This window comes from Triplophysa dalaica, chromosome 7 (assembly GCF_015846415.1).
Source record: "Triplophysa dalaica isolate WHDGS20190420 chromosome 7, ASM1584641v1, whole genome shotgun sequence".
Classification (NCBI taxonomy): Eukaryota; Metazoa; Chordata; class Actinopteri; order Cypriniformes; family Nemacheilidae; genus Triplophysa; species Triplophysa dalaica.
The window spans coordinates 21268624-21340712 of record NC_079548.1 but is presented as its reverse complement, the minus strand read 5'-3'; the positions used below and the strand labels follow the sequence as shown (position 1 = coordinate 21340712).

General features: G+C 38.9%; 1 protein-coding gene across 4 annotated transcripts; it reads right to left on the bottom strand.

Moving 5' to 3' along the window:
- Positions 1–55005: 55005 nt before the first annotated feature.
- On the bottom strand, positions 55006–66121 carry LOC130426203 (uncharacterized). 4 transcript variants are annotated; one of them, XM_056752847.1, is made up of 4 exons: positions 58962–66121; positions 57145–58872; positions 56653–56871; positions 55006–56574 (listed from the first exon to the last, which is right to left on the bottom strand). In XM_056752847.1, exons 2-4 carry the CDS (start codon positions 57960–57962, stop codon positions 56367–56369), a joined length of 1245 nt encoding a protein of 414 aa, XP_056608825.1. In that variant the 5' UTR covers positions 57963–58872; positions 58962–66121; the 3' UTR covers positions 55006–56366. The 4 variants fall into 4 exon arrangements, with proteins under 4 accessions (XP_056608825.1, XP_056608826.1, XP_056608828.1 ...); XM_056752848.1 differs by having other exon boundaries at positions 57145–58864; XM_056752850.1 differs by having other exon boundaries at positions 57145–58789.
- Between the last annotated feature and the right edge of the window lie 5968 nt (positions 66122–72089).

Here is a 72089-nt window from a genome sequence, read left to right as displayed (position 1 = left end):
TACCTTAATATGTTCGTAGACATTTAGGAAACATGCTTAGTTCGTATAGTATATTGTTTGTCCAAAAAATAATACTATAGCCAGTTATTCCACTCTGAAATGTGCTTTCCGTGCCGGAATGTCTGTTTTAGTTTTGGTCCGTGTGACCCTGCCAACTGACGATTTACCCTCTAGTGTATTTCTACAACTCGATTGCCAATTGGTGACATTCATAGCATATTGCAGCAAACAAACGATCTGTGTCAGAAATAGCAGATTCCACCATTTCCGGTACAATTACCTTGCAAACTTGAAAAGAATTACTATTATTTTAAAACTTACGAGGTTGTATACTTAACGTATACAATTTTTAGAGAAACCTACAGTGTAAGAAAATATGCTTTCCATTACACTCCTGTAAGTGTCTGGCAACACGGGTGGGTAAAAACCCTTGCCAATATTTTGAATTTGGACTGCGATACCAAGCTCAACCGCTAGATGTCGATGTTACATTTGGCTCCTTTAAAATATTTCCTTTATAAATTTTATTGCACTGATGTGTAAAGATGCTCTAGGTTTTCATCAGTGTTAAAATAATACACAATAAATGTTTTACCTTAAAGGTACAATAAGCCAACTGATCACCTTCCTGGGACAAGGTGGTCCCATGCTCCCTGCTATAGTTCAAAGGCAGAAGACATTAATGGTAAGGGTTACCAATTCTTAATAGTGATGTCGTTCAAACATCGATAATCTATACAGGGGTGCAGGGAGCTGTCCTTTTTTTCAACAAAGAAGAATCCTGCAACCCCAGGGGATGATGAATGCCGAATGAGACCAGACAGAAGAGACTCCTGAATGTACTTATCCATTGCCTCTCTTTCAGGACCAGACAGGGAGTATAACCGACCCTTAGGCGGAGAAGTGCCAGGGATCAGATCAGTGGTGCAGTCACAGGAGAGATGTGTAAGTAGGTAGCCCGGGACTTGCTGAACGCCACACTGAGATCAAGGTATTACACCGGGACACTGGTCAAGTCAGCGGTGGCACCTGCGGATCACAAGACATTAGAAGAGGCAGTACCAAGACAAGACAAATGACAAAACTTACTCCAGGATAATAGGAAACCATTAGTCCACTCCATATGAGGATTGTGTTTAACGAACCATGGATACCCCAGCACAATCTGGTTGTCGGGGGTATCGAGGACGCAAAACAAAATGCATCTACAGGCTGTAGAGGCGTCGATAAAGTTTCTCTCTGCCCCTGAGTCTAGGAGGGCCTGGCCGGTCTGGGAGGATCCCCGGAAACAGACCTTGAAGGGCAGAAGAGCGCGGAGGGAGATGTTGAAGGGGTAATAGCGGCCACCAGAACTCTCCAACTCACTGTTGGGCCTTGGTCCTTTAATGGGCAACGGAGGGCAAAGTGTCCCGACTTGCCACAGTAGAGGCAGAGCCCTTTGAATAGGCGTTGTTGCTTGTCCTGGGGGATTAGGCAGAGGTGTCCGAGTTGCATGGGTTCGGCGAGTGGGGGGATGGAGGAAGTGCCCGTAGGTGCGGGGGTTGGATAGACGTTGCTCTTGCCGATGTATCATGAGACTTTCCACTCGCACTGAGAGCTTAATGAGAGCCTCCAGATCGCTGGGAAGGTAAAGGGGTGCTATTTCATCGGCAATGCTAGGGTTAAGGCCGGAGAGAAAGCGAGCACGAAGGGCACTGGTATTCCCGCCGCATGAAGCAGCGAGAGTCTTGAGACGGATGGCATACTCCATTACGGAATCCCCCTTCTGAGCGAGTCAAGCTAATTGAGTGGGCGCTTCATCGACCTGGGCCGTTCGGTCAAACGTACTGATCATCTCCTTATGAAAACTTTCAAACAAGATGCAGTAGAGAGCCTAGGTTTCCCAAACTGCGACTGCCTAGTGTGACGGGGGTAAGAGACACGACACTCACACAGCGCTGATTCGAGCAACCCCAGTGGGGAATTTATTATAAAGTAAACAATACTTAATATATAATGACGAAATCCGGGGTGCTCGTAAGCTGCCATCTGCCGATCCATTCTCATCCTCCGTGCTTCCTTCATATAGTCTCTTCCTCGCTCGCTCTCACTCGGGGGTAGAGAAGACCCCGTGTTAGGCATTTGGAGCCAGAACCCAGAGTGTTGGGAACCCGCAGCTTATATGCCCACCTGCCTGGCCGTTTCCCAGGCGACGCTGATCCTTGACCTGCGCCTCGCCACATTAGTTACGAGCTGACCCAGAGAGAAGAGTGATGACGTACGGCACTTTAGAAGATTTGGAGGTAGAGTGTCGGGGTCAGAGAGAGAACACAACAGAATATTGGGAAAGGCTTGACAGGAGTTAGGATTTTTACCGTACAAAGGCATGTGGTTCAAGATCAAGAATGGCGGGAGTACGCTGAAATTCCTCCAGACGAGTCATGAGCTCCGCCATTTGAGTCTATAGAGCTCCTATCTCCTGGGCAGTGGTGTTATGCCAGGTGGCTTTCCACTCTAGTAATATTCCCTGCTGAACTAGGGCTGTGCAAAGAGTGTCGGCCCCTTCCTACTCCATGTTGCTCCATGGATTTATTTCGACACTTTGCACAATATCACAGTGGATTATTAGAAATGAGGAAAAAAGCTGCCTATTGTCTCAAAACAGGGCACACACTCTGCAGAGTAAGAACCGGGCTACAGTCAGTATGAATATGGCTCTCAGGTTTGAGCGTTCGGCCACTAAGATTGGGAGGAAAGGTGACAGTATCTTTGAGAATCCACAGAAATAAGAAAAGCACAAGAAACAATTTTTTTAGTTTCGAGTTTCTAATCCCAGACTTACTTTTAAACATTAGAATGGTCTTTTCTGGTTTGTTCCTTTTTCAAAACTGCATCATGGCATTTGTAGCTGTATCAATACAGAAGCATCCGTATTGATACACATATCAGCAAGAATGCATTAGGATATAGAGTATTGCTTTTTTGAGCACAGCCCTATTTAAAGCATTGTTCCATGAGCCCCTTTTATACTTTGAGCTCCTGCCCCTTTAAAGGTCTCTGCACGGCCCTGGTGCTCTTTAATCAGAACATTGACCCTGAGCACTTCATCACCCTTTATGACCTGTAATCTGCGCTTATTAGACAAGGTGCCTGTGCTATTAAAAGTGTAAAATGAGTCCTAATGGCTGAGCTGATGGCAGGCTCCGCCTCCTCAATGCCACGTTTACGAGCAGCGCTGTATTAAAACCCTGATTCATATTGCCATGCATCACCGCCCCCAAAATGTTCCTAATGTAATTCCTTAACTGAGCGAGTGAATACACAGGCAGGTGTATAGTCCAAGCATGCAAAGTTCCATGTGCAACCTTGGCTTTTATAGAACTTCAACCATCAGATTTCCAAAAGTCTTTAATCTCTTGATATGTATTTTTAGCCAGTGAGAACAGGTTATGGGAGAGTAATATTTCTGGCCCTGAAGGGACGCAGATGTAGATGTCGTTAGAGTTGAAGGTCCACTGGTGAAAAGAGAGGAAATTTGATTTGTTACCTTACTCTTTTCTTCAGATATTAGACCCGTAAGGAAGGATAGATTTAGTTTTAAAGGCTCTGGCAAATCTTTGATCATCTTTTTGCTTAGCCACATATAACTTTCTCTCAATGTTATTGAAGAATTAAAATAAATAAATCTCATCATTGTTCTCGATGCCCAAACAGTGCCAAAGTGTTGGTCCTCTTAACTCAGTGACCTCTTCCCCTCTCAACTGCGACGCCTGAATATCGCGCCTAGTTTGTCTATTCCCTGTGTTCGCACCTCCCCTGAATTCACATTTCTCCTGGGACGCTCCCTAATGAGCAACTCAGCTTGGGGCTTTGCTCTTATAGTCATGTGACTGATCTGATCTCACAAATGTATGAAAAGTATTCATGCAATATTCATATTCACAGAAGCACAAAGCGAGAGATTATAGTGGGGTCTGCATGGGGGTCTCCAATCTTTAAGCGCCAGCTCGATGTCACACAGAGGTGAGGTGCATTGAAACGGCACGCTTCTTTTAAGATGCCATTAATAGATGCAAGCACTTCAAACACAGCTGCTAGGCTTTACAACTGTTTGACGACTGAAGAAAAAGGAGAAATGTTTTAGTTTAGCTAGTACGTTTTTGTGAAGATTTTGATATTGGAATTGATGCATTTGACTTAAAATCAATGTCTGTGTAGTAGGTTTGGTGGGAATCTCTTTTAGGAGCATTCAAATCAAATCCCAATTTTGGTCAACCAAATTGTTTAATTCACAGCAATGTATGCGTGTTCTGGTTTCAATGCAATCTTAGCGATTATAGCACATCAGTGTCATATATTCCAAGGGGATCTCGGGTAGATTTCGCTGCAGCATAGGACATCTATTTTTAGAACATCAGAAGCTCTGGGGATAGCAGGAGGACATGCAATAGATCATGCACGGATTTAGAAAACTGAAGCATGAAGTTCATATATAATTAAGAAACAACTTCCTTTTTTTCTGAATTTACTATATACAGGTGTGTTAAATATAAATGGGTTATTTTTGTTCTGCAGTGACATTCAACCACTGACAACAAGGGCTAAAAGTAATAGTAATGGGTAATAGTCTATTTATATTTCTGTTACAAAATAGCCTAGCATTTTAATATTCAATGTTTTATGAAAATAAAGAATGAATAATAATAGTAAAAACATAACTTTTCATTAAATTTGTTTCTTGAATTTTATATTGGGTGTAGAAGCACAATACACATGTTCATCTGCCATACTGAAAACGCTGGCCCATCTTGCACCAGAAGCAGGACTTAGTGGTAATGACTGTAAATGATTATATTTATTAAAATTATTAAAGGATGGTAACTTAATTGTATAAAAAAGCCACACACCTACCCCTAACCTTACTCTAAACCAGGGGTAGCCTGTTCAATTAAAGTTTCAAGAAAAGTGGTCTATTTTAATATTTTTCATTGACAACATACAAACACCAAACTGTGACAATAAAAATGCATTCATCATTTTACTAACAAGTAGCCGCATGCCATTTATACCAGAACTGATTCTAAATAATCTTTCCGATTAAAACAGTGTTCATTATGAAATGCTCTTAACATGCTGATAATTAATGGTATCAGTATTATTAATATCATTAATGCTAAATGTAGATACAAGACGTTATGGTTTATAAAGCAGTCACAAACCTGGTACAGCAAACCGTAAACTTACTGACCGATAAAAATACTTTTTTGCTGCTGAATTTTCGTTCACTGCAGTGTTACAATCAAAGTGTTATTTACCTGCTCTTGGTGTCTGTAAGTCTTTATATGTCTCTATATATGAAGAAGCGCTCGCGGAGCTGAAAGCGTTCAAATGAAGGGAGTTTGTTTTAATTGTTCAATTGACTGACTTTTCACTGTCCTAAACTTTAATTAAACACTTGTTTAATTTTTTGGAAAATAAATACATTTACGATCTGATATGTGATGGAAAGATGAAAAGAGCAGATCTCAGGGAGTCGAACACCGATCTGCCGTGTCAGAACAACGTGTTTTACTCCACACACCACTGAGGTCTTATACAAGTGGGCAGATCTAGTATAAGAACTTATGCAGGCTTTTTGGACCGACTGTAAATAGACGCTCTGTAAAAATTAAGCAATAATTTAAAGAGGAACATTTCAAAAAGTGAGGGGGACATGTCTCCTCCGCACCCCCCCCCCCACCCCCACTGCAATTGCACTCCTAAGTGAAAATACTGCACCCAAATTCCAAGTGAAGATTGTGACAAGCAAGGCGAGACGAGAGCCGTGAGGGAATGACGCGGGGCCGGTGAGTTGAGTGATAATGAGTGTCAGCACCGGCTCAGTATCTCTCACCAGCGACATCGGAAGCATAGAAGGACGAGCGGCAGATTGTACGACGATAGAGGACCGGGTCATGACATGTTTAAGTTTGTTTTTATGTTCTTGGAGTCAGCAGTCGACCGTGAGGTGGCTGCCGGCCTTTTACTTCCGCGTTATTGTTTGTTTATTTTGATTAAAGTTTGTTAAATGTTTGCCAGTTCCCGCCTCCTTCGTTCCCTACTCTGAACTTTGCTACAAAGATATATAGATATCTTTTTTTGCATTCATTAAAAAAAAAGGAATGGCTCTCCTGCGAGAGCCTGCAGAATGACTGACCATCCCAGCTCCATCTCAGGCAATTCCATCACCACCCAAGAGTAAGGCGACAATCCCAGCTCAGGAAATTCCATCCCCAACCCAGAGAAAAGATGGACTACTTGTCACATTAATGCTAATGTTACAATACATTGTATTTAATGCTAAACTTACATCACATGTCAGCAGTTTGAAGTTATAGCTGCATTCAGTGGCCCTGATTGGATGTTGCTAAGTGGGTGTTTGTGGGAAGTGGGGGAGCTTGTTGGTTTCGGGGATTTCATTTGTTGGGGCTGTGTGGCTCTGGTTTGGTCTTGTTTTGTGTTCGTCTTGTTATACCTGTTACTTTTCCCTATCTTTTGCACTAAATCAATCTTAGGTGTTGATCTGCCCTGCTGTTTAATTCTAAGTTTCTCCTCGTAAGGAAGACTTTCTAATGGCTTTGCCAAAATCAGGTCGACAATATTAGCACTGTCTGCCATCGTGTTTAGTTTGCTAGCTGGCTAGTTCAGACTATATGAATTAATGAACAAACGATCTAATATATATATATATATTTAAGTCAACGGGAGGAAATGTGGGAATTATGTTAAATTGAAACAATGAATGTGGTGTGAAATTGTGTGAAATATACGATGAAGGTTGCAGCAGTTTGTCTTTCGACTACACATGCAAAATCCGCGATGGGACCGAGTTGGAAATGGAGACACAGAGTGATACGCGTCATAATCTGAAGACCACGCCCACGCCCACACCAACCGTCTCTTTGCATTGCGAGAAGCTGCCGCCTCCTTGTCATTTATGATTTATAACAAAAAAAAATGTCTAAAAGCTGATATGTGACAATGTGTATAGCAAACAAGCTAAAAAAAAACAAGAAATATGTTTTTATAAGCTGTAGACCCCAAAAAACGAGCGTTTTAGACATAAAAGTGGATTAAAAAGAGATGACAGACCCTCCAATCATGATGCAGACGCTCGGAGTCTGGGCCAGCCCACTCCTCCATTCATCCCAGAGACGCTGAGCGTCCGTGGGCGGGACATAATCGCAGCATTATCCAATGACCATCTTGTTTCTAAGCACTGAAAAAAATGTTTAACGCAGCCCCATTGAAGTCAATGGACGCTGGGCTTCAACAGAGTAATGCACTGTACGCTACGGGAATGAATGAGAAGGAAGTCGAGTCAGCCCACCTAAGTAGCTGATTCTGAACGAAATTGTTTTCGTTCGGGATGAACGTGTTTAACGCATTTTTAGTCAATAAAATGTTAACATAATAGTACATATATTTGACTATTCATTTTTTGACAATTATAGGGGAAGCTGAGCTTCCCTTGCAGTCTTAAAGAAATAGCGTCTGATATATACAGTTGAAAGAAAAAGTATGTGAACCCTTTGGGCGTACTTGGATATCTTCATAAATTGGTCATAAAATGTGTTCTGATCTTCATCTAAGTCACAACAATAGAGAAACACAGTCTGCTTAAACTAATACCGCACAAACATTATACGTTTTCATGTTTTTATTGAACACAACATGTAAACATTCATAGTGCAGGGTGGAAAAAGTATGTGAAACTCTAGGCTAATGACTTCTCCAAGAGCTAATTGGAGCCAGGAGTCAGCCAACCTGGGGTCCAATCAATGTGATGAGATTGGATGTGTTGATTAAAGCTGGCCTGTCCAATAAAAAACACACACCAGTTTTGAGTTTGCTGTTCTGAAGAAGCGTTGTCTGATGTGAACCATGCCTCGCACAAAAGAGCTCTCAGAAGACCTACGATCAAGAATTGTTTACTTACATAAAGCTGGAAAGGGCTACAAAAGTATATCTAAAAGCCTTGATGTCCATGTGTCCACGGTAAGACAGATTGTCAACAAATGGAGAAAGTTCAGCACTGTTGCTACACTCCCTAGGCGTGGTCGTCCTGTAAAGATGACTGCAAGAGCACAGCGCAGAATGCTCAATGAGGTGAAGAAGAATCCTAGAGTGTCAGCTAAACACTTACAGAAATCTCTGGCACATGCTAACATTTTTGTTGACAAATCTACAATAAGGAAAACATTAAACAAGAATGGACTTCATGGGAGGACACCACGGAGGAAGCCACTGCTGTCCAAAAAAAACATTGCAGCACGTTTGAAGTTTGCAAAAGAGCACCTGGATGTTCCACAGCACTACTGGCAAAACATTCTGTGGACAGATGAAACCAAAATTAAGTTGTTTGGAGAGAACACACAACGCTATGTGTGGAGAACAAAAGGCACAGCACACCAACATCAAAACCTCATCCCAACTGTGAAATATGGTGGAGGGGGCATCATGGTTTGGGGCTGCTTTGCTGCCTCAGGCCCTGGACGGATTACTGTCATCGATGGAAAAATGAATTCCAAAGTTTTTTTAAGACATTTTGCAGGAAAACTTAAGACCATCTGTCCGCCAACTGAAGCTTAACAGAGGATGGACGATGCAACAGGACAACGACCCAAAGCATAGAAGTAAATCAACAACAGAATGGCTTCAACAGAAGAAAATACGCCTTCTGGAGTGGCCCAGTCAGAGTCCTGACCTCAACCCGATTGAGATGCTGTGGCATGACCTCAAGAGAGCGATTCACACCAGACATTCCAAGAATATTGCTGAACTGAAACACTTTTGTGAAGAGGAATGGTCCAAAATTTCTCCTGACCGTTGTGCAGGTCTGATCTGCAACTATAGGAAACGTTTGGTTGAGGTTATTACTGCCAAAGGAGGGTCAACCAGTTATTAAACCCAAAGGTTCACATACTTTTTCCACCCTGCACTATGAATGTTTACATGTTATGTTCAATAAAAACATGAAAACGTATAATGTTTGTGCGGTATTAGTTTAAGCAGACTGTGTTTCTCTATTGTTGTGACTTAGATGAAGATCAGAACACATTTTATGACCAATTTATGAAGAAATCCACATCCATCTTTCAACTGTATGTACTATTTTCTATGCTTACTTTTAAGAATGTACCTTATTGTATTATTATTATTTTATTAATTAATCATCGCTGTATCATGATACCTTCAATACTTTATAAGTACGAGAGAATGTATTGGCCAGCACTGGGTCAACAGCAGATACTGGTCCTGTCAGTCCTAGTGTTCGTAGCTTGTCTATAATAAAATATTTCAATCTGACAGATCTGCGAATAAGCGAGAGCAGTGACACAACCTATGCCCTTTGATGTCAACAACTAGAAAGTTGAAAGACAAATCCAGCCTGCTGTGAGATTGAATGAGCATTAGTCTGAATGGTGACTTGCAGATGTCAACACAAAGGGACACGTCTCAGACGAGTGCCGTCCAAATAAACCATCTCATGTGTGTCACAGGATGAATTACATCTCAAACAGAGTGACACAGTCACATGCTCCATTTCCTCCTTCCGTTATTCACGACTCATCTCATCTCTACACATTTGCTGCGTGACACACCGGAGACACCAATGGTGCTCATAAGCCATAATGCTCAAGATACTTATGTCTGGAATGGATCTACAGAGGCTGTTCTGGCTCCATGCTGGACTGATGTTTGCTGCATGTACAGTTGCCCATATAATACAGAGAGGTATTACAACATGTCCTCACCAGCCATCACAGCAATACATAATGAGTGACAGTGGAGTCTGTTTTAGAAATGCTCTGATGTCACAGCTGACAGCTCCGCCAACACGGAGATCTCATTCTGTCCAGTTTCCAGAGGTCTGGGTGAGCATTCGCTTTTAGATAGAATGCATCTTTTGTTCCAACACTTTAATTTAACTGCAATTTAACGTGTCTAGTACATGCACAGGCAACTTATGACATACCAAAGACACTGAAAAAACACGTATTCATGCCATATGACCCCTTTAAGATGGACGTCTCCTGTGAGAGACTGTACAGTTTTTAAGACAATTCATAATGCAGACAAAAAGATTCAAAACTCTGTTATATCACATCATGTGGACTGCAATTCTCAACTGATGAGCTTGATGTAAAGTAGGTTTTTCTTATTAACAAAACGTAGAGATAATGCTGAAAAATGTAAAAAGGCAGCCTTTGCACTTGATCTTTAGTATAGTGTTTAGTTCATCAGATTAATGGCCAGGTGACGATATGATATGTGCACGCCGCCAGCGCAACACTTTCAGTTTGCTTTAACAAAAAATATTATTATTATATACCACATCTTTAAATAGCACAAAATCAATATCACGCAAAGACATTGAAACCCCTCCATGATTTTGTATTTGCCCAAGGGGCATTGGAAACTTGTGGATAGAAGTGAATATATTACTCATTGACAATGAAAGACTGATTATAAAAAGCTTCATTGAAGTCATCAGAATAAATAGGATATGGTCAGAGCTGTATAGCCCAATGGTTAGCGCTCTAGATACACATACAGAGAGGTTCGCTGCCGGGCCATGTCCTGATCCTACACCCTGACTATTACCCCCAAGGGAATTCACACACATTTTCCTATTTCCTACGATCTCAGTGGTATGTTTTGTTATGATTTGACTTTTCCCCAGTGATGTAAGGTTTAGGGTGTTGTTAGGGGAGCCATTTATCGTTCTTTGGCAAACCCATAAAATGCATGTTTTTCAAAATATGCCTTTGAGGCTGTGATTTCATGTGAATTAACATGTTGGTTAGCCAACTCCTAAAATGTACGATTTATTTTGATATCAGGTCATAAATGTAGATACACACGCGAGATCTGTGCATTGAAAGTCCTGCTGAGTGACACGAAAAAAAGGGGAAATTTGTGTCCTGGACATTATTCCAAATTGCCTATGCCACGAACTGCCTTGTGTGTGAGTGTGTGTTTTTATAAATACAAAATAAATATGCAGAGTACACAGAGATATATTAGAATATATAAACGGGAACTTTTATTCTTAATAAGATTAATCGCGATAAATTATTTGACAGTCCTTGCACATACAGTATGTGACCCTAGACGACATAACCAGTCATATGGGACAATTGTTCAAAATTGAGATTCTTACATAATCCGAACGCCGAATAAACAAGCTTTCTATTGATATAGGGGTTGTTAGGATGGGAAAATGTCTGGTGGAGATACAACAGATTATTCTGGTATCTGAGGGTGCCACAAAAATTTAATATTGGGAAAATTCTCTTTGAAGTTGGGAATCAGAGATGATGTAGCATGCCATCCACTTACAAAAATATTATATATAATATAATGTTTACGGTAGGAAATTAAAAAAAGATCTTCATGGAACATGATCCTTACTTAATATCCTAAAAATATTCAATAATTTTGACCCATACAATGTATTTTTGGCTTTTACTAAAAATGTGTGTCTACAAAAGACTGGTTTTGTGATCCAGGGTCACATAAAGCAATAAACAGTATCAAAAAAAGTTATGGATTGGAGTGTAACATAATGCTTTTAACATCCATCCATCCATTTTCTACCGCTTATCCGAACTACCTCGGGTCACGGGGAGCCTGCGCCTATCTCAGGAGTCATCGGGCATCAAGGCAGGATACACCCTGGATGGAGTGCCAACCCATCGCAGGGTGCTTTTAACATATAAATTGCATAATCAAATAAATAACTAGCAAAGAAATATGCTTGAAATATTAAGAAAAGCCTTTCCTCACACAATATTCATCTATGACATATGAATCACTTGTGAATAGGGTCATTTGAAGCCTCTCAGAAAAAGAATCTGGAGCTGAAGTGAATAGGTCTGGACTGACATCGTCTACCGCCTGACATTTACACCTGCACTTCAGATATCATTTAAAACTAGTTTATCAAGAGCACCTGAGATGAATGTACAACACCCTCCACACAAGATGAATAATTCATGGCATTCATTTCTTTCTCCGCCGGCATTCGAAAAGTTGTGTGAAATCTTTACAAGGGCTTCTCATTTACTGATCTACGCCTTTGAAGATCTCACTGTCCCAGCATTAGAAAGTGAAATTGAACTCTTTTTAACTAATGTCTCCTTGATATGCAGAAGAGAACAGAAAAACCTGACAGGTGTATGCCGTCCCCGAGGTAAGAACGGAAAGTTTCACCATTAGTATTTAACACCTGCAGATTATTATGTCTGTTCTTTAACTTGTGGCAACAAACTGTGCAGACAATATGACAGCTGGTGAAGGTAAAAAAGTATTTAACTTATTTCAAATTTGCTTTAAAATGCAGCTGAGCACACTGAACACTGTGTGTGAATGTATGCTTTGTCTCTCAGGAAATCTGGTGTTAGTCATAAATAGACTACAAGCAGGTTGGTTGGTGTGGTCCTTATCCCCTCCCTGCAACACGTCCCTGCTGGACTGTGATTGACAGTGCAACACGTTTTCCCAAGATGAAGATTTTTCAACTCTTGGCAACTAAAAACAGAGTTGAGTGTGGAAAAAAATTCAAGGTCCACTTTGAAAAAACACATACACTGGTTTCGAAATCGCATACTGTGACAGTACGTACTGATTTAAATGAAGTACATACTTATCAACCGTTCAAACAGTACATTCTATATAGTATGTGTGGGGGTAGTATGAATAGATTTACGAACATACTGCATCAGCTAAATTTTATTGTCATGTGACCCGTATGCTCTTTGACCTATGATGTATTAACATCAACCTGTTCCTCGGCGTCACATTATTTAATCAAAATTCAATAACTTCAGTATCTGTACTTATATCGATGAAACGGAAACTCACTTTGAAGTTTTAATCCATTTTTTTATTTATTTGATTTGAAATTTGACCGTTGCTCAGCTCCCGTGGCATCATAGGATAGAGAAGTGTCCATCCGATGGACAACGGCGGAAACAGTAGACCATCCGAATATTTCTCGCATACTGTTTTGTGCATACTGAGGTTTCGAACATACTATTAATGACTCATACTCAATTTCGCTTACTCTATAGTATGGAAGTTGGTGATTTCGGATGCAGGGATAGGCTTACGAGTAAGTAAAAACCGCTCGGCAGAGGAAGTTTTTTGCGCATGGAAGTTACGGTAAAATAGCGCATAAATGTCCGCTCTCGAATCATACAGTTGATGTGGAAACGGCAAAATGAAAAACTATTGTTGCATTTGCAGGTACTGCGTTCACGAATAGAGATATAAAAATACAGATTCGATTTTCCATGGCATTTTTAATTACTAGACGGATTTTCGGTGGTGACGTCATAGTACGCGAGAAACTTGGCAAGTCTCAAATATCCATTTTAACGTGGTTTTCTGTGTAGCCAATTTATTGATATGCATGTAAACACGTGAAAACAGGGTTCACTGTTTATTCTCAGATATCCGTTTATTTTGTGCCTGTAGATGCACTGAGTGAGATTGTTTGAAAAGGTTCTTAGGACTAGACGAGGCCTCATTACAAAGAGTCTGCTGTATAATTTATTTTCTTCGACACAAAAGCCGTGAATTCAACTGCCAGTCCACTGATGAACTGCGTCAACATGTTGCAACATCTGCATGTTAATAACTGTCATACAACGTCAGATAGTTAAAAAAATGAACACTGAGAGTTTTAGGAACTGCTCTGCATGTTGTTTCCTTTTCAGATCCGAGACATTTTTGTCACACATTTATTTTCCTTAAATCAAATGAGGCAGATGACAGTGTTTATTTCGATTCAGCTCCCCGTCGAGCGCACATGCATGTACAACAAAAGCCTTCTATGATCCCACACACAAACTCTTCATACCATGGGGATTCTTTGTATGTAGGTCAAGGACTTTCCTCTCCTCGGCTGTCATGTAGAATTGCCCCACAGGAAGTGTTTGAGAACTCCAAAGAATTGCATCTGGGTTCAGTCAGAGAGCACTTAACACAAGCATTTATTCAAGCGTGAGGGCCACAGAACCTGAGACGAAGACAATACCACACGCTAACCATCTCCCTGCGCTCTCTGTGCTCTCAGGGTCTTAGTGAATGGAGGATTTTTAGGAGCATTATATCAAAATGTGCTCAAACCTTGGCCAGACATAATACACTTGACTGGTCAATTATAAATATCCTTTAAAAAACGTATTGCAGAAAGTCCTGGTGCCTTTCCATGCCTAAGGTGCATGAAGAGAAGTCATCTATTACAGGGTTTTCGGTGTTCAAGCAGAAATTTCAGAAAGTCTTCACAGGTTTGGAACAACATAAGGATCTCATTTTTGGGTTAAAGGTATTTTTTGCCATGATTGGCGTTCTTTTTTATGTACGTCATCCCCATAAGACTTTTATAACTTCAGATTATGTACATTTCCATGCCGTGGTCATACAGCACACAACATTTTTACATTGATGGTTGCATTTGTACACTACCTGTGTTTCCTCCATTTTCTGAAACGTTGACACTTGACATAACAATCTCCTATTGGATAAATGTTACTTGATATGATATGAATTCACAGGCCGGAGTTTAAGAAAGTGGATATTTGGAAATGCCAAATGTGTTCACGTTTCTGCCGCAGTCACATGTGTAGTCAATGGAAGGAAATGTCTTGTGTGACGGCTGCATACGTAATCCATCTCAGAGCAGCACATACAACTGGACCCAAAGCGACCAATATCGACCTTAAATCCTCAAATAGACTTCTGCAATTCCCATTAAATTTGCACATTCGGGTGGAGAATACAGTGAAGATTCTGGAACATTCAGATAAGGATTGTAATTTTGCAGGCCAGTGCACTTTGTGTTAGCCACTAATGGCTAATGGAGTAAATAATTATAGAAGCAGCTTGCGATACATCTGATTAAGTTTCTTCACAGCGCTAAAGGAAGCTATGGGGAGAATTCGGTGTTTCGGTGTAATTATACAGTAGACGGCAGAGTAATGTTAATCCATGAGTCTGTTTGGGAAAGTTGTGGTGTCTGTCCGGTGTATTCGATAATACTGCGTGCAAGTCTGATTAAGATGAATCATCGTGACCTGTGCACTTAAAACACAGTTTTCACACAAATATTTTGGGTTCATTAATGAGAATGTTTGCACACTTGCCCAAAACACAGCAGAAATGGTAAATGCAGAATAATTGGAAATGTTCTGGAGTGTGAGCTTATAACATGTTTCTCCTTTATGAGAAGCATAATTAATGGATATTTGTCTTCTCCTGAACTATAAAGTGATATTGATAGTTTCATTTCCAAAGAGACAGAACAACTCAAGCAGCTCTAATATCTGAAATCATGCTACAATTTAATTATACACTCACCTAAAGGATTATTAGGAACACCATACTAATACTGTGTTTGACCCCCTGTCATTATTACATTATTACAGTTTTTGGTTAATTCATTTTTGCAAAAGTGTCATTGCAACAAAGTAAAAATCCATCTGGGTCCCCCAAAAATTATGTCCATTGCTTATAACAACTTAAAGGTTCACATTAGGCCTCCATTCAATTCAATTCCATCTAACATAGGACAATTAAAAAAGTGCACGTTCCTATAGTACTCATAATATACTGTGTATGTGTCTTCTGACTTCACAACTGCTATGTTCCACTTTTTGAAATGCTGCTGACCGATCTGCAAATGTCTGACATCACCGCGAGAATAGTTTCGAAAGTATAAGGAGCTCTGCTCTCACAATACTGTGATATCATACGCCGACCGATCTGCACAACATCTCATGTAATCGAACATACAGTAACTAGTCTTGCTAATATAGCGTTGTAGTTCGGGTCATACCTGGTCAAGACTCTGAAACTCCACTGTCAATCTTGACAGCTTTATGGACTTCATATGCGGGAAAGACTGCTCACACGGATGTGAGGAGTTAAACACAGCGCATTCATAGTGATGCATCCCAGTTTGCTTCCATCTGCTCATCTTACTGCAAGGTGTGTTTTTAAAACTTTTTACATGTGATTTAGTGAGGCAACGAGTTCTGTGTCATATGCCACACAGGGGCGAACTTTCAATAAAAGCATGGTGCTCGCTCTCCCAAAGTCCTCTCATTCTGTGTAGCTTCATCTGAGCTGCGGGTGCGATAGGTTACCATAGAAACGTTGTTTGCCGTTGATTAGTGTCGTGACACTTGCGCACTGCACGGCATGCATTCATGCCAGGACAACCTGAAGTATTCATAAATACTGTATTATGATGTTTTTAACAAACAAATGTTGTTGAAGGGTAAAACACCCGGTGATCCACATGATTTTTGAAAAGAGCCACATGTTCCCGACCACTGCTGAAGCCAGAAAGAGAGAAAGGGAAAGCCACAAGCTTTGCTTGAGCCCAGGGCATCTCAACCTTTTGTCCTCGTTTGAGAGAAATTACAGCGGTGAGCAGGGAGGGATCGGCAGGTTTCTGTCTCTCTCTGCTCTCCTGACACCACTGCTTTGTTTGCGAAGACTTTTGGGTGAAGAAAGCAGGATGCAATTTGGGAACGGAGTGGCTTCTGCCTGCGGACCCTCTGTAAGTGCATCAGTCCGGTACCTGCTGGTTAAGTGACATGGGAGAGAGGATCCAACCTTATCCTCCCACGGCTACCCCAGTGTCAGCAGAGAGAGAGAGTGAGAGAGAGAGAGAGAGAGAGAGAGACGGACCAGTGGCTAACAGTACTACGTCCTTCACAGTGTAGCCTTCAGTCACACTAAAATAGAGCATAACGTTTCAATTATATAACCTTGAAACTGCAAAACATCTCTTTGGAATCCGCCTCGTCTTGAACATATTATTCTGGTAGTAAATTACGCTCTGCTGAAACTGCTGAGACTGTTTGATTTTAGATCTCTGCATTTTTAAAATAAATGCACTTTAATATGTTGGCAAGTTGTTGCCGTTTTTAAGACGTTATTAAACTTTTGCTTGCGCTTTCTCATGCAAATATGCTCAGACACACATCAATAATAAACAGACACCTACACACGCATATCTATTTTATTTTCTCTAGACCTCAGGGCAAGTGCGCTCATTTCATTTAACAGCATACGTTCCTCATTTTTATGGGTACAGTATTCTATGTCAAACCTGGTTTTAGCTGAAACCCAAAAGTTTAGGTTAATGTGCATTGCTTCATTGGACACAATAGCATTACTATTTATCTGAAATATACATTTGACATTTTCCCAATAATTTGTACATGAATTTAAACAAAACTGCACCCTTACAATAACAATCTGCATGGCTGGCATTTAACGCAACCTACAACAGTCTCATGTTTTGTGTGCCGGTGAGAGATGACGGCCAGATGAAGCTTCAAAAGATGAAGAATGGACCTACAAGTCGTAGGTCTGGATAAAAAAACACTGTCATGTTGGAGGCCGAGACTAATTTCTATAAACACTTTATGAGAGGACATAAACAAAGGAGGTTGTTTAACGGTAGAGGATCATTTTGACCCATTCATGGTTGTCCAGTTCTCTGTGAACAGGCCCGATTTACTGTAATGATCCATGACAGTATCTTCAGAAAAAGAAGAAGAAGCTCTTGTATCTCAGAAATAGCAGTTAATTGATCCTCGGGTGTGGCAGATCTCACACTTCACCTCGACTGAGTAACATTTCAGGACCTTTTAAAGTCTTGAGAACCATATCCCTCAGATTTTACAGTTGTTTCATGGCTCCTGTAACCTTTATATAACCTTTTTTAAAGCATAAACATATATCAGTGCATTTCAGCAATCGTTTCCGAGTGGACCTCAAATGTTTTTCTATTTCTTTTTCTCGCTTTTCATCAACCTTTAGGTGACATTTCAAAAAGTAGATGTTGATTTTCAGATATCAGACTTTCTCATACACCTTTACCCTATTTTATATGTTTCCCTTTATATGGCATTATCACAGGGAAATTCACCATTTGTTATTGAGAACTCAACTTCATATTCGGTTTTAATTGAGCACTGAGATTCCCACAGAGCTTGTTGAATATAGACTCCATCCATGTGTTGACAAAACACCACAAAAAGGTAATATTGACGATTGAATATATCTTATTTCTGTGTGGTATATATGTTCTGATGAAACACTTACCTCTATTTTCTTATTTAATATTTGGAAGGCATGAGAAACAGTGATTTCAGCACCATTGTAACTGTTACAAGTCTCCAGATGTTTCACATTCAATGGTGTTGAACTGTATATAAGATAAGCATGGGAATCCACGCAAAAGCAATCATGTAAAATTATTGTGCTCTGCTATAGACCTCTTCGAATGACATAAATAACACAGGTTCAACCCTGGTAAAGAAGTACACAAAGTTTGAACAAAATACAACAAATATAATATTTATAACTGATTTGCATTTTTTCTCAATCGCTTTGGCTCATTTCTCGAATGAGACTATTCTTTCTCAAAACAATAAATTTGGGTCTCTGAAAAGTTTCTCTGTTTACATAAGAGTTAAGTTTCTTATTTATTTAGGCAAATTTCACATTCATTTTGGCACATGTGGCAATAGGTTATGTACAATTCTGGCCAATATGCACAATAATTAAAAACATATAGCTTGTTGATCAAAACAGAGCTTATTCTCAGTGAAACTGTAACTCTCTTCAAAACTTCTTTCTTTCATCGTATGAACTGAAAATGAAAATGAAATCCATTCAGTTATCAAAATCTAAAAGGCATGCATATATTTTTTGTGAATATCTATGACATGGGAAGTTTGTAATGTCAACTCAATTGGCATATTGCAAATGTGTGAGATTTTCTGTAAGGATTTTTTCCCGCATGAAAATCCCTGATGTCTCTTTAGATGTCATGAATGCTTGTGAATTACAGTTACAGTTATCACTGAAGGGCAGGGGTCTCCAACTACTTTTTTCTTAAGGGCCAGATTCCAAAAGTGTAAAAAGGATGGGCCATTTTTTTACCATATCATAATTGCTTCAGTTATTTTGTATCTATGTTATTTATTTATTCAACTATTTATAGCATTTTGATCCTTTTATACTGTTTTTGTTGCTGTTACTTATAGGTCATATATTACTGTAAAACATGCATACAGTATGTGTGCCTTTTCGTGATGTTTACAGTTTTTTTCAATTGCTAAGAAGCGTTTGCCAATTCTTAAAATACTTTTTCTAAACTCTTAACACAGCAACACACCTACATCACACAATTAGCCAAATAGTTAATTTTCTGACCAAAACCACAGTTTGTTAAATAAATACAAACTCTACATTTCAAAACCCTTAAAAACTTTTTCAATATACACTTACTCTATCAAAACACTGCAAACCCATTTCAAAATCGAATCTTTCGGTCAAAACTTTAGCACTCGTTTTCTATCCAACATGAATACATAGTCAATCATACCGCAATGACTGTCAAAATACTAACAGTTGGTGGCATTACAAAAACTGCATTACTTCATGTTTCAGTTCTTTCTGTATAGAACATACAGTAAGATTTTTTTTTTTTCATTCATTCAGCTGTGTGTGTGTGTGTGTGTGTGTGTGTGTGTGTGTGTGTGTGTGTGTGTGTGTGTGTGTGTGTGTGTGTGTGTGTGTGTGTGTGTGTGTGTGCGTGTGCGTGTGTGTGTGTGTGAGAGAGAGAGAGAGAGAGAGAGAATTCATGGTGCATTAGATGTGTACAACATAATATCTAAATGTGAAGGAGTCATCAATACTTTATAGAATGTACAACTGGGAAAAAAACAGTAAGCGACAGAATTGCACAGTGAAGACTTTATTAGCAATATGTAATTGCTGTCAGTGATCAAAACGAAACAAGGACAAACATACATGGCCTTTGATTTACAGTAAAGTGTGCAAAAGTAGAACAAAAGACTGTCTTTTTTTTGTGTATGTCCATGTAATGGAAAGTCTTCAACACCTGGCTATGTCTCTGATTTTGATTGCAATCAGCTATTGCTTATTCTAATTATCAGTAAATTATCAGTATACCGTAAAAATGCTTATCAGCTGTATGAATATATTTTAAAATATTTGTTGATATTGTTGCAGAAGTAGAGATTTTATACTGTATCTATGGTTTGGAATAGGTCTTAATTTCTGGCATGCTGCGTTTAAGCATTTGTAAAAAACACAATAAAGATCCATGATTTTGGTGTTGGGTATGCTTATATGTAAAGAAAATGTAGGCATTCTAGAAACATGTTAATTGATTGGATTTTGTGAAAACAACATTAATTTTGTTAATGGTATGGCCACAACAGACCGATGTTGTGTTAATTGTGTTTAGAGTTTTAAAAATGTGACTATAGATTGGTCAAAGGGATGTTAGCAATTGAAAAAAACTGTAATTAAAAGTGTTGTTGTCTTTTTAATTGTATTTTATTGTCCTTAGTTTACCCAAAAATTAAATTGCTTTTCTTTTTCGCACCCACAGTCCCCCAGCACATCCAGAATTTGGGTGGTATTGTTGTTTTCAAGAAGATAGGCTACTTGATGATATTTGGTTGAATAAAAAAAAAATCAAAAACGCTAATGCATTCAGCACAAAAGTAATCTCTGCCCCTTGACGTCAAACTGTTGTCTTATAAAGTAAATCAATTGTAAAACTGAACACTCTGGCTATTATCGCATCTTCGGGTGAATTCCAATCGCATTCATGTGGCCCACGCACTTAGAAGGCCAGAACATTTGAAGTGCAATTCTGCAGGGAGATGAACAGCTGTTTGTCGTAAATATAAAAGTTTAAATCATACACAATGAATGCAGTAATAAAAACAACTTGTTTTTTCCCTTATATGATACAACAGTTCAGTTTCTTTCAAGGGCACAAGACACGTTTTGGAACGCGACCTATTGGCAGGCCGCATTTGGCAGCATAAATCTTATTTTGGGTACTACATTACTGATTATTCCCAGTAAATCTTTAACTCCTGTAAGCTTTATAACATGTTTGTATTTTACAGTGAAAAGTTGAATATAGCAACAATATTCACATGACTGCCATAGTAAAAAAGAATATAAACATTGTGATTAGCACGGTTCATACTATAATGAAAACAATTACTATTTTGGTTACACCTGCCAATTGTTTGTTATTATTAATAAATAAAAAATGTATACAAAAACATACACTACAAACATTTCGTCTTTATCGTCATATACTGTACATTTAAATGATTGCATATTGTGTTGTCAAAGACTTTTTAATTATTTTTATTGGTTAGATGTTTGCAAAACCCAGTGAAAAACATGAGTGATTAATAATAACGATTTATGGCAAAACATAAAAAAAACATAAATATGGGGATACAAGGTTTTAGAAAGACAACAGCGATATGTTGATTCAAGATGAACTAGATGATGGTGAACTTGTTTGTAAACCGGATTTTGGATCAACAGCAGATGTCCTTAATACATGTGACAAGAAAACTTAAGAGAGAGATAGCAATGATGGATTCTTCCTATTGCACAAAAGTGTCACGATTTTCGAGGAGAGAACCCAGGTGCAGGCAGCGGATCAAAAATAAATCAAACTTTTATTTAAATACACCAAAACCCACTATGAGGAGAAAACAAGAACATGACTAATATAAAACTTGAAAACAAATACTTCCCACGAGGGGGCAAAAAACAAGAAAACAAGGTGAGTAGACAATCTAACATGCAAGACATCACAACATGGCAAGGAATCCAACAGGCAAGGCTAATCAAACAAGGTAAGGTAAAACGACAAGAGCTTTGACACAATGGTAGAACAAACAAAACGAAACAGCACAGGACAGCAGACTCAAGGTCATTATATAGGGAGACTAACAAAGGACAATTAACAAGGGACAGGTGTCGGAGAGAGTACATGTTTTGTCAGAACCAACAATAACATGTCTCTCTCCACACAAAACATGAGGCTCTGTCATGATATCAAAAGGTTATTTGTATTGGAAAAGAGTTCTTTAGAAGAAAAAAAAACATTTTCCTCCTACAGTTTATACATACAGTCGCTGAAAAAATTAAGAGACCATTTCAGAGACCATTTTTATGATTTTAAAATGTACTACTTATAGGTTCTCATTGGCACGCCAGGCTCCACCCCACTTCCACGCTCACCAGGGGCGGCACCAGGACGATTTCTTGGATACCTCTCCTCACAAATTTCCCTGGGCACTGGCCATCCGGAGACCAACCAAACCCTGTCGCTACTTAAAGACGGCTTCTGGTGGCCCGGAATGGCAGAAGACATCAGAAGGTACGTGAGAGGATGCCAGGAGTGTGCCATGTCTAAAACCCCACTCCATTTGCCTGCAGGAAAACTCATGCATGTACCTGTTCCCCGGTGTCCCTAGGAGTGGAGTGGACTTTGTCACCGACCTCCCTGCATCAGATGGATTCACCTGTATCTTCGTCGCCTTTGACCGGTTCTTCAAAGCCTGCCACCTGGTGCCGTAAAAGGGTTTACACACTGCCATGGAAACTGGCAACCAGTTACCAACCTCACACCATTCCAGTGCGTACTCAGCTACCAGCCCCCCCCCCTTTCCATGGTCTGGAGATTCCTCAGAAGTCACTTCGGTCGCAGCGAGTGGGTCTGGGATTCAGCACACCAACACCTTCAACAAGCCATCTGCAAACACCAGATGCATGCAGAGGCCCGGAGAGCCCCAGCACCCATCTTCCAGCCCGGACAACAAGTTTGGCTCCCATGCCACTCCAGCTGGAAGCAGGAAGATTTGTAGGTCCCTTCCCCAATGACCTATGAGCTGAATCTACTCCCTCAATACTGGATTCACCCCAATTTCCACGTCTAAATGCTTAAACCCTTTCACCCATCTCTTCTGTCTCCACATAGCCTACTGACGACCCCCCACTGCCAGTGGTGCCCATGGACGGCATGGTCTATGCCATCCTGGAGATCCTGGCATCTCGGGCGCGGTGGCCATCTGGAATACCTGGTGGACATGGAAGGATACAGGCCAGAAGAATGATCCTGGGTTCCGTGTGACGATATCCTCGACCCCAGCCTCCTAACAGGTTCCACGTGATTCCCCTGGATTCCCAGTGTTCCGTAAACCTGTTAGTAGCTGGCGTCTTGAGGCCTCTTTCATTCACTTACCCCTGGTAACACAAAAAACTCTGTCATGTCTGCATTCCCAAATACTCTGTTTCATCCATACCCACCTGCTGTTGTCTGTGTGTACTTAAAATACCTGTCTGGCTCTTAACCCTGTCGTCTCAAATGCTTTGCATTTTTCAGACCTCAAATACTTAAAAGAAAGCCAGTTCATATTCACTTTTAAGCAATACAGCAGAAATAGTTGCACATAATAAGGAAAAGTTCAGTGATTATTTTTAATGTGGTGACCTTTTATTACAGTTTTCATGTGTCTTGTCATGCTGTCAGACTTCCACATTGCTGATGGATGACTTTGTTATTCCTGAGGTTTGATCTTGTTGAAATTCAACAAAAACTGGACTGTAATGACCACACTATATCTAGAAATGCTTTTGAAATTAAAATTTGCAACAGTTTCTTATTTTTTTCCATGGCTGTATGTTTATGTAACATAGTACTTTTGTTTTTCAAACCTGATTGGATAAGAGTCATTTAAACACAGCTAAAGTCCCGATTTGTAGTACTTGTTCAAATTCGGAAAATATATTTTTTACAATACATAGATCGAAATGTGTGGTTGGGGTTCCCTTTCTGTCGGTCTCTCGATGTTGTGTCAAGACGACAGATGGGGTTCGCCCTTGAGAACCAATCAACTCTGACTACTATAGAAAAGGCCAATGAAATTTGGCGAATGAAATTTACATGCCGGTCTCCGCCCCCGGATGCAACATTCATTTATCTTTTGTTCTTCAGAGCCTTCGCTCATGACTACGAACAAGACGAATTCAACAAATTCTTCTCCTACATTGGCGGATCTACGACGTAGAGCAGCGGATCGACCCTACCTGCAGTACCTTCCCCTGGGCGTCTCGGCGGTACCAGAGGTGTTAGAGATATTTTCCAAAAGGTCATTTTTAGGACTGAGCATTCTCTAGAGTGGTATGTCCCGCTGTTCTCTTGGGTGCGGTACCCTCATCCAGGAGGGGGATGGACACGATAGCTGCGTCAAGAGTCTGGGCGTCCAGCACGCTGAGGAAGCTTTCGTTGACACACCTTGCACTGCCGCGGGCCAGGCTGCCTCCTCTCTCCACGCCATTGCTTTCCTGCAGGTCCACCAGGGCCAAGGCGTTGAGAAAGCTCCACGAGGGTAAGGCCGACCCTGGTATAATGCAGGATCTCCGCCCTGGGTCGTCCGATGTCCACTGTAGTGGTCCAGGAGAGACACCTCTGGCTGAACCTTGCGCAGATGAGTGACACCGAGAAAGTCCACTTTCTTGATGAACCCGTCTTGCAGGGTGGGCTGTTGGTGACACCATCGAGGAATGCGCTCAGCAGCTTTCGACAGTGAAGAAGCAGACAGTAGCGATTAGCCACATTTTAACGCGACGCAACTTGACCGCCCATAGGCCTCCGAGATCCCACGCGATGTCTGCTTCCCGGCAGCCCAGAACCCCTTCGACATCGGCTCCGGTTCTTGTGCCCCCAGCACAGGTGGCACCCCGGAAGCCGAGGTCGACGGGGAAACCTCCACCCCGTCAGCAACCTTCTCGCAAGAAGTGACACTGACGGGAAGACCCCAGGGAGAACAACATCGGGCCGACCTGCTGATGCTCTGGACAGCGATTCCCCCTGGCCCATTCCCTTGACAGAGGACCTGCTCTCTCAGGGGAAGGGCACATTCTGGCATCCCAGATCAGACCTAAGGAACCTCAATGTCAGGTCTCTAGATGGGACGAGAAGATCCTGAGTAGGCTACTCCCCCTCTGTGGCGGAGATCATCACCCAGGCTAGGGCCCCATCTACTAGGCGGTTATATGTTTCTAAATGGCCCCTCTTCTCTTCTGGTGTCTCTCTCACCGAGAAGACGCACTGAGGTGCTCGATCGGGATCGTGTTGTCCTTCTTAAGAGACTGGAGACTAGCATCTCCCCTCCACACTGAATGTGTATGTAGTCGCTATCGCCACTCATCACGACTCAGTTGATGGAAAGTTTCTAGGGCAGCACGACCTGGCCACCAGGTTGGCACGAGAGGGCAGAATCCGCCTCGCGGTTAACTACTCAGTCCGCTCGTTCCATGCGATCTCCCCCAAGGTAGAGACCATATCTATTTCCACTGTATTCCTCCCCCCGGGTAGGAAGTTGCCTCTGCAGCGCATCCCTAATTAAGGAAGTCGTGCTCGCCCAGTGTAAACCCGATCCGGGCGGCCTCTCGCCAGTAGAGAGCTAACGCCTCCTTCCGTGAATGGTTACCGGTCAGGGCTATACTCATCTTTCTCCAAGAAAGAACTGGAACCCCCGACCACCACACTGGAAGGTCACCGTTTCGCGAAAGCCTCGTGCTGACAAGCCCAGCCGTGTTACCGTCCCTTTGCTAGAGATTGTGACACGATACAGCGTTGTGCCGTTTTCCATTGGAACCGCATCTGTCGTCTCGACACAATGTCGAGAGACCGACAGAAAGGGAACGTCTAGGTTACGTCTGTAACCTCAGTTCCCTGATGGAGGGAACGAGACGTTGTGTCCCTTATGCCACAACACATATCGTCCTCTGCTGCAGTCGTGAGAGGCTCTCAGGCTTTTCAGAACAATAGGTAAATGAATGCTGCATGTCGGCATACTTTTATTCCGGATATACGGGGGCGGAGACCGGCATGCAAATTTCATCCTTTTCTATAGTAGTCAGAGTTGATTGGTTCTCAAGAGCGAACCCCATCTGTTGTCTCGACACAACGTCTCGTTCCCTCCATCAGGGAATTGAGGTTACAGACGTAACCTAGACGTTATTATGACATTCTTGAAATAGTCTTAGATACACTGGTGAGACGTCATTTTCAGCGCATAGGTGTGAAATAGTGAAATTAAAACTGTATGTATCCACTGGAAGGACAGATGATTGTCACAATGTCAGATGAACAAACAGCAATAGCCTGATTCTTATACAAAGCTTTTATTTGACAAACATTGGTTTGCCAGTCACTGGAATGTCATGTTATCTTGACTTGGTTTGAAAGTTAAAGTGACTTATTTGTCAGATTTGGTGACCCCATACCCAAGATGTGACCTCTGCAAACCCATCCATCGAGTAGTGAACACATGCACTGCGAGTCTTGAACACATATACACCTGGAACAGTGTGCAGCTATCACTGCAGTGCCTTGCTCAAGAGCGCCTCAGTCGTTACCCTTCTTGTCACGAGCCCCAGTGTTACTACTGACAGTACTACAGTGATGTCAGTGAACTAAAAGAATATCAATAGTTGTGTAAGCTTTGAGTCAGTATAAATTAATAGAGATGATGTGTCAATTTATACTGGCAGCATTTGATCCTGGAATGAATGTCAATGAAAAGGAATAGTTGGCAATTTTTGACTATTGAAAATCTAATAAATGCAAGCAATCATTCATCACAATCATGACCTTCATACACAATTCACACGACAAGTACACATCTGTCTGGAAATGCTTTAATGTTCCTATGATCGAGAGAGCTTTTATGTGGTATTAGGATGCCGAAAGGCCAACATTCAAAGTCCAGGCTTAAATCGAAATGCCTTGTGGCTGTACCTTAGAGAGACATACAGACCAATCCAGTTTTCAGGCTTTATTTTAATATTCTTGATGCAGCTCAATACTAAGTCCACAAAAAGACAGCTTAAGCTGAAAATAAAACAATTTGCTGCAAATCCCCTGTATTCAAATACGGAGAGATAGGAGGTGGAATTGTTCTGTTTGACATATGTAAAGAGTATATAACAATCAATGTTTCATTTGCTTTGTGTGCTCAAAGAAAAGACGCAATCATATCACTCGACATGCATTGCCACGGCAAATATAAATTCAATCTATTTTTACTCCAGCTTTTTGTATTCAGGCTTTTGAATAAGACCTGTCTGAATAAAACTGTTCTGGGGTCCCTTATTTGAATTCGTTTTAAAGTGGTCCTATTCAGCAACAACCGTTATTACCTTTATATTGAAAAGCTGGAAATTCATGTAGATTAAGACATCTCTGCAGCTGTGAAGTGCTATTATTTAAAAATGAAATGCCATTTTAAGGGTCATCTAAAATGCCTGTCACAATAATGAGGTTGAGACTATTTTTATTGTTTGCAAAACAAAAGACCTTTGTATCTTTTAACAATATTTCATCTGTCAGACTGTAGTAATGAAATATGTAAGTAAATTTCCCTTCTAACCTCTTAAAATTACGGCCAAATGGATCAAATTTGGAGAGGTTGACACTCAGACAATACTCTACATAAGTGTATTGTTTAAAGTGGAATTACATGTCTTAAAATCAGTAATCGCAATTTTTATTATTATTATTATTATTAAATCTTTCTTCAGTTCAAACACAGGCCAAGCCAAAATATAATTATTTATTCTTAACCTTAGAAAAAAACCTACTGTCAAACTTCACAATTTTAACATTAGGAGATGTTCAAAGCTACATTATGGCCGTGCAGTTTAATCTCATTCATTTCTTATCAATTATTCTACTAGTAGCCTAATATCGCAGCATATACATTACATATAATGGCATAAATCAAGAGCTAAATGAATTGTTGAGGATCATAACATGAGACTGGTAGGAGTTGCAAATCAGGAACAGCTTTTGAAGTATGTCCGTTATAACGTGCTTATTTCAATTTGTATGCTCTTTGACAATACTAAATGAACATTAGATTTTAAAATTTTAACTTTTGTCCATGGGTTCATTGGCCCATAATTCTTAACCAATTACTATAACATTAGATGGCAAAACACAAGAGCAGACAGGAACCAACAGTTCTTTAGAAAAAAAAAAAAAAGAAGTCATGAACACAAAGCAAAAAAAGGTTAATAAACACAAGGGCAATATACATAGGCCTACTGATACTAAGGCACAAGTGCAAACAGTGAGGGTGGGGCCGAAGGACAAAGGACATGTACAAAATGGCACATTATCATCATTAGAGTCGTAGATGTTTTCTTTACATAGCCACAAAATTATTTCAATTAACTTCTCTTGGTTTGTATAGTTAAGAATGTAAGCTAACATGTTTCAGATGTGTAAAAGTTGTTTTTTCCTGGTACCATTGTTTTGAGGTAATTGGGTTGAATTGTTTTGGTGGGTGTGATTGCTTTCTAGTAGTTCTGGTTTGGTTAAGGGCTCTTTTTGAATGTATGTTAAGCTGTGTGATATACAGGAAAAGTCTGTGAAGAGTCTGAGGAGTGTGTAGAAAAACAAGTTGAAGGTTTGGATGTCACCAGACCTGCTGGTTAGTACTGTAGGTGTTTCTGCTGGACTGTTGTTCCATGACGAAGATTCACCCCCCATTGTTGGCTGTTGCTCATTTGCATAAAGGTATTACGATTTTTTGAGATATAATTAACTTTACCTTCATTTATTTATTTCACAGTTCACCCACACTGCAACATAGTCTTAGACACTGGTGAGATCAGTTGAAAACACTGTTACTAAAACCTCTTATTGGGATTCAAGAAATTGTTTATTAGAATATACAACATAAAAGAGTGCACGTAGAGCAAAATGCAAGAATGAGATTTAGGAAAAAATACAAATAAAAAATCATCCTCCTGTAAAGTAGATGAAGATGATCTTACAAGACAAGGAATGTTCTAAAACCAAAGAACAATATGAACTGGTCATGCAACACATTAGAGTACACAACTGCACAAACAACATTTACATTCAGGCATTTAGCAGATGCTTTTATCCAAAGCCACTTACAGAGAAGATAAAGGAAACAATACAGTGAAGCCATTTGTCAATAGGAGGTAATGTAAAAAAATTGGCACAAGTCCATAAGAGTATAAGATTTTCAGCAAAAATACTGAACAGGTAAAAAAGGCGACAAATTCACAAGTGTAAACTTGAATATCACAAATTTGAGGGTCTAGACATAGTTTACTGGACACAGAATAGTGAAATTTCTCTTATATAAAGTGTGCAATGTGATAAAACTGTTTGTTTACAGTAAGTAGTATAAAGCCCAGTAGATGATTCTAGAATGCACAATGACCTTTGCTCCTATTGAAATGATCCAGTGATTCTGATTGGTGTGTCATCAGTTTTGCCACTGAATGTTTACTGATGGATAAATGTGTCCTATTTGAGTTTAAATCTTGACACTTCAGTTCATTATATTGTGTGTTTTTGTTTTCTGAATGAGAACATGGTCAAACCTTTGCAAAATGAGGCTGTTTTTGTGTGGGGTTTGTACAAGTTAGTGTATTGTTCTGAGAATGTGTTTATAGTTGTCAGAAAATGGTGAATTGTTTCATGATTTGTGTGTAAGCAATCGAGAAAACAGTAAACTACTGTGTGGTTTGTTTATAAAACAAAATATTGGATGGCAACTCTGGTTGAGGGGTGAAAGGTGATGACAATTCAAGGGGCCCCCACTTCCCAGGGTCCTCAAAAAATGCATAGGCCTACTAAATACTTAGTGGAAAGTCACCTGTTTGGTAAAACATTAATTGTAGATATGAGATGTTAACGAAATTCACAATTGCAAGCAATTTGGAAAAAGGTGTGATTCCCCATCCCAAAAATAGGTTAAGTCTGAAAGTCCGAACACCTATGTTGTGCACAAAAAAGGCAGCTCTGAGCAGAGAGGAAATAGAAGTCAGAACTGATCAGTCAGGTGTTGTCGGAAAAGATGCGTTTTCAGGTGTTTCTTAAAGATGGCTACAGGATCTGCAGATCTTGTAGCAGCGGGCAGATCATTCCACATAGGTGCAACCGATACGGAGAAGGTGCGTGAGAGAGATTTTTTACCTTTATGGAATGGCCAAATGACCTACTTGAGAGGTAAGACCTGAACCATTGTAGTACCATTCCGAAGACCCCCATAGCCTTGAGGGGGTGACAGGAGGATGTGATGGTTAACAGTGTCAAAGGCGGCAGATAGATCTACTAAGATAAGAACAGATACTCGCTCGTGGTCAAACGACGAAGTCAGGATGTTGAAGTTGGCAGCCTGTGTTTTTTGCAGATGGATGTTGAAGTCTCCAAGTACCACGAGAGGAGTACCATCCTCGGGGAAGAATGACAGAAGCGCATCCAATTCCTCCAAGAAAAGTCCAGACTTAAACACATGAACATCTCCGAGCTCCTTTGAGAGTTGCCTTCCTGAACTGAAACTCAAAGGTCATATCATAGTGATCCTATACTATAGTACAAGTACATCATTAAACTATATACAACAGTCATCTAGAAATTGCTTTTACAGAAAAATATCTAATTATATAGTATGCAATATCCTTTTATTTTCATCAAACATTAAGACATTTAGACTGTTTTATGCCTTACTATTTAATAATGTATTGTCTTTTATTAGTCTGTTAAAAGTCTTCCTGCATTTATTTAAGACAATCTCTCATAAGTTCATATAACATTTATAAACATTTAACAACATTACCATCTTCTGTTAGATGTAAATAGACTACGTCAAAGTGTTATGATATAAAACTTGATATAAAATGTCCTTCTATTAGTTGGAAGGCAGTGGGGGCCCACATCAATATTTTTTTAGGGGGCCAGAATTCTCCAGCTACAGGCCTGGGGGAACATAATATCTGCATTCTGATTTGTCAGATGGCCTGTCAATCAAATCCAGGTGAACAATGAATTGATTTCAAACACAGTTGTGCCAGTATGATGTATCTCATATACCTAGAGAGACTTTATCCGTACGTGATCTTCTGCTCCTGGCTTACAAGACCACCACTGGTTCGGCACCACCTTATCTTCACTCGCTACTGCAGACATATGTACCAGCCAGATCCCTACACTCTGCAAACGAACAGCGTCTTGTGGTGCCAAGGTAAAAAATCTCTCTCGCGCACCTTCTCCGGATCTGTTCCACCTATGTGGAATGATCTGCCTGCTGCTACAAGATCTGCAGATTCTGTAGCCATCTTTAAGAAACGTCTGAAAACACATCTCTTCCGTCAACATCTTACTGATCAGTTCTGACTCTATTTTCTTCTCTACTCTTTAAAAAAAAAGGTTATATTAAACCAGTCCTCTTTATTTTGATTGCACTTATGCTTTTGTTGTCCCAATTGCTTCCATTGCCTACCCCACCTGTAAGTCGCTTAATGACGTAATGTAAATGTAAATGTAAATTTTTTCTTACATTGTAATTTAAACAACATTTTAAAATCATTTCAAAACCATTTAAATGACATTATTGCACAATATTACCTCTCGCGATTATTTTGCAATAATGAATGGCTGACTTCACATTACCCTCGCTCCTTCTTTTAATCAGAAAAAAGATTCTTAGTTAAGCACCTTTTATTTATCGAGAACTCTTAAAAAATCTAAATGTGATCCAGCTGAAACTGGATGGTTTAATACGGGCTTTGATGAGGTGTTTTTGTTTTTTTCTGTACGGTGTGTGCCTTTAGTGGTGAGTTGATGGGGTGGAAATTCAACGCCCCCGACGGCGCTCTAAGATGGAAACAGAGAGAACATGTCTTTCCTGCTAAAGATGAGCACTTACAGTGAAAGGCCCTTAACTCCTCAAAGCAAAACATGCAGGAAGTATAAAGAATAAAGCTGATGTTATCCGGAGTCCCGCTTCATTGTACCAGCCTCAGTGAGAAACGTTTCGATACTGAGATTACTTTGTCAAAGCTAACTCTAGAAAGAAAAAATAGAGTGTTTACAACACAAACTGAGTAAATGAATGTTATGTGAGGTCTTAGTGAAAGACTGAGGATGTATTTTAGCCTTTTCTAAAGGAAAGCTTCACGAGAAAACATGCAATAACAGCTCAATACAAGCTATTGTTTAGGTCAGTATATAGTATGTAGAAATGTATTTTAGCTTATTTAAATGTAAATGTAAATATAATATAGACTGACTGTAGCAGTCAACATAGATTTCAATCAAATGGCAAAGAAATATGAACCATATCGGAGTCATTGCACGTGCAGAATGAAAAATACCTACATGTCCATCTTTATTTACAGTCGTTCGCTGTAGCTTTCAGATGGCAGAAGAATACCAACATGAGGTACAGTGAGGAAAATAAGTATTTGAACACCCTGCTATTTTGCATGTTCTCCCACTTAGAAATCATGGAGGGGTCTGAAATTGTCATCGTAGGTGCATGTCCACTGTGAGAGACATAATCTAAGAAAAAATCCAGAAATCACAATGTATGATTTTTGAACTATTTATTTGAACACCTGTCTATCAGCTAGAATTCGGACCCTCAAAGACCTGTTAGTCTGCCTTTAAAATGTCCACCTCCACTCCATTTATTATCCTAAATCAGATCCATCTGTTTGAGGTCGTTAGCTGCATAAAGACACCTGTCCACCCCATACAATCAGTAAGAATCCAACTACTAACATGGCCAAGACCAAAGAGCTGTCCAAAGACACTAGAGACAAAATTGTACACCTCCACAAGGCTGGAAAGGGCTACGGGGAAATTGCCGAGCAGCTTGGTGAAAATAGGTCCACTGTTGGAGCAATCATTAGAAAATGGAAGAAGCTAAACATGACTGTCAATCTCCCTCGGACTGGGGCTCCATGCAAGATCTCACCTCGTGGGGTCTCAATGATCCTAAGAAAGGTGAGAAATCAGCCCAGAACTACACAGGAGCTGGCATGACCTGAAAAGAGCTGGGACCACCGTTTCCAAGGTTACTGTTGGTAATACACTAAGACGTCATGGTTTGAAATCATGCATGGCACGGAAGGTTCCCCTGCTTAAACCATCACATGTCCAGGCCCGTCTTAAGTTTGCCAATGACCATTTGGATGATCCAGAGGAGTCATGGGAGAAAGTCATGTGGTCAGATGAGACCAAAATATAACTTTTTGGTCATAATTACACTAAACGTGTTTGAAGGAAGAAGAATGATAAGTACCATCCCAAGAACACAATCCCTACTGTGAAGCATGGGGGTGGTAGCATCATGCTTTGGGGGTGTTTTTCTGCACATGGGACAGGGCGACTGCACTGTATTAAGGAGAGGACGACCGGAGCCATGTATTGCGATATTTTGGGGAACAACCTTCCCTCAGTTAGAGCATTGAAGATGGGTCGAGGCTGGGTCTTCCAACATGACAATGACCCGAAGCACACAGCCAGGATAACCAAGGAGTGACTCTGTAAGAAGCATATCAAGGTTCTGGCGTGGCCTAGCCAGTCTCCAGACCTAAACCCAATAGAGAATCTTTGGAGGGAGCTCAAACTCAGTGTTTCTCAGCGACAGGATAGAAACTTGACTGATCTAGAGAAGATCTGTGTGGAGGAGTGGGCCAAAATCCCTCCTGCAGTGTGTGCAAACCTGGTGAAAAACTAAAGGAAAAGTTTGACCTCTGTAATTGCAAACAAAGGCTACTGTACCAAATATTAACATTGATTTTCTCAGGTGTTCAAATACTTATTTGCAGCTGTATCATACAAATAAATAGTTAAAAAATCATATATTGTGATTTATGGATTTTTTTAGATTATGTCTCTCACAGTGGACATGCACCTACGATGACAATTTTAGACCCCTAAAATTTCTAAGTGGGAGAACATGCAAAATAGCAGGGTGTTCAAATACTTATTTTCTTCACTGTATATGAGTGTCAGGACATGTGTATGCGGTCTCATCTCTACTTTCCTCTGCTGCTACAAATGAAGTGTCCTTTACAATATTATCAGAACAAGTATAAAATCAATGAACACTGCGTGTCTTCAATCCAGTCTCAAACAGAAGTGACAACTTCTAACTCTGCTAGAGACGCAAAGATTGTGTATATTCTGTAAATTATATAGTTTATATAAATGGTTGTCAACTGGTTTCTGGTATTACAGCCTGCAAATTGAAAGCTGCACTGTTACTCCAGCAAATACAGTTAAAGACCTAGGCGTTATGTTAGACGGCAAACTGTCATTTAAAAATCACATCTCAAATATCACAAAAACAGCCTTCTTCCACCTTAAAAATGTTGCCAAAATTACGAAATAGTTTATGAGTTGCAGACGCAGAAAAGCTTATTCATGCATTTGTGACCTCACGGCTTGACTATTGTAATGCTCTACTTAGTGGTTGTCCTGTATCATCGATAAACAAACTACAGTTAGTTCAGAATGCAGCTGCCAGAGTTCTTACAAGGTCAAGAAAATACGATCACATAACCCCAGTTTTTATCGCTTCACTGGCTACCCATTAAGTATCGCATTGATTTTAAAATTATTTTAATTACTTACAAAGCCCTGAACGGTTTAGCACCTACTTACTTAACCGAGCTTTTATCACGTTACAACCCATCACGCTCTCTAAGATCTCAAAACTTAGGACAACACCTAGAATAACAAAATCCACCAAAGGTGGACGAGCTTTCTCATACGTAGCACCTAAACTCTGGAATAGCCTTCCTGATACTATTCGAGGGTCAGACACACTCTCCCAATTTAAATCTAGATTAAAGACACATCTTTTCAGCCAAGCTTTCACTTAATGAATAGTTAATGAACAGCAGCTACGCTAATCATTCTCTTTATTCTCTTTCCGCCTCTGCCTTGGGATGTCCATCATCTATCATGTCCAGACGACCGACAGATGCCCATCCCCAATTTGAGATTACGCCAGCTACAGCTGCAGACTGACTGACCATCCCAGCTCCATCTAAGGCAATTCCACCACCAGCCAAGAGAAATATGACCATCGGACCATCCCAGCTCAGACTACTACATCCCCAACCAAGAGCAAAGACGGACTATTTGTCTTATTAATGCTGAAGTTACAATATTTGGTATTAAATGCTAAACTAAAATCACATGTCACCAGTTTGAGTGCAGCTATGACACGTCAGAGGGGATCTGGCCCTCCCGGTTGAGCCTGGTTTCTCCCGAGGTTTTTTCTCCATTAATCAATCATTGGAGTTTGGGTTCCTCGCCACAGCAGGGCAGTGTTGGCCTGCTCACCGGGAGACTGCATTCATTCATTTATTTATTTTATTAGAAATTAGATATTATTTATTAGAATGATCTTACTTGTTGTATAAATACCATGCACTGTGGTGTGTTTTAACTTTTCTGTTTTTCCTGTTTGCCCCTGTAAAGCTGCCTTGAAACAATACACATTGTGAAAAGCGCTATATAAATAAACTTGAATTGAATTGAATTGAGTTTCACTTCGAGATTTTAAAGTAGAGCCAGGGCAAATCTATTTAGAAGAATCTGTTTAGTGTAAAAAAGTTCACACCGAAACAATGAAAAAATATGAATTAAAAATAAGAATGGAATTTTGTGTTTTAAAAAGCTTGTGTGTTTTATCATTGTGTTTATCTTGCGTAATGTGGTTTGTGGTTTTTATTGCAGGCACTGTATGTCACCAAACCTGTTCCTGTTGACATCGGCCTAATTGGTTTGATTTTACAAGGTGACAGACGTGCTGTCGTGCATTGACTCAAAACCCAAAGATATGAAAATAGTTTTGTCATTCATTTTAAAATCTTATTTTGGCATCAAAATTCTGCGGTTTACATTGTTTTTTGTTTGTTTTCCACAACATCGGAACACAAAATTGTCCACTTTAGAACCACTGGAACATATTTGGTTTTGACATTAGAACAAATATTGCATCCAACCAGCAGAACCAAATTAATACAACACATTTATAATTTTCCTCCAAATAATTGGAAGCTTTCATGAGAATTGTTATAGTTATTATTGTTATTTTCGTCAGTTGTTAGGGTCTTTTGACATTCTCTTCATGTGTCGTGGACATTATTCATTGTTGTAAATCTCTTCTACCATCTCGCTACACAAGGTCATTAAAGCTGCCATAACACACTTCTTCTTCCTATCTCATATTACTGCAATCTTGAGTACCGATAGAGTAGTCTTGTATACTTTGTTTCTTCGAAGAGTCTTTAATTTGATCACAAAAAAAGAGATACAGCTGTACGATTATTTCCAGAAAAATAAGACCCCCTTGGGGTGTTCGGGGGGGAGGACTTTGACTAAATCATGCAATACATCATCGCAAAACATTATCCCTGCATAACTACTGATTCACTATAAGTAGGTGCCGATTGCCAACAAAACACAGACTCAGTTACATTAAAGCAACCAATCATGTCATGTTTAGAGGCGTAGGAATGTCCCCGCAGTAACAGGGGTGTAAATTCACGAACGTGTCAAAAGTTTACAGAAACAACAATGATAATAACTTTATGCCATGATGTTATTTTAATTTAGTTTATATCGCATTGACTTATGACTTCTAGTGTCAAACTACTTGCTGACCTTAACAACTAAACACAAGCTTTAATTGGGGTGGGTCTCTAAATCCCCCCACAGCATTTACCCAAAGTGCAGTTACATTTTCTGTAATGCACCACGGGCCCTGTGCCATCCTGTGATCTCTTTCTAAGTGTTCTTAAAAAGCTTTTCTCATACAGGACATGCTAAAGTACTGTTCTGAGAAAAAACAAACGTAAAAAATTCCCTCAAGGTTTCCCATCAATAAAATTAGCCAGATAAACGTAATTGGAAGGCGAGAGAAAGGTTCTTTTATCTGAATGTCAATGGATGCCGACCAGTGTATACAGTTGAAACCGGCTATAGCAGATACCACTAAATGCTCTCCGATCGATAGCTGTCGAACTCACAGCATTGGTCTGCGCTAATCCCAGCGGCATGACAAATTGTTTTCCTTTATCTAGCCCTCCTTCCATTTTCTTTCTTGCAAAGAAAAAGTGGTTGCATTACAAAGTGTGAAGTTCGCCAAACAAACATAAACAAACGGGTCATTCTGTCAGAATAGTTTTTCGGGATAGTTGTGCAAAAGAAGCAGTGTGTTTTTACTTCAATAAACAACGGCTGTTTATTTTCTAAAGACTTTTCCCTGGTGCCCGTCACTGATAAATAATGCCATTTAACTGCTTTACACTACTTGTGAGGTGTATTCTAATGGGAAGGAGTTGTGTGCCTTTCACACACAAAAGGCCATTTGATGTACTGCTTGCTGCTTGTGCTATAATGTCTGCCAGCAAAGTCAAACGTCCTTTTACCTACTTTAGTAAATAATAAAGAGTCGCCCTGCAGGCAAAACCATCCACTGCCTGCGTATATTTCTTTAAAAAACACAACACTGTGGTCTCAGCGTGCTAAATAGGGGAAAAACTACTGCATCAAACTTGGCCCATATCTCAGCCGTCATTTATCTTGAGCGCATTTAGAAGAATGGGAAAATGTATTTAAAAATTTCTTTCTATGAGGATACATCAAACAGCAATTGGTTCAAATGCAGCCCACAGTTTTTCTTCTGAGGTCCATTGTCCCATGTAGATATGAAGGTCTTCACTAGGGAACGGGTAACAAACTTTTATTCATTTCTAAAAAGGCAAAGGGGGAAGGGATGTGTGCAATGGTGGGTCACAAAGTAAAAGCTGCAATGCTCCATAAAGAATGATAATGAAGAAAAGTAACATATGTCACAGTTGACCAAATATATATAAGTTTCTGGAGCAAATTTATGAGCTAAAATATAAAAGAGGCAGACGTTTTTCGCATAAAGAGTATGCAGGGTTTATTATGACAGAATTTCTCTCAATAAAGTGTAATTTGTCAGACTTATCACATTGTTATTAACAGAAGAAAAACAACTCATTTAAACAAGATTTAAGCCTCGCTGGAAGTACACGCATGCTTAAAAACACAGGGTTATTAAAACCAAATAGATATTTTGCTTCTTCTTAATCCGTCTAATGTGTTGAATATAAAACATGTCCTTTGTTTTTACTTTGGTGTTTTTCTGATACACTAAGCTCTTTAGTGCTTGTTGTCATCAAAAAGAAACAAAATTATGCTGCTTTTTATTCTCATTGCTGCATTAAATATGAGAAAGCTCTTGTGTTTGTCAGTGAGGAAACAATACTTTCTCTTTAGCAAAGTATAATAGATGAATGAAGCTACGAGCATTTATGAGCTCAGCTTATAATGTAAGAAACATTATTAGTAAAATACCAACCTGCTTTGTGTGTATAATAATGTTCTTTAAAATAAATAGACGATGGCGCATTCAGACTCATAAGCCACATTTCAAAATGTATTTTTGCATTGCATTAAATAACAGTAGTGTCAAGTGTCATTTTTCATTGATAAAATGCACATACATTTCGAGAAAAAAAGTTGCACAAAAAGCTTTGTCAGGACAGTAATGCTGTTACTTGATAATTATACATGTCTATAGTTAATATGATGCACCTTTGATCACTTTGTTATGACACAAGACAAAAGTCTTTTAAAGGTCATTTTAAAATGTCAGGTCAACTTAGTTGAAAAGGTCAGTTGTTTGCAGATTGTGATTTTGATATGTGCCACGCGATAAAATTACATTTATGCAATTAAAGTTTCTGAAGACTGAAGATTATTTGTGAAGACTTGTGTGCAATTTTTACCTAAAGCGGCAATCCTTAAGTTTGTCCCAAACTGCACACTTATGCTCTATTCTAAGCCATTTTATAGTAAGCCTATAAATAGTGCGAGTAGTGCGTTCACATTGAACATTTTCAAAAAAAGAAGTGCACTTTATGTTTCCACGATCCACACATTCAACCGAAAATATGAAGGGTGCAACTCTGGACACTTCACACACTTAACGGTCCCAGTTTCACTTACATATCAGAAGTGAGGCGGGACTATCATACTCTGCTCCAGCAAAGTTCTGTTTCCGAGTGATTACGCTTTAATCTGATGGTGACTGAAGTCATGCTGAGCAAAACAGATAGAAATTACATTAAATGTACAATGTACAAATTGATTCCATTGACACACATTGGGATGTGCGAATTACATCATTTGTGCTCGTTTGGGAAAACACATATACTTCCGGATGGAATCAAATTGTTTTCAAAGTTTATTTCATTTGGGACGATACCACCCTTCTTAAATTCATACACTAGATGGTTGAGTGGATAGTGCATAGTTTAAGTGGATGCTGTATAGTATGTCATTTCACTTTTACATCTATATCGCCACCTATGTTTGAAACATAAAATAATAGGTGTTGAAGTCAAATGACGCCGAATCGGCATGTTGCCACAAACCTGCAGCAGTTAAAACTGTAAATATTATTATAAGCTTACTGTTGTGAGTCAGGATAATAAAAGAAGACCACACTCAAAAAAGTGATTGCTGGGGGTTGTTTGTTTAACTTAATCAATATAGTGTGATCTAACATATTTGTTTGTGTTTCTTGTTCAAGCACAATTTAAATGTGTAAAACTGACATAAATAGGCGACTCTTTTACATAACTTGTTCAATTTGTTTTGGGACAACCTGAATCATTTTCCTTGACTCACTGGAACTACACAGTGGACTGAGTTCCCAGCATGCATTACCCTTGTGACTGGTTTTAGATAGTACATATCAAAATGAAATGTTATTTTATGTTTTTTTTGTGCAGGATGAAAGATAAGGAGTCCTGTTAGTGTTTACTGTTCTGTAATGTTTAAATTCAAGAGATTTTCTGTTGTCTGTGATTTGTGAGGGGTCACTATAGTGGTGAAGGGTAAAGGTTTTACTTAGGTTGGGGACTAGCACATTTATGCCATTTTGGCATGTATGCAGCCTTACTCAAGGAGTAAATACTCTGCATATGTGGCACTGGATCATGAAACCAGTCTTAAGAAGCACAGGAACTTTTTTAGAAAAAGACAAAAATACATTGTATGGGTAAAAATTATAGATTTTTCTTTTATGCCCAAAATCATTAGGATATTAAGTAAAGATTGTGTTCCATGAAGATATTTCGTAAATTTCCAACTCTAAATACTTAAAAACATTATTTTTGTGAGTGGATGGCCTGCTACAGCACCTCTGATGGACAACTTTAATGCCGATTTTCTCAATGTTTAGATTTTTTGGCACCCTCAGATTCCAGAGTTATAAACGTCTGTATCTCTTTAAGATAATCTTAAATCCATCTAAGTGTACTCAACGGTGCTATTTTGAGACACCATGAAAATAAACTAAAATATACTTTTAACATAGTATCTATGTATTTAATTGTGGTACTTGAAGATAACTTGAACACACTATTATATGAAAGATGGGTTCAAAACATTTTGAAATACAGAGATAGTATGTTAAAACTATATTTTAGTTCATTTTCATGGTGTCTCAAAATAGCACAGTTGAGTACACTTAGATGGATTTAAGATTATTTTAAAAAGTACTGAATATATATTTTTTGAATATTAAGTACCAAATTAGTGTGTGAAAATAGAGAACTTTAAGTACATTATGGAAATGCGGTTTTTATTTTTTTATAATAAGGCCTATACAGTAACATGTATGGATGCATTACAATACAATACATTTCAAACCCTACCTCAAACTTCCAGTAAATGAAGAATATTTTAAGAACAACATGTACACAGTAAACACAATACTTTCTCCTAACATTAGTCTTGGGTTCCCTTACGTAGGGACTATAGTCCTAAATTTAATGTTGGCCCATAATAGTTCAGGCCACCTAAAGTGTGAAATACATTTTATAAAAAAACATTTTTTATATACTGGACAGAATTTCATATACATAGATTCAAAGAATGTCTCTCCCAGATAAATGGTTGTCACACACAATGCTAAGTGTATGTTTACACATGTCTGTGACTAACAGGATTAACTCGCTTCATGTATTTCAAAGGAACCAGAAAAACACAAATCTTAGGATGCTGTCCCTGTGTACAGACTTGAGTCAAAACTCCACTGAACTAACCACACACTGACACAGCGGCTGTACCCATGGCCACAAGCCACTGACCGATTTCTTCATCTTTAGCAACATGTGTCTAATATGGGGATTAGCCGGTAATGGCGACTGGCCCGATCGCTGATGCAGAGGGCAAATCACAAAGCCTGCTCTTTAAGGCTGGGGCCTGGGAGAGACCGCCATGTAATTGCATTAGGCTGCTCAAAATCTACTGGAATCCCACTGCTCGCAACCTAACCAAACTACCTTCTGGTAGGCATGGCATGTGCTATCCAGGCTTCCAGGACTGCTTACAGTATATGATAGACTGTCATGCTCACTTTTCAATCCCACAGATTTGACCATAACAAATCTTCTCTGACGCTTTACCAACTGAGATCAGAGATAGACCTGATCTGTAAAAGCACTCTCGCTTCTTTCTAGACCGACTGGTTAAGAAATAAAACCGGTACACATGAGACGATTCTTGAAATGCAATAAAAGACCATGGAGGACTAAAATAAATGTAGTTTGTGAAGCTAAAATAATCTGAATGTCGTTGTTTTTTATTGAAACCTAGTCCATTTTTCATGATTTCATTTTTGGGGATTGTATTGCTCCCTATTCATGTTCGTCTGTGGGTTTTGCAAATATTTACCAAATAGAAGGTATTGAAAAGAGCTGGTCATATTTGACCACACTGTTTATTTTTAGCATTACGCATTATATTTATCTGTTCTTCTCGACATAAAAACAGACCTGTGACCTATTTTTTTGTGTTTGTTTTTGTGACCCGCCAATTGAAAACTGTGATACACATTTTATTTTTAGTGTTTATCGATAGTACAGCAAGAAACTTCAGCAGAAAACAGTGGAAAAATATGGGGCACGGGGTGTTGAAAAGACCTGAACTGAATTTGGCTTTATTTAAACTCACATAAGTGACAGCGTACACTGTTGAATTCAGGAATTCATCTTGACATGTGTTATTGATAGGTCATTTTAGGAAACACTGACCTGTAGCAGTCATGTAGAGCTATAATAGGGGCCGTGAACAGCCTTTCTCCTCTCAGATAGAGGTCAGAGCTCTTGAACATCACAGAGAACAGAAAATCGAAAAGGTTTCTCTTGATAGCTTTCGACTCATCCTACCCTGTTTAAGGCTTGTGCTTAGCCGCCGGAATACTGCTGTTGACCTAAAAAGACGCCGATTTGTCAACAATAATTCATCAAGGGTATAAATCCAAAAAAAAAACATTCTAGCTATTTTAAAGACCCTTATGCTTTGATAACTTGGCACTTAATTCTGTGTTTTTTTACCATTGTTGCTTATGTTAAAACCATTTGAATCGAAGTGATTTAAAAATCATTTACTCACCTTCAAGTTGTATAAATGTCTTTGTTCTGATGAACCCAAAAAAAGATATTTGGAGGAATGCTTATATCCAGACAGATTTTGCCCCCTATTGATTCCCATAGTAGAAAAATACAATAGTAGTCAAAAGCGCCCGAGAACTGTTTGCTGTCCTACATTCTTCCAAATGTCTTCTTCTGTGTTCAACAGAACCAAAAAAATGATAAAGTATTTTTTCCTACTATGGGAGTCAATAGGGGTCTGTCTGGTTATTAGCATTCTTCCAAATAATTTATCTATATGAGAGAATTTTCATTTTTGAGTGAAACAACCGAGCAAGTTTTATAACACACATTGCATTCATGTGTGCAATCACACAGTTTTTGTGACTGGCAGGCAGCTTGGGTGTGTACCAGGAAACTTGAAATCCACCCCTGGGAGTGACTGCTCAATTATTGCCTTTCGTGATAAAACCGAAGCTATTACTGTTAATTAGACCTCTTTGTCACTTGGGTTTCAGCAATGTATTTCTCTCATGTACCTGTTCCCGAGGCCCACTGTCTCATTGTCCCAGCTCTTCACAAACACGCAAAGATACACACCCTGGTCCCATCCAAATGCAATCTCTCAGCAGTCATCTGGCCGGTATTGATCAGAGGAGAGCGGTCGATCTGCAGCATGTTCCAATCAGGCCAATAAGATCTGTTTAGGCAGGGCCCGGTCTCAGTATGTCCATTGACAACCATTGATCATTGTTAGTGGGGAAAAACAATGAATTTTCCGAGACACCGAACTTCGGGGCTGTTCGATAAGAAGCTCGGCCATGATCTTGTTATCGCTCCTCCTCGCTTTGAAAACTCCACAGGGTTTCTCAAGCAAAACTCCAGCTCCCTAATTTGGATCACTCAGTGGAGTAATAGAAATCTCTCCCACTCAGAAACTCACAGACCTGCCTGGATTTCACATTGTGAAGTAAATTCCTTTTTTAACAAAGGAACGGTATCTATCATATGAAATCTCAGTCTGTGGTTTATATTACAGAAATGGATTATATAATCTTACAGATTATCATGTAATATCTCATTTTCAAGAGCATGCTGCTTTAATGTACTGTTATACAGATAATGTCAGTATAAAATAACTTCCTGTAGTATCACAGGGTCTAGATTTGTAAAGACAAATGTACGCTACCAGGATTTTGGACATTTTTTGTTTGTCCCTGCATGCAAATTGTCCAAATAAAATTGCCAGATCAAACATGAGCAGAAGCAAACAGAGGAACAATATAATTGGGAATCACTTCAGTATAGGGGGCTATTCTCTTTATTAACTAGTTGTTATTAACATGCATATTATTGGCATATTGGCTGTTTATCAGTACCTATGAAGCACATATTCTGCATGACCATACACCACATCTCTCATCCTGCCCAAAACCTAAACCTAACAACTACTCTACTAACTATTAATAAACAAAAATTTAATGGTAATATTTAATGGTTTGTTAATAGAGAGAATTGCCCCCCATACTGAAGTGTGACCTATAACAGCCACTTTTCTAAGATTTAGATTGTTCAGGTGATTTTCCATTCTGTTGAAAACCATGTGAAGGAGATGTTTTATAATAGCACAACACTCTTCAAATGTGAAAAAGGCCCTCATGCTTGCATCTTTTAGTTTGTGTAATACGTCTCAAGATATGGAAGGAAGGAGGCGGGAACCGGCAAACATTTAAACAAACATTTAATAAAGTAATAATAGCCGGCGGCCCCTCACGGCCGACCGCCGGCGAACATAACACAAATACAAATACAAACATGTTCGGGCCCGGTCCTCTCTCATCGTACCTTCTGTCAGCTCGTTCTTTTATGCTTCCGATCTCCACCGTCAGAAATGCGGAGCCGGTGTGCGCACAGCTGATAGCCATTATCACTCACGCCACCGGCCCCGCCCCTTTGTCTGACGGCTCTCGCCACGCCTTCCTCGCTACAGTTTGGTTAAAGATGTGGCTGTAAGATGTACATTAGCTTTACAAAAACATGTTTATACAAACAAATACATTCTGATTTTATCAGTATTTGCGTTCATTGCGATTTTGAATTTGCAAATGCGATGTTCTACTAATTGAGATACAGTCACACGATGATACTGTAGGACATTCGATTACAAATACCTTTTTTGGCTGCTTCCTGGAAGAGGAACTGCTGTTTCTTGTCAATTTTAAATGCTCAAAGACATGCTTCGTGAGACAATCGTCATTCTAAACAGTGACACGGGGCTGTGCAGTCGCCTGTCAATTGCGTCATATCCGCGTCACCCTTTGTTAATGTCTTTACTGATGTGTTTAGTGGACAAATGGAGAAGTAGAGTCACTAACTTGTTTCGAGCAGTTACTTATTGATGGACCACAATTATTTGCAACATTTATCAAAACTTTAGCTCATCCGCTTATATGATTTCTCGTTCCCGTCTGATTGATGAGCATCAGCGGTGGAGTTGAAGACAACACATCCCATCATTCCACGCTCCTTCACAGCATCATCAAACTACAGCATTGTTATTCTACAAACTGCACCTTTAAGTCAAAGGTTCTATAGCACATGAACTACAAGTACAGTTGTATTGGCATTAAGTAATATCAACAACATTAAGATGTAAACTTATATTAGCTAATACAGTCACTTATACTGATGCAATCTTGTAAAGTGTCACGGTTTATTTTATGCTTCCGCCACCGTTTTTCATTTTAAATGCACAAGCCCTCCAAAGTCAGTTGTGAATGGGTTTTAAGACAATCATTTCAGAAATACAGTGTCTGTCAGGTAACACACACCAACATTTTTTTAAGCTAGAGGCAGCACTTTTGCTGGCAGTTTTATGGCTCGCAGATGTGATACCATAGAAGATAATGGGCTGTTTAAGACAGTATAGACAATGATGACTAATGGATTTAAGAAACTCTTCTCCACTCCATATATAAATCAAACATTATTCTTTACAGATAGTGTGTGTTGAGTAAAGAAACAAACAGAGACAGAGATACTACGAAATGCTTGAGGCACTTCATTCACAATAAAGGCGGAGTGTTCCAATGAAGTTACAAAAATTAGTCACAAGCTCTTTTACATATTTTTCATATTTTACAGTAGGCAGATATTATCGTCCGTCATAAAAAAATCAGACTGGGTTCGATTTTCTGCGTTTTTCGCACCTGCACCAAATACGAAAAAAACACATAAAAAATGTGCAAAGACCTTTACAGTTGGGGAAAGCATTTCAGCTAACATGGATCATGTAAGGCATCCTTAACCAATCATATAATAACAGCGTTCACAGTTTAAAATCTGAAAGTTTTTTCATAGAAAAACATACACATTGGTTTATTCAGTTTAATGAAGCTTCTCTTAGTTTGACATCCATTAAAAAAGTTAGATATGGTCTCCTTTTCTGCGTTTCTCTAAAGCTGCGGTGTTATCAGTCTAGTTATTTTAGCTAAAGATTGCAGGCTTTCCATCTAGTGACTTTGGTATAGGCTAATAGTAAGAATTTATGAAAAGAATTACTTCAAGAAATATGAAGATCCAATATTTCTGCCTGACAGCGACAATTTGAACAACAAATTACATGATATACAAATGTTTGTGTGGGATGGTTAGGAGGTAAGAAAGCTTAAGACCACAGAAGAGATTTTCGCAAAAAACACGGTCTGCCTGTCTTGCACTTTGAGACCTCATGAGAGTCTAACCAAACGCTGGGGTCAGGAATTTTAAAAGGGCTTCGGCTGACCCAGGGTCTTCATAAAAAAAATCAAATTATCCCTGCGCGCCGGGCTGTCTTCATTAGCCTTGTCTGATGTGCAGCAGATCCATTATGATTCTAATTAAGTTCCTATCAGACCGCCCAGAAATAAAGAATGAGGCATTAACACTGTGACAAGATTACATAACTATCAGTTGGCAATCTGCCCCATATTGGGAAGGGTGGAGTTAGGTGTCCTTTAAGGATTTGACTGGGCACATCAGAGAAACTGTATCGGCAAGCAGAGCCCTTAATGCATTCAAGACTTGAATTAAACTTATCACCACAGCACAGAGGAAAGACCTCCATCATTCTGCCGTCTATCTCCTCAACACAGCGAGACAGAGAGCATGAGGGGGAAAAGGAAAACAAGCATCTGGCTCCCCGGGAGACCCGCACTCTTAATTCGATTCTCTACCCAGAGTGCTCGCTGACAGATATTCTGAGTGACACTGAGGCAGTTGCTCTGCTCTCCTCCCATGAGCGGCTGATCCGTGCAAGGTGACACAGAGGTGGACAAAAACAGATAGCTGATGAAGTCCCAGTCCAAGCACACAGCAGGTACAAACAGAACAGTGTTACTTGAAATGGCAATTTTTGTAACCCTCAGGATAGACGAATGATCTGGAGTGATTTGTCAATAAAGTTTTTTCTTTATTTAAAATGATTTAAATTTTTCCGGTAGCTCTGTGGTATGATCATGGTCTTAGCAACGCCAAGGTCATGGGTTCGATCCCAGGGATTGTACATACTTAGAAACAAATGTATAGTGTATAGTACACACAGCTTTGGATGAAACATTCTGCCAAATGTATAAATGTGAAATGTAAAAGGACACAACGATTTAATGTGTAACACCAGTGGTTTTGTTGGGGTTGTATATCACTTTTTCCATAGCTCTGTTTCATATAACCACTTTTGAAGATCTATATAAGCATATACCCTGTTTTGCTGCTTAAAAACGACTCCAAGCAAATTATGTGGTTGCTTTCCCTTGAACTTTATCGCCTTTTTCTTCTATTGTTTTTAAACACGTGATTCTTTCATTCAGTTCTTTAGAAACATCCGACAAGCACGTCATCTTCAGTGTTGGCAGCGCGCCAGAGAGGAGTCCTGTTTGTGACTGAAAGAATCCCGCTGAAGCCGTCAGGTAACATAATGTTGATTAAACTGCCCACTTTTGGTCAAAGTTGCTTTAAAGTGTTCCTACCGGCAGTCCTACTCTCTTCTTTCCCGGCTCGAGAGAGATTGACACTGAATTGGTTCTCTTGTGCTGCTCTATCTCTTTATATTGCGATGCATCACAAATCTTTATCTGTCACAACTTTTAATACTAGCTTTATTTACGCAAAGTTTCATCTGTATTCTGTACCAAATAAAAATATTGTATTGTGGTCAACAGTACCTGTTTTTTCAATGATATAACTTCATAATCAAAGCATTAGTGAAGAATTATGCATATTGGATATACTAATAAATGTCATGTAACTAGAAATAAATACACAGTGACTTCTATGTTTTTTGGCCATTTTTGTGTCCATGGTCTGTTAGCAGAAGACCGTGTTTAAAGGTTGAACACATTAAGGCCCGGTTTCACATACATGTTTTATCTCAATCCAGGACTACGCCTTAGTTAGATTAAGATATGTATGTTGCTTTATGAAAAATAGCTTATAAGAATACATTACTGGTGTGCATCTTGACACAAAACAATAGCTCTGATATATTCTAAGATATTTCTGGGCAAGTTATATTCTGTTAAAACAGGTAAAATATTAATTTTAGTCTGGGACTAGCCTTAAACCTTATCTGTATAACCGGGATTTTTTACATCATCTGAAAGCTGAATAAATAGGATAGAATATTATCTGGCGGATATATAACCATGTAAAACTCTGCAATCTGAAGGTTGCAATAGAATCTAAATATTAAGAAAATTGATTTGAAGTTGTTGATGAGATTAGCAGGCCATCCACTCAAAAAAAAAAGTTTTGATATATTTACGACATAGGAAGTGTACTTAATATCCTAATGATTTTTGCCATAAAAGAAAAATCTATAATTTTGACATATACAATATATTTTGGCTATTACTACAAATGTTTCCTTGCTACTTAAGACTGGTTTGGTGATCCACGGTCACAAAGATGTTATTGAGCACGTACAGTTCAAGGTTTGAAAGTGTCTCGGACCCAGCCACAATTCACATTGGTAAGCTTAAATTAATAAAATAATTTAACATTTGAGCTATCAGGTCACATTTTGTGAGAAAGTCAGTTTACAACATTTGACAAAAAGATGTACATATACAATAGTATAGAATTTTTTGTTTCAAACAGAGATGGCAACAGAGAGGCAGAAGTTACAGATTGCTTTAATAAAATGTTATCTAAAGATGGCGTCATCATGGGATTTCATACATTTTTTAAATCTTAAAGTCAAGTGCATGGTTTTTGAACCTCTTTGACAATGAGATTTGAGTACACATCACTTCGCAAGACTTCCACTTGTTTTCAGATGTTTAACATCCAAAAACTTATAACCCACTGAAAATGTATAACTGAATCCAAATTTTAAAAAAACATTTTTAAGTAATGAATCTGAAACAGGGAGTGCTTTAACTTAAACCTTTGTTAATGGTCTTTATTATATGGGGGTGCTGTTAATGCAAAAGCAAAATGTATTGTACAATTGGCCTATACAGGCATTAGAACTTCAGTGTCGCAGAATTTAAGCGAGAACGATTTCATCTTCAACCACCATTGCTTTGATGAAGGGCCCTTGAAAATTAGGCAACAATAGCTGAAGACTAGTCCTTCATTCGACAGATACAGTTCATCAGTCTACAGATGCATGTAATCAAGAGAGATGTGCTTCTTTAAGGGTATTGGGCTGCATTATAAAACCTCACATTGTCTCAGGAGGGAATAAGCTTGGCTTGCGCATGCACGTACATAAATAGTCCCTCCCATTGCCGTGATCTGCTCAGTTGAGCACGGATACATGCTGCCCGTTGGCATTGTTTGGGTGATGCTGGTAGGAGGACTTCATGAGGAAGAAAAGTGCCATCCTGCTGGTCTACAACACAGTGGTTGGCTTTCACCCACCATTGCCCATTGTCAGAATTGGCTAAACATTTATATTCCTGCAGAATACAGGCAGTTTCCGTAGAAGCCGCTGCTTCAGAGAACCTTTTTATTACCGTTTGCACCTTCACCCAGCCGAAGTCTATTGTGTACCCAAGCAGACTCACTTCAGGCAGCGGGGGAGACATTTGCTTCCGAGACGTTTAATTTGTCATGCATAGCTTTGGCTTTTAAATCACTCCGACCCAAATTAAAAGGCTATTGAAAAGGCAGCGCAGCCTGGAACCCAGAGCGCCGGGGCCGAGTGCCGAGCTGTGGGCCGGCAGGACATTTATTTAACTCTCCACTGGAGCAGAAATATCAAAAAGAGGCAGAAGTCCAATCTGTTGAGGAACAGTACATTAGGCCAGACAGGATTCCCACCGGATAAGACTTTGTGAAAGAACCACAAGATGCTGAGGAAAGTTGAAGCAGCCCCAATATCCCATCATTCCTTTTCCATTTATCACTCTATGCGAATAAATAGATGATGGAGAATTGTATTTAAAAATGAACTACACTGTTGTGTCGGTTGTGGTTTTTAATGATGAACAAAAGCGTGGCCTGTGGATAAATACAGATATTGTAGCAAAGCTGGATTTTATGCATAGCCAGGCTGTTTTCTGAAATGTATCCACTGTAGTTTATAAAACAAATGTGTGGTCAACATTGCCACAAGGATGCACTATAGCTGGCATTAGCATTAAACCGTCTTCTATGGTCCTTAACTACTGTGTGTAGCTACAGTCTGAAAGGATCCTTGCTGAGTAAGATGACGAAAGTTAGTCAAACCTTTGACATGTTCATAACCATCATACTGAATAAAAACCCACATTTGATTTTTTTAGGGCAGAAGTTTTAAAGAGACAGCTCACCCAAAACTCACCCTCACGTAATTGACAACTTGTATGACTTTCTTACTTCTGTGGAACACCAAAGAAGATATTTTGAGAAATGTCTCAGTGGTGTAGTGTTCAAACAATATATTATGAGGTTTAATGTTGCCAATGTTCTTAAAAAATAAATTTTGTTTCCTGCAGTGAAGGACTGTGATTAAAAAAAAAAGGTAAACTATTCCTTTAAGGCACAATAGCTCTGACACCCCCTTGAGTAATCAGGTTTGTTACTGCTACTGTATAGCATGACTTGTATTTGAATTATTCTTAAATATTTACATATTTGCATTAGAAAGAAATAGTTAAAAAAGGACCATTTGGGAACCTAAGATTTTAAAGGTAATGTATTCAGGTTTGTATTTGTTTACTTGGATCAAATGTGTATTGCCTCTATATTTTATTGCACCTGGTCATTGCGGGGTCTAATTTGAAATAAGTAACAAATTGTTGTGTTTCCTACAAACAGGTAGAAAGAGGTAAAATTTTACAGAACTGTACTTGCCATCCGATTCATATTCACATATTTAAAATCTTTCATGTGGAGGCCAGCTCTTTGAGTCAGAGGATGCATCTTTAATGAACAGATCTAAGGCCATCTGACTCACAAAACTGAATTTCCCAGACAACATGTGCTGTAGACTGCTTCTGAGCAGGAGAGGACAAATCTCAGACACGGAATAAAAGATCTACTGCTTCTGTTAAGCATCTTGGAGGCATGTTTGATTACCGGTCATGTGTGTTTGCAGCAGTGTGTTATTATGTTGTGAATATCGCTTTATAAGGACTCGCTAGTTAAAAGCTTTATTTTCTACAAGAACCATGAAAAACACAAAGATATATTTTGTTTTACAATGTTCAACGAACATTTGTTTGTTTAGTTCTCCCCCAAAACAAACAAATGTTGGAAAATACAGGTATTTTATCTGTTTATAATACTAAATTTTGTTTATTTTTATCTTTAAAGCAGCTTTAAAACAATGAAACTTTGTGAAAAGCGCAGTAAAAATAAAACTGAATTGAATTTGAATTTTTTTGCAGTAAGTGCAAAATTGTCATGACATTTCCCTTTTGATTTGAGGGTAAAGCGTTTCAAAACATAGGTATTGAAAAATATAATTGCAAAATAAAATAAAAGATTGATTAACTTTATTAAAGAGAAACCATTTTTGTTGTTGACCTTAAAGGCCATGAGTCCAAACAATACATTCATGTTCCATTATTCATTTTGCATGTTGTCTCTATGCAGATCATGTAACAGTAATGCATTTTGATGATAGATGTTTTTGTCACGTAGTGCATTTACATTTTTTTCTGAAGCCCAAGCAGTTGATTGCTTTAGCCCGTGTGCAGCATATGGGCAAACAGCAAATTTGTTCAGAATCTTTTGCATTATATAGCAGAGCTCCAAACACGCCTCTGCACAGGAATAACTCAACTAGCATTCTATTCATGTATTTGATTTGTTTTTTATGTTCTGTTGTGGGAGAAGATGTTCTTATATAATGCTTCTGGGAGCACGACCAGGCCTTTGTTGTAAAATCTTTGTATACACACTGATAGAATTGACAGACGTGTATGTGTGTGTGATGGAGAACAAAACAGAAAGACTTCAATTTTCTACAGGTGTAGCCATGCATTGGTTGCAAAAAAAACATGATTTCCCTCAGCTATGGTTCAAGGCTTGTCAATAACAACAACAAAAAAACTATTTTCTATGGTTGCTACTTGCTCTGACCCACAACAGGGTTTACAGCTGGTCTTTGTTGACTGATCGAGAGCCAGACGGAATGGTAGAGACATGACACCATTTAACACTGAGGATTTAATAACGTCTCTTTGAGCTATTGTCTGAGTCCTTGAGATGTATGTGACATAACAATTGTATACATTACTGTATTTTTTATGTCTTTACAAATCACAGTAATTTAGCTTAAAGCTGCCGTTCTGGCTCCAGAATCACAAAAACTGAAATATTTACAAATGATATGTTTGTCAGATGTGCTTTCTGTTGTCACAACACTCAGCTCAATATGTTTTGTGTCATGTGCACACACATTGAATTAACACATAGTTACTGTGCAGTGTAAAGGTCTAGATAAATAAATACATAATATATGCAGAGAGGACAAGACACAGTTTAGTGCTCAGGCAAATGCAAACTAAATACAAATGATAATAGGATAGCAAGCAGATATAAGATTCAAGTGTTGAGAAATCTGAGCACAAATAAACCAATTCTTCAATTGAACCCTAAATAAAGTATATGTATTTAAATCTCTTATAGTTGGCGAAATAGTATTCCATTCTCGTGCAGCTTTGACAGAAAAAGCTCAATTTACTTTTTCTAAGATATCATAAGGAAAGAATTTGTATAATTAAAGACACCAGAACGACAAAATCAACTTTATTAGGCATCTAAGAACGCATACACAACGGTTAGTCACGTATAGCAAGCTATTATACACGGGTATTAAGGATAGAAAAAGTGTAGCTTTTAAAACTAGCACTGTTTTTATCAATATTTTCGTAGAATGTGAATTTGGCTTTTTCTTAATGAGTTGTATGACAGGTAAAGAAAGATATTAATGCGTGCATAGTACAATTCTGCTGACTGGTACCAAATTGCGTCTCACTTAACGACTGCAATGAAAATTACGACTCTTTTAATGTCATTGTAGTGTTCATCTTGTTGTCAGGATGCTTTTGTACATTGTAATGTAAGATTTTATATTTTTGAAGTGCAATTCTACTTTCCAGTAGTCACTATTCAGGAGACCTTTACACAATGTCTAAACCCTCTGAGCTTTTATTAGCTTGTTAACAGTTATGGTTATGTTTAGGGAAAATTGTGTTTTCATGTTAAAAAAGTTAGCATGTTCTACATGTATTTTGTATTTTTTAAATAAGTAAAAGACCTGTAAAAGGCAAACACGTTCAGCTAGAATCTTAGTAGTGTCCCATGATTCCCAAACATATGTTTTCTCTAAATAAAACAACTTTATAAATACATTTTTCTGAGTATGAGACTTTTTCCAAAAGGCATAAAATGACTTGAGACTTGACTCAGACTCTAGCTGAAAGACTTGTGAACATCTCTGGTCTCAGTGGTATGATACGTTAGCTCTATCGTCTGACTATTGGCTGTCGCTCCTGAAAGTCGCTCTTCATTTGCACGAGGTTGAACTTTGTCGGGTCGCTAGACACGCCCCATCCGCTCGCCAACGGTTCCTACTGCTCGTGTCGCCGAAAGTCGCCAGCTCTCCATTGAAATGAATGGGATCATGTCGCTTGTAATGCGAATGAGGGGTCAGACGCCACTCAGCTTCTCCTTCTTTATTTAGTTTTCCTCAAGGTGTTATCTTGCGCATTTGACATTATCTCTGTCTGGGCTTTTATTAGCTTCTTATCTCTGTCTGTCGTCACCTCTCACTATTCTCAAGTTTAGGATCAGGATGAAGCCCTTCCCAGTCTCGACCAACACACACCTCCAGTATTTCACATCACTCTGGCTTTATTAAAACCACTGTGGTCAATTATTGCTTCATCTTGAATACAGTATCTCCTTTTATCGTGGCCGGGAAGTGCAGAACAACATTACGAAGTGTGAAACACTTTTACGAAGCTCGAGACAAATTTACATTTTGGAAAACATTTTTACCTATCATAAAACACAATTACATGGGAAAAACACTTTTACCAAGGGCGAAACAAATTTACATTTTAGAAAACAAATTAACAAGATGCAAAACACTTTTACCAGCCCCGAAACAAATTTACAATGACAGATTCTTCACGGAAAGGGAACGTACCACACACCGGATGTGACGCCGTAAAAGGTGTTGTTGTTGGTGCGCACGGTAAATTCATGTTGTGGTTGTGGAGTAAATGGCGTACATAAAGTTTATGGTCACCGAACATGGACTGCAGAAGCTCGAAGTCAAAAGAACGGCAGTCTTTTAACTATGGGCCAAAAGTAAGATTTAAGCCTAAAGAAAGAAAACACATCCAGGTAAGTTGTACTGACCGTCATATACAATTTTGCAATGCTCTATATGTATTTGTGTGTATGTGTATATTTATTTTACCTATGTATACATTAATTATATATCTTTGTTATTTTACTAGATAAATGTAGGATTGATGGCGCCACATGAAACTGATGGAACCGATTTAAAACCTCTAAGAGGGAAAAGACTCCCGTTATTTACAGACCCGGAGGTAGCAGCACCTGATCTACTGAAACAAGCTGTACAGAAAATGAGAACATTTAACAAGGACATGCACATTGGAGCTTACATCCTTTTGTATCCAGACTGCTCAGAGGTGGTCCATGTGCCTGGGTCAGAAAGGCCATTCAAATTGGCAGAATATAAAAAGGAAATAGGAAAGGCATATTCCAGGATCACTTTTTTCATTTGCCTAGAAAAACACTATAAAAGAGGTTAGTTGATGTCATGATTCAATATTTTTACAAATTTTGATACTCTGCTGGAGGATAGATAATGTTTGTTTGATTTTTTTTTTCAGTGGATGATACCTCAGACTCTGATTCTAAAATTGTCATCACAACAAGGAGCACAGCTGAATTCAACCGAGCAGACACTTTGGTACATCAGTTATTTCTATTTTTTTAATATTTATGTATGTTTGTATTTATTTATTAGATGTACATTGGATTTTATGCATAAAATCTTTGTCCTGGTCAATAATTTAGTTGAAAAAGGTTTGTTTTGATTGTTTTGCAGTAACTATTATACAGTAACACAGAAAACCATTCAGCATTGATTTATGCTGTATGTGGTAATGGAACAATAATGGAAGCTGTTAAAAATTGTTGATAACTTTATCTGTTTCCTTTCAGGTGTTTGAACCACAAAATCGAAGTTCTCCCAAACTCAAACAGGAAGATGAAAGGTAGGTGTTGCACACTTGTACACAAAGTAACTTTCAGGCAGCATGGGTTGAAATTATTTCTTTACTTCTTTACTGGAAATAATAATAATAACTCATATCTTATTGGGCTACAGGGCTTTCACTACCAGGTAAAGGGCAATTTAACATTTTTTTCCATTTAACTCACAAAATTGTGATAAAACTACTAGAAGATATTTCACTACTTATTCACATACACATTATACATTTATATTGCTTTTTTGGAGATGTTTTACCACTTTTGTTCACCTGGAAATACAGCAAGACCGCACATAAGCTCAATGTTGCTACATGCTATCGGCTGTTTCTGTAAATGACTGAAGTGCCCCCTCGCTCCGTACCTAAAGGACCCACAGCTGCTTGTGTGAGCTTTACATAATTCACCTGCAAGAGCTTATTGGTGTGTCCTAAAACATAACATAAGCTCTTTCAGGTGAATAAACACAAATGACAAGTTAACCAAACCATTAAAAAAAACATTTGAGAATGAAGTGGGGGGATGTAATTAGAGACAATGTTTTTTTTTCTAGTGGTAATCAACAAATATGAATCTTGGCTGTATCTTGGTGTATACATAATGTTTACATGATTTGACCGTAGGCCTGAAGGACACCTGCTGGTTTTAAGATGTCTAAAACCCCCACTCTAGCCCAGAACACCTTGGCCACTAGAAAAGACCCTTTGTCTCTCATTTCATCCGTTTGACTCGCTGACGAAGGCTAGATGCCAAATTTCATGAGAGTACTTTTAAATAATCTATCTTTAAGTTGTTGATGTGATCAGAGAATTCGCTCTGATGAACTTGAAACAGAAATCTTGCTACAGGTAAAAAAAAAAAATCATAATGACTGACATAATTTAAACTGATTACATGGGGAGGACATTTTTGTTTGTAAGATGTTTTAACATGGAAATGATAATTTCCCAACAGGAAATTCACAGACCTGTATTCACAAAATGTTGAGCAAGAGCCGGTTGCTGTCAATGTGAAGAATTTCCAACAGACAGCAATCTAATATGACAGCTTTTGACTAGCACTCCTGTTTTTTCACTATACAATAATTCTGATATATCTGGAATATCCACAAATTAAGTCACTTTTTCTCATAACAGGTAGGAGACGGACATTACATTTTGAAAATGTTTTAGATTCGTGACTCTCAAACTGGGATCCCTTTGTGAATCACTGTTTTAGATAAAGAAACAAGTAGTTCAAGAAGTTTTGTTTTCTATACTACAAAAAATTAATAAATATTTTATATACTCTTTGATTAATTTACTTCACACTTAAAAACAATTAAGCTGTGGGTGACAGATTCATAAACATTGTATTCAGACAGGCAGCAATATTCCACCACTACAAAAACCCCTCCCTTTTTGATCATTTCATAGCTGAGCCATTTCTTTTAGGTTCATGTACAGTTCTGATGCAGACTCCCTGTTCTCTGGCTTCTGTAACTGATTTGGTTCCATGGCAAAGTCCAAGTACTCCTGCATGTTTGGGTCCCCACAAGGAGTTATTGACAGGCTAGCCTCAGGAAGGGCATTCAGTTCAGCCTGTTCAATTTGAAATCCGCAGTCTGAGGAGCCAAACCTGTGTTAAATAGAAAACATAAGCATTTCTTTTAAACGTTAGAATAACACTTTTATCTGTTTATTACCAATGTATCACCTGTGTGGTAAGTAGTAGAGTTCATTGGGCACTCCTCCTGGACATGCTGCTGTTCTGGAAGGGTGAATCCTGTGACTGTTCCACAGTCTCACGCACTCATCCAAGTCCTTCTGAATAACATCACCAAAGCAATATCTCAATAGGCACTGATCCTCATGACTCCCGTTGAAGTATCCGGCTTTTCTAAGGTCTGCAAATAACTCCATCCAGAACTGAGACCTATAGAAATTGATACAAATTGTAGTTATACTTTTAAGCATATACACATGTTTGAATAATAAAATCAAAGGTTAGTCATAATGAAATTTATGGTCTGCATCTTTTGGTCATTTGATTTACTTTTCAGGAACAACTACTTTTCCTGGCGGGCTGTATTTGTTTTACATTTTGTATTGATCTTTATAGTGCTCATTTTTTGTTTTTCATTACTCGTTCCTGAGAAGAAAATCGAATGACCAAAAGATGCAATGACCCTTTCTGAAGACCACTCACCTTCCCTTTCTAAATATAGACCACCAGGACTCACGCTGGTTATTTATAGATGAGCCGTACATGTGGCTGGACGCGCCAGAGTAGTAGTCACTGTGATGGTGGCGTAGCGTACATTGAATTGCAGCCATTATGCCGTTCTCAGTGCCGCAATCAGTCCTCAGTCTCATGGAGATGACACCGAGGTTTCGCACACATGACATGAAATAGTGAGCTATCACTGTTGGGTTTTTATTTGTTGGTCCACATTCAAGCCACAGTACTTTACGTGAAAATCCATCTACACATCCCGATATGGATAAACCGTATGGCTTGAGTTTATCATAACCATCTGCGTGCCACATATAGTTAGGTCCCATGGAGTGGTAGGTTCTTCTTGTAAACCTTCTGCGTGTTCTGCTCTCACACCCTCGAGGATTAAGCTCCTGGAGCAAATTCATGACATCATCTCTCTTCACTCGAAAATTGTACTTCTGTTTAAGTACCTGCCACATCGTGCGGTAGCCAAACAGTTGTCCAGGTCCACAAAGTTCCAATCTGATGGCGTTACTCACGGAGTTTGGAGAGAAATAATCCTTTCTGCGGTACAACCCGGCTTCGTACAGTTTACTTTTAGGAGTCCTCAAGCTGATGTTTACACCGTGTAGACTTGACATCATGTCCACGATTACAGCGTACGAGTGGCCTTTGTTAAAATATTGAACATATTGATGCAGTATGTCTGGTGGTTCCGTCTGGTCCGTGTTCTTTAGAAACTCCAAACACCGACCACACGTAAAGCAAAACCGCGTTAAGCTGCTCACGTGTTTGCCGCAAAACATCCCTCAGCCGCAGTCCATGTTCGGTCACCATAAACTTTATTTACTCCACAACCACAACACGAATTTACCGCGCTCACCAACAACAACACCTTTTACCGCGTCACTTCCGTTGTGTGGTACATTCCCTTTCCGTGAAGAATCTGTCTTTGTAAATTTGTTTCGGGACTGGTAAAAGTGTTTTCGTCTTGTTAATTTGTTTTCTAAAATGTAAATTTGTTTCGCCCTTGGTAAAAGTGTTTTTCCAATGTAATTGTGTTTTATGAAAGGTAAAAATGTTTTCCAAAATGTAAATTTGTCTCGAGCTTCGTAAAAGTGTTTCACACTTCGTATTGTTGTTTTGTACTTCCCGGCCACCGTACCTTTTCACAAACTTTAATTGAAATTTAATTCAATTGCGTTTTTCACATTTTTGCTTTGTTGCAAAGCAGCTTAACAGTGATACATATTCAATTCCATAAAATGTTTGGTTCTATTACAGTCAAAGAATAGAAGTCTGAGGGTGGGCTGTTTAACCAACCAAGCCATGCTACCACATATTAAATGACTTCTGTATTAAATGTTCAAAAGCGCATGACCTTGAAAGAGATTGCACTTTGAGTGATCATCAACAAGACACGTCAGACAAATCTCTACAGAAACCTTCAACAATAGAGAATTTCTTGGAGCATTTTTTATTTCAGGGCAATGGAAGTGTTCAGATTGTCACCAATGCGAGAGAACCAGGCCATGAAGCCGTCATCGCTCTCCTGGCATCGAACTGCTCGTCCTGCACTCTGACACGTGTGTTGAACCAATTATAACAAACACATGGCCCTGCAGAATATGGGCTGAAGGAATGATGGCTTTTAAAACTGTGTTCTCCGCTCCCTGTATTGTGCCCTTGGTGTTTGCTGTATTGATTGCTGTAATACTGGTTAATGTTTTAAGGCTTTTAGGTTTGACATCAAAAACTAATAAAACACTGAAAAGACAAGATATTAATGCAGGAGCCCAACGTACCTGATCCCTGGGTAAAGATGTTATTGACCCCTCAGTGATGACTGATAACAGTAGATGGATAACACCAAACATTCCCCTCAGGACAGAAACAAAATACAGACACAGAAAAAAAACTTTTAAGAGAAAACCCTGAAATTAGCTTAAACTGGGAATCACCAGAACTACACTGTTATATGTACGTCAGAACTGCCTTTTAAAATCTACAAAGCTATAGTATGGGGTTTTTGACACTTATGCAATGATTTTTCAGTAATAATAATAATCAACAGTACGTGATGTTGATTACAGTTTTAAACAGAGTGTTTGTCAAGCTTGCAGTAACACGTCTCTTATGTAAAGTCTCAATAACTTACAATCAAGGTGTCCATCAGGTCACTATTGTGCATGTCTAACCATCCATCAGTCCATTTTCTAAACCCACTTATCCTCTTCAGGGTCGTGGGAGGACTGGAGTCTGAGCATCTTAGGCCGCAGATAGGGTACACCGTGAAAAGATTAGCATAAATAAATAAAAACTCAACTGCAGCTACTTCTGTCACGAAATCACTTGAGAAAGCTGAAATAAAACACAATGGAGATAAGGGCCACCTACCCTAAGGTCCATCAACACCTATAAACAAAGTTCTGGTGATCTTCTGCACTTTTGACGCGTATGATTAATCCGAATTAACCGTGGATCAATATCAAGGCCTGACTGAAGAACAAAGTTAATGTAGATTCATTTAGCAAACATGGCTGTCTGCTGCTTAAGAAATGGCTTAAAGTATGAAAAACAAATCACGTGCCATTTCATTTTACACCTCATTTAACAGGCTAAGCAGATAACCCATTATTGCCTTGTGGCAGAAGGCGGTTTCAGAAGAGAATGCCTCTCTAATGGCGCTGGAATTAGCGCAACTAAGTGCTTCACACTCCAAAGGTCAGCGCTAGCAGTGATGGAATATTAGCTTGTGTTGCACAAATGAAATCAATTACCAATGCGCTCTTAAGGAGAGATTAGGTTGGAAAATGAGAGGAAAGTGGAAGCGGATTCAACTGCGTGGTGGTCACTTCAGGATGATGGTCACAATCCAATTGGACGCTTTGAAAGGATATTAGAGCTGTTCTTGATCAACAGGAACTATAATGCATTCATATTTTAAAGGACGGTACCCAAGTGTAGCAAAATGGACACCACATTTGTTGTTTCTTAGCACCAGGACAGTTTGTTCTACCGAAACCCATATCTTAGGCTGCACACCTTTATCTGTGAAAAGAGCAAAGAAACCTCTTGTTGAAAAATGGGAGAGATTGCAACATGATGGCTAAAAGTAAAGGCAGCCCAACCTTTATATTGCAGAGGCTTTAGATCTTTAGAATGTGCACACTCATAGCCAGACCGGTTTGAAAAATATCTTATATTTTATATTAAGTTTGTCAGAATGTATTAGTAATTCAATGTGGAGTAAGTGTTACAGAAACAGAGTGCGTGTCTTTGTGAGGATTTTAGTTTTTTCCTGTTTGAGGAGCTAAATCAAAGTTCCTTTATTTAAAACCCTCTGCTCAACTCTTTCACTCATGCCCGACCATCCTAGCTCAAGGAGGAAAAGCCAATACCTTAAAAACCGATAACCGACATATTTCCACCCAGCAATTAAGCTTGACATTTACTGTTAATTTGCAAAAAAACTTCAGGGTTGCTCCTCCTGAGCACTAATGCTGGCAAGTACATTTCTTAACAACACTCAGAGATGAGAAATATGAGTCTTTAATGATTTATGATTGGCAGTTGTTACTGCAAGGCTGGACTTCCTTTGCTAAAGCGGCCATATTGAGTTCAACTTTTCCCAAAAAAATTGTAACCGTCTGGACCACCTTCTTACTGTAATATCCAGTCTTTGTCCGTACAGTTGACATTACCAAGATAGCCGGCATGTTCACTGCCCTGTGTACAGTTTTTGAAGCCTGCGTAACTATTCCCAGTAAAATAAAAAATGCATTATCCCATGTGTCCAACTGTCACGGTGTGGAACGGGAAGTAGATCCCAAGTGCAGCCAGACACACGGATGGGGTTTAACAGGATATTTATTAATACTAAACAAGACAAAAAGGCAAAACAAAAACCCACAAGGGGGAAAACAGGACAGGATAATATTTAAACTGAAATAAGAACAAGGACTCACTAGACTACACAAACACTTAGAAATACATTACACTAAACTAAACTTACGGGACACGAGGTAATAATAACAAGGGACATCGACTTCACAGAACAAATGACAAGGGTAACTCACAAGACAGGATTCCAGAAATAGGGTACAACTTTAAAACTACGGACAGAGAACAAGGTATAGTACAGGTATAGTACAGGTATAGTACAGGTATAGTACAGGTATAGTACAGGTATAGTACAGGTATAGTACAGGTATAGTACATGTATAGTACATGTATAGTACATGTATAGTACAGGTATAGTACAGGTATAGTACAGGTATAGTACAGGTATAGTACCGGTATAGTAAAATTCACGAGCACAAGACAATGAACATGAGGATGATTTAAAGGGTAACAAACACAGAATGATAACAAGATGCAGGTGTGGGTAATGAAACACTGATGGGAAGGCTAACGAGACAAAAGGGCGGGAAACACAGACGAGACACGGAGAGAGAGAGAGAGGATCTCTAAGGTCCAACCGCTCTCTCCACAAAGAACCTTGGACTATGTCATGGCTCCGCCCCAGGACCAAGAATAAACAAGACAAGATGGTGGAACAATGACATCCAACATTAAAGTCTGACTTGGATGTGATTCCATGTAGGTAACTGCATGCTGCATGAAATTAGGCTTTTGTTTCCATAAGAACCACTTAAGTTCACCAAACCCTAGGCATCAGACAGTGATAGCAGCTGACATTTTGTCATGAGAGTTAGACGATCATCGGTCAATACTCAAGCACCCAGCCATGGCATTTAAATCACAATTTTACAGTCCAATTACGTCCCCAGCAGAACGGTGTGAATGGATTAGTGGTTTTGGCACACAATGGAACAAGAGAGTGGCCTCCAGGACATATGTTTAATTCCAGTCGCTGTCAGTCTTTCATACACAACAGGCACTGGTATGATCAGAGAACGTGATTCCATTGTACTATTACGTGAAAAGAAACCATTTGTCACAGAAAACAAGACTGAGAGAAGTTCACATCTTGGTTGCATTAAGTTGATGATGAATCATTTGGAGTAGGTTTCAAAATGAAAACCGAAGCCTACGTAATCCACCAAATCTGGTGTTAAGGGTAAAGGTTTTGGGAGTGCAATTTGGGGTTAAGACTAACAACATCTCTATCCACCAATAATTTCCCTCTGAACAAATGTTAGGGTGCTTTGCTTTAGTAAAGGACTAACACAAACTAGGGTTGCACGGTGTACCGATGCTACGCAAGTATCGCGATGCTAAAAATTCAAAACACCCATGATGACTTTTGAAATGGTAGTACATTTAGGCATTTAGTATTGTAGTACCGTGGTTAATGTTGTATAAGCGCATTAATATTCATTTGAACACTTACACCTCCTTTTTGCGGTGTTTATCTCCTGTGTTTGTAATGACTCGGACGAGATAATGATTCAAATTTGCGTTTTGAACGAGTTGGTTAAATGATTCACTAACTCAGTGGAAAATTGATAGTTCTACATATAAAGTAAGAAATTTGTCAAATGAAATTTGTCCCACATTTGAATTAGTTCCCACGTAAAAAATGATCTAGTGAACTTTATAGCATTTACTACAGCAAACTACTAAACTCATAGACACTAGTGATTTTTAGTTTTACCATAGTCAATATTTAAGTATAATACAGTTTTGCTACAATTTATCCAATTACTACAGTTAATACAATAACATATTCTAGTGCAAAGTATAATACAATTTATTATAGTAAATACAAAATGTTTCATTTTAAATGTGTTTTTTGTATAGATTTGAATAGTATCGTAAGACATGTTTATGGTACCGTGACAACCCTAACGCAAACTAATAAAGGAGAAGCGTGGTCAGCCTCTTTCTGATGTAATAAGCACAATTTATGAGTTAACAGCTTTCTAAGATGTTACTTCAGCATATCTTTATCAGCCGACAAAGTAGATATCCATTTTTATTTTTTACTTTAGGGAAAGTTGGTCTTATCATATCACATACACAGTTAAACCGCAAAAAAGCACATTATCAGGGACATTAGGCGTTCAGAATGGTAAGCGGTGCTTTAGATCCAGACAAACTCACATAAAACCATTAAAATCAACATCAAATGTGAGAAATAAAATTTCACGGACTGATAGTTTAATCGAATTTCACCATTACTCCAATCACCAGGCCTTAAGCCCAAAGTCTCTTCTCTAAATTACCGTCCAGTGCGATAAGAACGTCAGTGCATACCTTGTTGAATAACAACCAGATATATTTTGTTGCCTCAGATACACAACACATTCCCCTGCCATTTTCCAGACGATTTGGATTTGAAATCTTCCTTTATGCTGCACATCCTCCTCCCATAAAAAGAGAAAGTCACTCATCTATCATAGATGGATTTAGATCTGTCAGCCTTGCACATCAGCATGCAAAATAAATGAATTATAGACCCATTTAGCCCCTAATCACGGATAGAGTGCCGCGAGATGGCCAGATGAACTCGATGAACAACAGGAAAATCTGAGTAAATTACCCAGCACACCCCCACACATGGGTTTCTGTTGTCTGTAAATACAGTTGTTGGCAATTCATTCATGTCTTATTCCCTCGGTTACAGATTTGTCTACAAACATCAACCAAGAGCTCCCGAGATCTTTTGTCACGCTTTTGGCTACTGAATGAGATAACGTATTTACGAAACACGTTCTGTAGAGCAGTTTGTCTGTTTAGTGCTACTTTAAAGACAACATGGGGACATGTCAACAACAAGTATGTAGATAGAAATAGCTCATTCTAAGGTAGGAAACATGACGCTTCATTATGCAATGTCTTTATACACCTCTAAACCCATAGTGATGTATGTTTTATTGCATTAACAGTATGTCCTTTAAAAGAGATCTTCACCAGCTCTGTTAAAGAGTAAGTAGCATATGATTTTTAAGGTCCTACTTTGGTTTATGGAGTGTCCAACAACAAGTTTATGTACATAGAAGATGTAAAAACACTATTATGTCGTAATAATAGGCAGTTATTCCTACCTTACTTCTTGACTGACTCTCAAATCGTTCCGCGATTCATCCGTCTAATCCCCTCCTATCCGCTAGCCTAGTGTCATGTGATTGGTCAGATGGTGTAGTCTGCTGTGATTGGTCAAACGCGTTTGTAACGAGCAAGGGTGGGACGAGAGCGAGTGATGATAATGTGTGTCAGCTGCGCGTTTCACGGGTGTGTCGCAAATGGAACGCCTACCATCATTGCTGGATTACGGTTTACATGTTATATATTATATACAGTGTATAGATAGAGATGGCCGGGATTTTAGCTTATCATTTTGAGCCTGAGTCTGACGAAGAAACATCGGAAGGCAATAGTAGATATTAGATTGACAATAATAGATTGAACACTTAAATTAGCCGAGTTCATAGCTAGATAAACAAACTGTGATACCCCAGACATAACGGTACATGTTAACGTTAGCGTTAAATGCATTAGCTAAACACAGACATAAGGTACACAAATATTTCTTGAGGTTCAGACGAAAGTAAATAGTCACACTTACATGTTGTGATTCGGTGGAGCTAACAGGTCCAAATAAGGTTGATATTCCCCCTCTTTCAGGGATCGTCTTTTAACATATCCTGCAGTGAACGTGCCAAAATTATTGAAGCAATCTTCGGTGAAATGTGCGCGCAGAGTAAAACTCTGGGGTTATACTCCTTTGGGGTCATTTGAAAATGAATTGTAACCTTTGTTTCCTCAGAAGTTCTTCATTTGGTAGTTTAAATAAGACGCACTTAGTTTCACAACGCAGAACACAAGTTTCAGACGGCACACACATCACGAACGAGCGACAGTGTTTTTGGGGAGGAGAGAGTGAAGTTTTCTCGTTAGTCCCAGCAAAATGTAGGCGGGACTATGTTTAGTGACGTAGATACGCGGCGGTTAGTGACAAGTCTCGTTTGGGTGATTCAAAGTCGACTCACTTTTTTACAAGCTAATAACTTTTTTATTTATTCACCTTAGGACTTACAACTTGGCAGACTGCTTACTCTCAAACACGGCAACATAACACACTGCATGAAATGTCATTTTCATTATCTAATGCTACTTACTCTATAAGCCTTTCTAAATGGTTTATATTTGAGAATTATTTTGAAAACTATTTTGTAAGGTGGCTACTTTATATAAATTCATTAAATTCTGTGGTATATTTTATTTGTTAGTGACGGACAAATGTAGGGGCGGGGTTAGGGGTGTGGCACCATTATCGCATTTGACATTATAGAAATTTATACAAATAGCCCCCTAATAAAATATTTAACTACATTTGGGTAAGATCAGGCTGATAGCAAATTATTTATTTTCCCCAGTCCCAGTGAAATAAAAAAATCATGAAATATTGCAGCGTTTAAAATAGTTTATCCATGTGGGTCCTTTTCTTTTTAAAATTCATGTACCCTCATAATCTTCAGTTAAAATCTGAAAATGCACTTCTGCCCTGCAATAAATGTCCATCTCAAATGAAGTGCACTAAACGGCTTCGGCAGAGCATCTGTTAACTCCTCCCCTTCAACTATCAGTCTGCTGCCAGTTTCATTTCAAAATCCAACGCCTGTTTTTATCCATCCAATCAATTCCCAGTGAAAGCGCAAGCCACGCCCACTACATTGCTCCTTCGAAATTCCTTTTCACTCGGAAGTGTGTCAGAATACGGAAGTAAAAACGATCGCAACTTCCGGTTCACGGGAACTTTAAGCTCTGTCCTGTTGACTATTTGTCAAAAGCGGTTTTATATGTTTTTATTACTTTTCATTTAAAACAGACAAGGTTAAAGAAATAACTATTAAATCGAATGAGGTATGAACGAGTGACTTCTGAACTTAGCTTTTCTCAGTTAGATGAGCTGTCTCCTTTTCCACAGCATTTAAAAGTGCTCTAACACATCACCTCACCACACAATGACATTTGTTTTTTACCATAGCTGGTGGATCCAGGCGTGGGGCGGAAATGCCAGCGTGCAGGGGCGAGTCACATCAATCTGCTATCCCCTGTGTAATTAAAGAAAAACTTCTGCCTACATTGCCATCAGCAATCACTCCCAGCGCTTCCATATTCTTAGCCTCATCTGTATCTAAAACAATGGACTGACTGACCCTCCAGCCTGCAGAAAAAAACAGCGAGGGCATTTTGTCAATACAAGGCAACATCCCGTTGACGTTAGAACCAATGCTGCTCCTTCACCAGCTGTGGTAAATACCACGCTGCTTTTCCCTTGGCATCGTGCGGTGGACGGCAGCCAAACACAGTAAGGGAGAGTGTTTTTTCTCGAGGCAGAGGTTCAGAGAATCCAAAGAAGGGGAAATCCACGTAACCACAGCTGACCACTCACACCCACTCGTCTGCATTCCTGCCCTGAACCTCAGACCTCGAACAGGGACCACGTGACCGGCAGTATAAACAGAAAAACAAACACACGGTTGCATGTCAGTCCTACGCTTAAAAATCAACACCATAGGTCAAACATATCTTTACACCATACATATACATGATTCAATGTATGTACTGAAAACACAGTCCTGTAAAAACAGCCGTCTAGAGGGACGGTTGGAGCAGTTAACCATGAATGAAACTCCTCGAACCATCAATCACTATTCAAATGTTTATGGCAATTTTAGCACTTGTCCGCAATGGGGTGATAATATACCAGTACTGACAATAAGTTTTGACAATATTCTGTTAAAAACATCATATTTCAGTTCCAGCATCTGGTTGGCACTCCAACACTGTGTGTAGGTGGTGGTTTTACACCCTTTATCATTTTGCCAGGGCCACAATAATTATAATAGTTCCTTGTACTTTCCTACACTTGTATTTTGAGGTTGATTTATTGGCTGAAAATAACTAAATAAAGGGTGAATTTAACTTATTCCTCAACATTTTAAAGATATTGCAGTAAAAATATTAACATTAATAAAATGATCACATATTATCATTAATTCGTCATAATATTATCATTGATCAAATGTTTCCTCTTGTGAAAATCTTTTATTGCGACAGTCCTTGTCAACTATAAATGCTGCCTAAAATCCAGACATTAGTTTCATGTTGTTATTATTTCACATATGTCTCTACATCACCTGATCGTTGGCATAGATACAGTTTGGATATGTTTTGCTGCTTAATGTTGTTGTGAGATCATAAGTTTGTAATGTATTTCTGGTTACTGCAACGCAAGGCTAGAGACCGCTTCTTCCATGTCTAAAATGCCTTCAGTTTATGTTCGCTGTGTAACTGTCTCTTTCCTATATTCTCATAGGAGTATTCTCTTCTATTGAACAAGTGCTCCATTCATTCATAGAGCACATTTAAAAACAACTCAAGTTGACCGAAGTCTTTTTTTCCTTAAACATCAATACACAAAATACATCACACAAAATGTGAGTGCAAGTACATATATACTCAGACTTGATTTAGTGCTCCATTACTCTCTGAGAAACAAGGTTCTAGGAAGGGTTAATCAACCGTGTTCCACTGGAGAACCATTTGGGTTTGATGTGATGGAGAAAAGTTCCTCTGCTGCCATGAAACAAGAAGGAATATACTGATACAAAGAGGTGTAGCAATAACCATTAAAGAACCTCAATTTAAATCAATTCCATTCAAGTTTATTTGCATGGATATGTGTGTTACACTGTTGCAAAGAAGCTTTACAGAAAACGCAATCCAGAAAAGACATAAAACGCAGACAAATCAATATTTAAAAATAAATTCAAAGTTCAGAGCTGGCATCCTCTGAAGTCGTTGCATGTGTTGGCATCATCTTTCTGCTTGTGTTGTGTCATCTTACATCTTTGTGGTAGGCTTGATTGGACTAAAGCTGGCGTCATCACTAGTTACCTCGCAAAATTTAATTGGGAATAAGTGTACTGATGAAAAAAAGTGTTGTTTGATCACTTGCATGACCAGGGTGGGATCTCGCTGTGTTCTGCACTGCGTTTCTACCCTTTTAATAGTTGATAATCCACCCACACTATCTTGAAATATGTTTTTCAAAATAAGATTTTTAATAATGAGCTGATTATAATAAATAGGAAAGTAGAGAATTTTTTTTGCCAATGCATTGCAAGCGCTACACTAAAGTAATGGACTTATGACTTAGCAGAGCCACTGAGCCAACCCAGCAGACTCAATGAAGAAGGTAATGACTTGACAAATCAAATCCGTCCAAATTGAAAACCCCTCCTTTGCTGGGAAAGAGAGGCTCATTGCTGCAGTAGATCTGGTGGAAATGAGCTTTTCCCCTCTCATTTCTCTATGCAAATGTCTCTCTTTGAAATCCCCTGATTTGTACTCTGCCAGTCCCGGCCCTTCCTTGTCTCATTTACACTTTATAAGGCCTGTCATTATCAGTTTATAGGTACATTAGAAGCAAGCCATTTCAATGCACCCCTTTATAATGTGAGATACAGGGTAGAACAATCAGCGGCGTGCAGCGCTTCTTCCCAGCACACACCCAAAGGGAGGCTATTTTTGGCTTCTCAGCAATTTTAGCCGCAGCGTGTAGGTACACAGTGAGCTTGAGTTTTCTCCCCAGGGCCTCAAAAGAGGCACAGGACGCCATACAAGAAAAGCCTCAGAGATACGGAAACTTAAGAGACAATGATAGGCCTGGATAACAGGAAAAAAAATAGTGATAAGATACATAGAGGACTTCATAAATGCATCATTCCACTGCTGGATGTAAGGCGGATGAGGCCCAAGATTTCCATATATTTTAGCCGTGATCACTGTTAGTGATTGGATTCATCCAAATCACTCACTGCTTTAAAGGTATTTGTTTATATTGCTTACTGTATGCTGAGGTTTAAATTTCATTTGTTAAAATGAATAATAACACTTACCTGTTCCAATGACATAATTGGGTCCTGTACTATAGTAGTTGCTATTGCATATCGCTGTGGTGTGGAGTATAGAAAAATTCACTGATATTGCTACAGACTGCTGAAATTTCCATACAATCCTGACAGAATCTAGTCAAAAACTTTCAATCTCAGTGTCTGGTTATCACAGCATATTCAGCAGGAGATATATCAGCAATGACAGCATCTGCGCCAGCAACTCCAGCTAACACTGAGGAGGAGGAAAAAATACAGATGTTACTTGTCACAGCACCACAACTTCACCTGAAAAAGTTATGATTCATATGCTGTCACTGCATCCATGACAACGGGGAAAGAAAAGCAGTTTAGTTTCTTCAGAGACCAGCTTTACTCCTAACACCTCCTCTCAGTGTTATACTTCTAGGAATAAACGCTTGACTTTAATGAAGACTGTGCACTCCTTGTTATTCCTTAAAGATGAACAATTATGTGTTAATATGTACTTTCACAATAACAATAATAAGAAACTACCTGGACATTTGAAATGCTGAACTTATGTTCAGCTCATCTGGGCCTGTTTTAACAAAACAGTTTTCCTTGTTTTCCTATATTCATGTAAATGCAGCAGTAAAAGAAAGTTAGTAAAGATGTCATTAAAATAGTCCATGTGAGACATTTTGAAGATTGTTGACATTCAAACTTATGTTCAGTTTATATGGGCCCTTTTAACAAAACAGTTTTTCTTCAAATTAAAAGTAAGTAAGTAAAGACGTCATAAAAATAGTCCATGTGAATTTGTTTTATGAAGTGACAAGAATGCATTTTGTGCGCAATAAAACGACAATAACAACGTTATTTAACAAGTTAGTCATCGACACGTTTGGTGCTGACGTAGGAGCTGGCGTTCACAATACTTGTGGAGAGAGTATGCAGGAGCCGACGTCCTGTTGAACAACTTGAGGGTGAGTAATAATGACCGAATTTTCATTCTTTGAAGGAACTGTTGCCTTAAGCTAATAAAAAGAACAGATTTGATGTGTGGATGAAGTCAGCAAGGTCATCTATGCACACAGTGATGGGCTGATAGGGAAGGGTCCCTGCCAGTGATTAATCAAAGTAATATCGTAGAATAAACTATCAACCGAGTCTCAAGGAAGTTTGTGTCATAGGAACGAAATTTTGTATCTATTTATTCGTGTTCATGGACACGAATTTCCCCCTCTTTATGTAAGTCAACACAAACTTTTCTCGTGTAACTCAGATCGTGTGTGCATGTACAATTAAATATTTATAACGTCATATCAAAGGAAGTCGTACATATTCAAGGAGGTGGAGAACCAACACCTTACCTCACCCCAAACCCTGCAATCACAGCCACAAAGGCTAATTTTGCTAAAACGCACAAATTTTACGAGCTGGAAAAGCAAAGATAAATGGCTTCCCTAACCCTGCCCCTTAACCTAACATCTCAGGGGAAAAGTCAAATCATAATAAAACGTATGAATACGAAGTATTAGTATATATGTTAGATTGAAACTTGGCTGAGTGATACAAAAAAGTAAAACATTTGTGTCTATGAACAGGAATCAATAGATTACATTTCGATACATTGTCACAGAATCCTGTGAGACTGTGTGAAAGTGTCATGCTTACCAAAAGACCTTAATAAAAATGTTGCAATGTTCAAATAAATTGAAATGTGGAATCATTTTTGTTTATTAAATGAGTATATGTCCAGCTAATTGTTAGTGTCTTACATGTCTGTATTGTCTAAACAATTAGCCGATATGCATAAAAGCAGCATTTTCGTTAACAGAATAATCGCAGCTGAAAGTAATGACCATTTCAAAAGCGTGTTGAAATTTAATGAATTTTTTTGTTTTTCGTGACTTAGGAGTCTTCGTGATCACCCCTTACTTTCACAGATTTTGGACCTGAGTTTAGTGCTTAAACGCTTTAGGAAAGTCTCAAAGAGTTTTAGTAGATAGGAGCTACTTTTTTCATGCTTTGTGAATACGGGCCCCGATCATTACTTGGACTGTGTATATTAACTTCTTTTTCATGAAAGTGATCTAAAAGAAACAGTCTCTTTATTCTGAGGTTTAATAAGTTGCAAAAAACAGGTCATAGCAGTTTATCACAGCAGTTTTAACTCTCTTTCAGCTTATTCGCACACACACTTTTTAAACCTTTTTAAACCGACAGCCCCTGTTGGCACATTAACCAACAGCCCCTGCAGTCCTTATCTTTAGTTTCTCTTGATAAGATTTTCAGCAAGCAATATTCAATATCACTTTTCAGCCTTATCAGCAGCATTGTGTGTTTCTGTCTAGAGGAGGAATCTGTATGGTGTATAGTGTGTACAGGGGTATAACACACTTCTGACAGCAGTGAGTAGAAAATCCACCATCCATCCCTGAACAAGAGTCAATTGGCGAGGTGTGAAACTGGGTTGAAAACTATTTACTGAATGCAGTTCATCATCAAAGTATCCCATAGATACAGAAAGTCTACATACTGAGCACGGAGATAGTAAGAGCATTGCCGAGGTCTTCAAGGAGAAGAAAATCTAACTTCCTCATTCCATTTGCTTCAGCCATCTAGGTGTTTCTCTTCAGATACATTCTTGAAAAGAAATTATAGTAAAGCTTTACGCCTAATTATTATAATTAAGTTTTGCACATTGAAGATCATCTCTTTATGTATGAGTTCTGTGGAGGTCACAGACAGAAGTGACAACGTCACAGCAAAATACTGGCAACAATCCAATAAGTAAAGGCAATCATTAAGTTCAACGCCTACAAACCTTAAAGGGTGAGGCACAATAAAGCTTTATTATCATTTCAATCACGGAAGCTTACATGAACAAAATGATGATGAATGCTCCTGGAATTGAGATAAAAGGGATTGTGAGAATTTCCAACGTGGATATTCTGTGTTAAGGCGTTTCTTGTGTCCTGTTTTAATAGAAGTCAGATGAAGGAAACTTGGCAGAAGTGTCAGATCAGTACGTACATATTTGTAATAGGGTGTGACAGCAAAGCCCCAGGCTGTCCAGTGGGTGAGCTGGACCAAAGA

What these genes read in the sequence shown, in the direction of transcription:
- LOC130426203 (XM_056752846.1), bottom strand. Translation starts at nt 57,962, where the DNA reads ATGTTTTGCGGCAAACACGTGAGCAGCTTAACGCGGTTTTGCTTTACG. An exon ending in TCTATATTTAGAAAGGGAAG is followed by an intron (nt 56,872 to 57,144) that starts GTGAGTGGTCTT and finishes CAATTTCTATAG; the next exon opens with GTCTCAGTTCTGGATGGAGT. An exon ending in CTCTACTACTTACCACACAG is followed by an intron (nt 56,575 to 56,652) that starts GTGATACATTGG and finishes TATTTAACACAG; the next exon opens with GTTTGGCTCCTCAGACTGCG.